The 72,089-nt window shown below is 34.7% G+C and overlaps 1 protein-coding gene across 1 annotated transcript; it reads right to left on the bottom strand.

The window, feature by feature from the left end:
• Window positions 1-37,611: 37,611 nt before the first annotated feature.
• Window positions 37,612-51,816, bottom strand: LOC142239583 (uncharacterized). Its single transcript, XM_075311375.1, has 3 exons — window positions 51,794-51,816; window positions 51,503-51,651; window positions 37,612-42,947 (listed from the first exon to the last, which is right to left on the bottom strand). Exons 1-3 carry the CDS (start codon window positions 51,814-51,816, stop codon window positions 37,612-37,614), a joined length of 5,508 nt encoding a protein of 1,835 aa, XP_075167490.1.
• Window positions 51,817-72,089: the final 20,273 nt, after the last annotated feature.

The raw sequence follows: 72,089 nt of genomic DNA, 5'->3' as shown, positions 1-72,089 counted from the left end.
CCCAGAATACCCTATGAGGGTCTGATGTGTTGCACACGGAATAACAAAGTTAGTATAACCATACACAAAAAATATCGTTCAAATGGTAAAGCATCGTGCCAGCTACCATGAATACTCTTCATACGGTTAATTAATGGCCATATTCCGAGGGGTATAAAAAAGAGAAGGCAAACGAATTATAATCCCAATACTATGTTAAAGGGTTTAAGCGGTAGCTTACTCAATCAAGGATGCTGAATTCTTTTTTACATCTACCTACCTACCGATAAAATATTCTTCAAAAATTTCAACAATTTTATGATAAAAATTATGACTCATTTAATATTTCTCTTTTTACATTCCATTTTTTTGTTCTGAAAATCCAATCCAGTAATTTCCATGATTTAAACAATTTTGCAACTAACCACAAGGATATTTTCAACGGAATTTGTTGAAATTTGTCCAACAAAATCTCCATACCATGAATTCCTGTCATTAATTTGGTATTACTGAAAGCAAAATTCAATTAATTTTCCAACAATTAATTTCATATAAAACCATTAAATTCATTCATTCAATACAAAAACAATATGTTTGGGATGAAATTTCTGTGGTAGCCAGTAGAAGGCAGAAGGTAGCAGCAGCAACAGTCAATCTCAATATGGCAGAAAATCTACAGAGTGGGTTAAATTGAAGTGCTGGGTGGGGAGCGTCACGTTTTGTATTTTTGATTTTTTCTTTTAATGTCTGACAGAGTTGCCATCGACACACCATCATATTGTGGACAATGGTATGACAATAGGTCGAACCAATTGACAAAAGCTTGAAGCCAGACTGTGTGTTTGCTATTGTGCACATCATCAGCATTGTATGCTGCTATAAATTACAGCCATAACCCAATAATAAAATTGGAAATTTTTAAATATATAAGGACATTTTTAGAGCTTAGAATAAAATTTTTAACTACCAAAATTTGGAAAAAATTTTACCCAAAACTTCCAAACAACACAAATCATATTTTTCAAAACGTCTATAGAAAATTTTATAAAAATTTTATTTTTTTAGAAATTGTTGTCAAAATTTTATTTATATAGAAAATTTGGTCAAAATTTTATTTATATAGAAAATTTGGTCAAAATTTTATTTATATAGAAAATTTGGTCAAAATTTTGTTTATACACAAAAAAAATTTCACAAAAATTTTTCCAATTAAAATCTTAATTGAGTTTTAAAAAATATTCACTTAAAAATTTAATTGATTTAACAAATTTTTTAATTGAAACAAAAATCAATCACACAAATTAATAGTATTAATTAATTTTTTAATTGGATCAATTAATTTTTTAATTGACTGTCAATTAATTTTTTAATTGATACTATCATTTCTGTGATTGAAGACATTTCAATTAAAAAATTAATTGGATCAATTAATTTCGTGATTGAATCAGAAAAAAATTTTTTTGTGTGTATAGAAAAATTTGTCAAAATTTTATTTCTATAGCAAATTTTGTCAAAATTTTATTTCTATAGAAAATTTTGTCAAAATTTTATTTCTAGAAATAAATAGAAAATTGTATAAAAATTTAATTTTTTAGAAATTGTTGTCAAAATTTTATTTATATAGAAAATTTGGTCAAAATTTTATCTCTATAGAAAATGTTTCATAATTTTATTTCCATAGAAAATTTTTCATAATTTTATTTCCATAGAAAATCTTGGTGAGGAATATTTTGCAAATTCTATCAAAACATCAAGAATTGTACCAATCTACAATAGCTGTAAGTAATCTCGAATTTTTGGTAGAATTCTACCAGCTGTGGAAACCGTGGAAGCATAACCAATAATTTTTTGTATAGAATGAAACGAAACAAGTATACACGGCTTCAGACCAATATTTCCAAGCGATAAAAACAGAATGACAAATATTAGCATGTAGGTGTGCAAGGTCAAGTTTTAAAGGAGAATATATTGAACAAGTATATACGGCCGAATCTTATGTACCCTCCATCATGGATTGCGTAGAAACTTCTATTAAAGACTGTCATCCACAATCGAATTACTTGGGTTGCGGTAACACTTGCCGGGGGCAAGGTCTCTTAAAACTTCCTAACAGCGTCTTCAAAATTGTAATTTGGCCGGTTAAATACGTATATAATTCAGTTTGACAAAATTTTCTCTAGGAATAAAATGTTGGCAAAATTTTCTATAGAAATAAAATTTTGACAAAATTCTCTATAGAAATAAAATTTTGATAAATTTTCTGTAGAAATAAAACTTTGACAAAATTTTCTATAGAAATAAAATTTTGACAAAATTTTCTATAGAAATAAAATTTTGACAAAATTTTCTATAGAAATAAAATTTTGACAAAATTTTCTATAGAAATAAAATTTTGGTAGATTATGTTTGGTTCGAGTGACGACCATGATTATGGATATGGACCAATTTTTGTGTGATTGGGGATCGGTTATATACAACTATAGACCGATATGAACCAATTTTGGCATGGTTGTTAGCGGCCATATACTAACACGTTCCAAATGTCAAGCAGAACGGTTGAATTTTTCTCCTCCATGAAACTCCGGAGATCATATACTAACACCACGGACCAAATTTCAGTCGGATCGGATGTAATTTGCTTCTCTAAGAGGGTCCGCAAGCCAAATCTGGGGGTCGGTTTATATGGGGGCTATACGTAAAAGTGGCCCGATATGGCCCATTTGCAATACCATCCGACCTACATCAATAAAAACTACTTATGCCAAGTTTCAAGTCGGTAGCTTGTTTCGTTCGGAAGTTAGCGTGATTTCAACAGACGGACGGACGGACGGACGGTCATGCTTAGATTGACTCCGAATTTCACCACGACCCAGAATATATGTACTTTATGGGGTCTTAGACCAATATTTCGTTGTGTTACAAACGGAATGGCAAAGTTTATATACCCTCCATCCTATGGTGGAGGGTATAAAAATATATAAAATGCTTGAATACTTGCCATGTTTTCTCAAAACAATAACTGGGTCGCCATAAAAGTCCTCATAAAATAAAACCCCAAAAATACCCAAATCTAATTTCATTATGAAATAAATCCTCAAAGTCGTTTGTGAAATTATTCCACAATAAGAATATACCGCCGAAAGTTAAGCCAGGCTGAATCTTATGTATCGTCTATCATGGATTGCGTACAAAGTTCATCCATAATCGAATCACTTGGTTTGTGGCAGCAGTAGCAAATGGCAAGTTGTCTTAAGCCTTCTTAACATTGTTCTCTAAATTGTAAGTTAGTCCATGTTAGGTTAGATATAGGGGCAATCCGCTATTTGAGGCTCACTTAGACTTTCTTATCACTGAGTGCTGCACCAATTCAATGTTTAGCTCAATGACAAGAGACCTACTTTTTATAGCCGAGTCCGAACGTCGGTCCACATTTCCGTGAAAATACTTAGATAAGCTTTGAAACAGTCAGAAATGTCACCAGCATTACTGAGCGGGAGGGATAATCCACCGCTGAAAATTTTTTGGTGTTCGGTCGAAACTGGAGTTAAACCCACGACCCTATGTATGCAAGTCGGACATGGTAACCATTGCACACTGTGGCTTACAAGTCCAAATACAGGATCAAATGTCAACCGGATCGGTTAAAATTTGCACCTCTTGGAAGCTCCTGAAATGTGGGATCGATTTATATAGCGACTACATATAATTATGGGCCGATTGGGACCAATTTTTGCAGGACATATACTAACCAGCTGTACAAAATTTCATCCTGATCGGATGACATTTGCTCTTCCAGGACGCTCCTTAAGTCAAATTTGGGGATCGGTAAAAAGTGAAAGAGTTCGGACATTCGGCACACTGTGGCTTATAAGTTCGGCACACTGTGGCTTACAAGTACAAATACAGGATCAAATGTCAACCGGATCGGTTAAAATTTGCACCTCTAGGAAGCTCCTGAAATGTGGGATCGAGTATAAATATAGCGACTATATATAATTATGGGCCGATTGGGACCAATTTTTGCAGGACGTATACTAACAACCTGTACAAAAGTTCGTCGTGATCGGATGACATTTGCTCTTCCAGGACGCTCCGTAAGTGAAATCTGGGGATCAGTTTATAAGTTGGACTTATATAATTATGAACCGATATGATGCAATTTTTGCATGTTGTTAGAAGGCACATTCTAACAATACGTGTCAAATTGATGGATGACATTTGCTCTTCCAAGAAGCTCCGTGATGCAAATCTGGGAGCTATATCTAAACATAGTCCGATACGGCCCATTTGCAATACCATCCAACCTACATGAATAACAAATACTTCGAAGGTTAGCGTGATTTCAGCAGACGTACAGACGAACAGAGATCCCCAAATCGATTCAGAATTTCACCACGATCCAGGATATATATTGGGTCTGAGACCAATATTTCGATGCGTTACAAATGGAATGACAAATTTTGGGGGCTAACTTATGGTGGAGGGAGGAGTGGAGGAGTCCAAGTATAATTATGAACCCACATGAAGTAATTTTTGCATGGCACATAGAGGGCATCAAATTTCAACCAGATCAGATAAGATTTGTTCCTCCAAGATGGTCCAGAAGTCATATTTGGTAATCGGTTTATATGGTGGCCTTAGACGTTCATAGAATTTTGTTTCAGGCGACTGGCCGAGTAAAAATTTATTTTTGACTCTGGTTGTTCTATGGGTACGAGAGATTCTAGGCAGTCAGCCCTCCCCATTCCAAGCTTAGCGTACGCTCCCGATGCGATGGTCCATAAGACCGGTGTGGACCAATTTTGCATGAATTTGGGAGAGCATATAAAGACATCGCTTACCAAATTTCAACCGGTACGGATGAAGTTTGCTCTTCCAGAAAACAAATTTGGGGGGTCGTTTTATATGGGGGCTATATATATATATATATATATATATATATATAGAATTAAGCGTGGACGGATATCACTACATCGGCTGAGAATTTCTATTATTCGTTACGAAAAACGGTGACAACACCAGAAATGATCCAAGAGGTGAGGGCCGAATTTCATCGAAACTCACTCCGCATTCTTAGAAAACTTGATCGTGAGCTGAACATATCGCAAGAGCTGTTGCAAAACGTGTTGAAAGGTGAGCTTGAACTAAAGCCATTGAAGTTCCACAACGCGCAAGAGTTCCAAAGTCACCGGATCTTAATCCCATGCCTTTTGCGTCTTTTTTCAGAGTAATATTGGCACTAAAAAATTAAAAAGTGTCGATCATCTCAAGACTGACTGTGGCATTATATATAATCTACCCTGTATATTGGAGTGATTTCTACATTTTATTGGCGTTTTTTCAAAATATCTTGTACTAAATCCCCTTTTCTGTAGCAGATTTTCAAAAACATAAAATATATGTGTATGGAGAGATGGACGGACAGATGTAAGAGTGCAGGCATTATAAAACTACAACGAATTTGTTCACTGGGATAGAAAATTGTTATTTAAAATATGTATTGCATTTTATGTAATGTTCATGGCAACAGTTGCCACGTTGACATCACACAATTATCAAGTTAACAGTAGCATCGCCACCTCACCACTACTACCCAGTTAAAGTTACAATGTAGTCCTTTGGGAAAATTTTAAACCATTGGCAATACCCTGGGAACTCGATTTGTCCAACTCACACTAAACCTAGGGGTCACAGTAGAATCCGGTAGCAAACGACAATATGTCGAAGATGAGTTTACTAAAATATTGGGAATAGTTGGTAGAGAGTTAAGGGCAATTATTCACACATAACATAAGTAGACAAGGAGGAAGGATTAAAGGCCTTTTTAGAAAGGCTGTGTTTTACATTAAGTCAATTCAAAAGTTGTCTAGGAGACTCTTCATATATCTTGCGAACTTTGAAGCTGTAAGAACTCGTTCAATCCTTTTTTTTAATGTTGTTTCCATGCTGCAGCGAACATCGGTCCAGAATTTTACTGCACTCTTCCCTTCGGAATTTATTGACATTTTCTAAGATTGTTTTTTTTAGGCTTACCATCAATCTGGAGCTTTAACGTACTTGTTTATATTCTAAAGTATAGAAAGAGGTATTGCAACCCCATCGTAGTAGTCGAGCTAGCGAACTCCACAAGTAGGGCTAGGACCACTAGGGGATTGTCACAGGAAGGAGTAATATCACCTTTGCTATGGCTATTGGTGGTGAAAGAGATATTGATTGGGCTGACCAGTAAGGGCATCAAGGTAGTGGCATACGCGGATGATATTGTGATAATGGTATCGGGAAAATTCCTGGATTCTATTTCGGATGTGCTTAGCGGGTCTTTTCAGTATCTTTCGAAGTGGACACGAGAATGCGGACGGATCACAGATGGAGAAAGGAACGGGCAGCGGAATCTATTGTAGTGAACTGGGGATAAGGGAGTTTTACACTCTGGATAGTGATTGCAGTATTTTTCAGGCTTAGATTTCTGCGATCACAAAGGATGCTGAGTCGCGATGAGGCCGTTATTCAGAAGCAATATCAGCTTCTTCATCGACAGTCAGGCAGCTGTAAAAGCATTGTTCAGTGCTGACATAGTGTCTAAGGTAGTCAGCCGCTGTCGTAGAGAACTCAAGGTTCTCACTGAACAGCATAATATAACTCTGTGCTGGGAGCCACCGTGGTGCAATGGTTAGCAATACCGCCTTGCATACACAAGGTCGTGGGTTCGATTCCTGCTTCGACCGAACACCACAATTTTTTCAGCGGTGGATTATCCCACTTCAGTAATGCTGGTGACATTTCTGAGGGTTTCAAAGTTTCTCTAAGTGGTTTCACTGCAAAGTGGAACGCCGTTCGGACTCGGCTATAAAAAAGAAGGTCCTTTGTCATTGAGCTTAACATGGAATGGGGCAGCACTTAGTGATAAGAGAGAAGTTCAACAATGTGGTATCACAATGGACTGAATAGTCTAAGTGAGCCTCATACATCGGGCTGCCACCTAACCTAACCTAACCTAACCTATGTTAACCTAACTCTGTGCTGGGTACCTGGCCACTATGGGATAATTGGAAATGAGGAAGTTGATGTACTGGCTAAGGAGCGCGCTCGTGGAACGAATAAAGTCCTAGCGGACGTTTTTTCTCCACTATCTTCTTATCATTACAGGATAGAGGTCAAATATAATGAATTATGGGGAAGACGCTGGGCCTCTTCGGATGGTTGCAAGCAAACCAACTTGATATGGGACGAAATTTTGATGTCGATGAACAGAGAAGAATTGCGGCCATTTATTGTTATCATAACAGGACATAACACAGTTCGGAAACACATGGTAAGAATAGGACTTAAAGACGATGATATCTGTAGATGGTGCCTAGACCCGGAAGTTACGGAGGACTCGTACCACTTCCTATGCCTGTGTCCACTTTATCCTTTAGAAGAAACAAGATACTGGGCTCCTTTTTCTTTCAGGCTCTCATTGATCTGCGGGAGTGCTTCTGAGTTGTTCTGAGATTTCTTTTAAAGAAAACGAGCAGGTGGAAGTTCTGGGACAAGGCGAACCGCATCGGAAGGAAAAAGATGGAAAGTTCACATCGAGGAATCACAATGGACCTATATTGGTGTAACATCAATTCAACACAAAATTGATGTCATCTTCTACAACCTAACCTAACCCAACCCCATCGTAATACCACTTCCTGTGCCAATATCCAGCTTTATCCTTTAAAAGAAACAAGATACTGGGCTCCTTTTTCTTTCAGACTCTCACTGATCTGCGGGAGTGCTTCTGAGTTGTTCTGAGATTTCTTTTGAAGAAAACGAGCAGGTGGAAGTTCTGGGACAAGGCGGACCGCATCGGAAGGAAGAAGATGGAAAGATCACATCGAGGAATCACAATGGGCTTGTGCTGGTCTAGGTTAGGTTAGTTGGCAGCCCGATGTATCAGGCTCACTTAGACTATTCAGTCCATTGTGATACCACATTGGTGAACTTCTCTCTTATCACTGAGTGCTACCCGATTCCATGTTAAGCTCAATGACAAGCGACCTCCTTTTTATAGCCGAGACCGAACGGCGTTCCACATTGCAGTGAAACCACTTAGAGAAGCTTTGAAAACCTCAGAAATGTCACCAGTATTACTGAAGTGGGATAATCCACCGCTGAAAAACTTTTTGGTGTTCGGTCGAAGCAGGAATCGAACCCACGACCTTGTGTATGCAAGGTGGGCATGCCAATCATTGCACCACGGTGGCTCCCTATACTGGTCCAACATCAATTCAACACAAAATTGATGTCATCCTCTACAACCTAACCTAACCTAACCCCATCGTAGTAACCCTCATCCAGGCCTTCCCAAATTATCTTCTGAAATTATATTGAGTTATATTTTATTCCAGTGGTTGCCATTGACATCATACCTATAGAATACACATATTCAATGAAACGGAGACAGTCAGAAATGAGCTTGGGGATGTTTCCGGAATTTTGTATATAAATCCACATCCCCTGGACTTTGGCACATATATAAGAAGAATGAGAATATCACAAAATAAAACGAGTTACCAAACAATATGGCAAGTTACGACTACAACAACTAAAACTACATCGGTACGAGTTGAAGCCTTGATGTTAAAACAATGAGAAAAATGACAACAAAAACTCGGCTGAATAATTGTCATTTAGCATCATTATCATCATCGAAGCGTGTTAAGCAATTAAGGCATCTTCTTTCATTGTTTATACAAAAATATTTGACTTGCAGGAGTTACAAAATATTTTATGAAATATTTCTACTTTGGGTAGGTCATCCATTCTCCATAACTCAAATATTCAAATATTTTTGTCATCCTTTAGATATGTTGACTATCAGTTTCTCTTTATTCCTTTATACCGGTTTCTACTAGAGAGTCTTCAATGTTAATAACTATGGGAACTTGGATCAATTAATAATTTCCTTTGATAGCTTGGATGCCTGAATGACAACGTATGGAAGCTGGAAGTATTTGTAAGGTATGATTGTTTGGTTTGTTGACATACAAACCAATCAACCAATACTCCTTTCGGAATAGAGTTTACCATAAGACATGCTGTTCCTTCCTTCTAGAACAGTGGTATCAAGTGATTGCAAAAGTACAACGATGAAAAAGATATGTACTGTCGTTGAACTACATCTGAATATCTTCTGTCCAACCTCAAAGGCTATCCTCAAAAAAAAATAAGAAAAATATATCACTATAATATATGATAAACGGGGATACAAAAATATAGATAGCTAAATAGAAATTAGGGCATTTCCATTAAGAAGATGTTTTAATTACAAAAAAATCATCTTCTTATTTTTCATGGCTCTATTCTCCCTGAGTGTCAAAGCTTCTAAAAATGGTTTTATCGTAATATGAAACTTTCCTATAAAAAGGAGGTCCTCCTTCGTTAAGCTAAATATGGAATAGAGCTGCATTTATTGATAAGAGAGAAGTTCACCACCTACAGTATCACAATGGATTGAAGAGTACAAGTGATTATTGGTAAGTCTGGTTGCCACTATGCCTAACCTAACCTATGACCTATGAGGAGTTCAAAAACAAAAGTTTAAATATCGGGGTAACAGCTGGAATATCCGTCTATCTGCCAGCTAAAGAAAAAAAATCACAAAAATTTTTCCAATTAAAGTCATAATTGAGTCATAAAAAATATTCTATTAAAAATTTAATAGATTAAAAAAAATTAATTGAAACAAAAATTAATAGTTTCAATTATTTTTTATTTGGATCAATTAATTTTTTAATTGACTTTCAATTTTTTACTTGATACCAATAAGATTGTTTGGGTTTAGGAGACTGTAATGTCCTACATATTCGCCAATTTATTTGGGATCCTTCATATTTATCGCCACCCTGTTGCGAGCAATCTTCTAAACCACTATGTTGAACCGTTAATCAGCCCAGGAATCAGAGATGAGAGTTCCAATCCGCGCACCGTAGTCAAAGATGCCGAACAAAACAACAAGAGAAAAACAAAAAGCATTATCCAAAAACGATCACATACAAAGACTTATATATTCGGATCAATGGACTTTGTTGTACTCTCCATACACTCGATCCCTTCAATACAAATTTTCTATACAATTTGAAAAAAATTTATTACTATAAATAATTTTTTAATAAAAATTTCTATAAAAATAAAATTTTTATAAAAACTTCTATAGAAAAAAATGTTGACAAAATTTTCTTTAGAAATAAAATTAGGACAAAATTTTCAATAGAACTAAATATTGGACAAAATTTTGTATAGAAATAAAATATTGAAAAAATTTTCTATATAAAATAAAATTTTGCCACAAATATCTATAGACATAAAATTTTGATAAAAACTTCTGTGGGAATTTTCTATAAAAATTAAATTTTGACAAAATTTTCTATAGAAATGAAATGTTGACATAATTTTCTATAGAAATAAAATTTGAACAAAATTTTCTACAGAAATAAAATTTTGAAAAATTTTTCTCTATAAATAAAAATTTGACAAAATTTTCTATAGAAATAAAATTTTGAAAAAATTTTCTATCGAAATAAAATTTAGACGAAATTTTCTATAGAAATAAATTTGGACAAAATTTTCCATAGAAATAAAATTTGGACAAAATTTTCTTTAGAAATAAAAATCAGACAAAAATTTCTATAGAACTAAAGATTTGACAAAATTTTCTATAGAAATAAAATATTGACAAAATTTTCTATAAAAATAACATTTTGACAAAATTTTCTGTAGGAATAAAATTTGGACAAAATATTGTATAGAAATAAAATGTTGACAAAATTTTTTAGAAAAATTGGACAAACTTTTTATAGAAATAAAATTAAACAAAATTTTTACAAAATTTTCCATAGAAATAAACTATTGACAAAATTTTGTATAAAAATAAAATTTTTACAAAATTTTCTATAGGAATAAAATTTGGACAAAAATTTTTATAGAAATAAAATTTTGACGAAATTTTCTCTAGATATAAAATTTTGACAGAATATTGTATAGAAATAAAATTTTGACACAATTTTTTGTAGAAATAAAATTTTGACAATTTTTTCTATAAAAATTGGACAAACTTTTTTATAGAAATAAAAAGTGGACAAAATTGTCTATAGAAATAAAATTATGACATTTTCTATAGAAATAAAATTTTGACAAATCCTCTCAGCTGATAAGACCTTCTGTGGAAATTTTCAACAGAAATAAAATTTTTACAAAATTTTCTATAAAAATTGGACAAACTTTTTTATAGAAATAAAAATTGGACAAAATTTTCTATAGAAATAAAATATTGACAACATTTTCTATAGAAATAAAATTTTGACAAATTTTTCTCTATAAATAAAAATTTGACAAAATTTTATATCGAAATAAAATTAAGACAAAATTTTCTATAGAAATAACATTTTAACAAAATTTTCTATAAAAAATTGGACAATCTTTTTTATAGGAATAAAAATTGGACAAAATTTTCTATAGAAATATAATATTGACATTTTCAATAGAAATAAAATTTTGACAAAATTTTCTATAAAAATTGGACAAACTTTTTTATAGAAATAAAAATTGGACAAAATTTTCTATAGAAATAAAATATTGACATTTTCTACAGAAATAAAATATTGAAAACGTTTTCTATAGAAATGAAATGTTGATAAAATTTTCTATAGAAATAAAATTTGGACGAAATTTTCTACAGAAATAAAATTTGGTCAAAAATTTTATAGAAATAAAAATTTTGCGAAATTTTATATAGAAATAAAATTTTGACAAAATTTTCTATAGAAATAAAATTTCGACAAAATTTTCTGCAGAAATAAAATTTTCTATAACAATTGGACAAACTTTTTTATAGAAATCAAAATTGGACAAAATTTTCTATAGAAATAAAATATTGACAACATATTTCATAGAAATAAAATTTTGACAAAACTTCTCAGCTGATAAAAACTTCTGTGGGAATTTTTTCTATAGAAATGAAATTTTGACAAAATTTTCTATAGAAATGAAATTTTGACAAAATTTTCTATAAAAATGAAATTTTGACAAAATTTTCTATAGAAATGAAATTTTATTTCTATAGAAATAAAATTGAAACAAAATTGTCTACAAAAATAAAATTTTGACGCAGTTTTATATAGAAATAAAATTTTGACAAAAATTTTTATAGAAATAAAGTTTTGACAAAATTTTCTGTAGAAATAAAATTTTGACAAAATTTTCTACAAAAACTGGACAAACTTTTTTATAGAAATAAAAATTGTACAAAATTTTCTATGGAAATAAAATATTGGCGACATTTTCTATAGAAATAAAATTTTGACAAAACCTCTCAGCTGATAAAAACTTCTGTGGGAATTTTCAATAGAAATAAAATTTTGACAAAATTTTCTATAAAAATTGGACAAACTTTTTTATAGAAATAAAAATTGGACAAAATTTTCTATAGAAATAAAATATTGACATTTTCTACAGAAATAAAATATTGATAACGTTTTCTATAGAAATGAAATGTTGACAAAATTTTCTATAGAAATAAAATTTGGACGAAATTTTCTACCGAAATAAAATTTGGGCAAAATTTTTATAGAAATAAAAATTTGGCGAAATTTTATATAGAAATAAAATTTTGACAAAATTTTCTATAGAAATAAAATTTCGACAAAATTTTCTGCAGAAATAAAATTTTCTATAACAATTGGACAAACTTTTTTATAGAAATCAAAATTGGACAAAATTTTCTATAGAAATAAAATATTGACAACATATTCCATAGAAATAAAATTTTGACAAAACTTCTCAGCTGATAAAAACTTCTGTGGGAATTTTTTCTATAGAAATGAAATTTTGACAAAATTTTCTATAGAAGAGAAATTTTGACAAAATTTTTTATAAAATTGAAATTTTGACAAAATTTTCTATAGAAATGAAATGTTGACATAATTTTCTATAGAAATAAAATTGAAACAAAATTGTCTACAAAAATAAAATTTTGACGAAGTTTTATATAGAAATAAAATTTTGACAAAAATTTTTATAGAAATAAAGTTTTGACAAAATTTTCTGTAGAAATAAAATTTTGACAAAATTTTCTACAAAAACTGGACAAACTTTTTTATAGAAATAAAAATTGGACAAAATTTTCTATGCAAATAAAATATTGTCAACATTTTCTGTAGAAATAAAATTTTGACAAAACCTCTCAGCTGATAAAAACTTTTAAGGGGATTTTTCAATAGAAATAAAATGTTGACAATATTTTTTATAAAAATTGGACAAAATTTTCTATAGAAATAAAATATTGACAACTTTTTCTATAGAAATAAAATGTTGACAAAACCTCTCAGCTGATAAAAACTTCTGTGGGAATTTTCTATAGAAATGAAATGGTGACAAAATTTTCTATAAAAATGAAATTTTGACAAAATTTTCTATAGTAATAACATGTTGACACAATTTTCTATAGAAATGAAATTTTGACAAAATTTTCTATAGTAATAACATGTTGACAAAATTTTCTATAGAAATAAAATTTGGACCAAATTTTTTTATAGACATAAAATTTTGACAAAATTTTCTGCAGAAATAAAATTTTGACACAATTTTCCATAAAAATTGCACAAACTTTTTTATAGAAATCAAAATTGGACAAAATTTTCTATAGAAATAAAATTTTGACAAAACTTCTCAGCTGATAAAAAGTTCAGTGGGAATTTTCTATAAAAATGAAATTTTGACAAAATTTTCTATAGAAATGAAATTTTGACAAAATTTTCTATAGAAATGAAATTTTGACAAAATTTTCTATAAAAATGAAATTTTGACAAAATTTTCTATAAAAATGAAATTTTGACAAAATTTTCTATAGTAATAACATGTTGACAAAATTTCCTATAGAAATGAAATGTTGACATAATTTTCTATAGAAATAAAATTTGGACAACATTTTCTACAGAAATAAAATTTGTACGAAATTTTTTATAGAAATAAAATTTTGACAAAATTTTCTGTAGAAATAAAAATGTTGACAAAATTTTCTATAAAAAAACTGGACAAACTTTTTTATAGAAATAAAAATTTGACAAAATTTTCTATGGAAATAAAATATTGACAACATTTTCTTTTCAGTAGAAGAATTTTGTCAAAATTTTATTCCTATTTATAGAAATGTTGTCAAAATTTTATTTCTATAGAAAATTTTGTCAACATTTTATTTCTATACAAAATTTTGTGAACATTTTATTTCTATAGAAAATTTTGTCAAAAATTTATTTCAATAGAAGAATTTTGTGAAATTTTATTGATTATAATACATATCAACCACCCTGTATACACTAATATTCAAATATGAATATTTTTAAATATTTGACCTGAGAGTTTAATGTTTTTATATGACATTCCTTTCGAAATAGAGGAACCAAAATCATTTTTCGTTCTTGTGAAAAACGGGGAACAGGACACAAATTTTGATATCTAGTGTTCCTTCAAAAATGGTGAAGGGTATATGAACTTCGTTCCAGCTGAATTAAGCATCATTTTTATTTGATAATTTTGTAAATATTCTCCTCTTCCAATCCCCCAGGTTTATGATAGCAACATGGCTTCAAATTCACACCTTCATCTCCTACCATAGCAGTGGGAAATTAATGGGGGGAAATCTGGTAACCTCCCATTCGGACTGTTGCTATGAAACAGCGCCAGCTTCGATTTAAAAATCAAACTTCATGTTAATGGAAAATTCATTGTTTTTGTTTTTCTTCTCTGGAGCTTACCAGGTTTAGCAGGATGTATTGGTTGCCAATGGTTTCCTTTTTGTTTGCTCGAAGCTGACTACACTACAGTTGTTATGGCCTCAGGGGAGCAAACGGTAGTCCTGTCAAAGCTTCCACCATGCGGTTCTGGCACATCCTTTATTCATAGTTATTGTTTGTAATTTGATAAAAGGATATTCATAACGCATCCGTTTAACTCGTTCATGGATTTTTCGTTTAACATTTTGTTTTTTTTCACTTCTTGAAAAACTGAAAATTGTATGAAATCACTTGAAATTAATTACAGTTTGAATTGCTGGCCGCCTGCTGGTCCATGCTAGCCAAAAGCCAGCCATCACAAACCGCCATCGATTGCCATGCTGCGATGCGCGTTGTTAAGTTTCGACAATTTCACATTGTCCTGAATGAAGTGGAGTGGTAGCAAATAAAATGTGATGCCTCAGTCGCTACTGCTACTCCAGGTTTATGAAGCTTTCCAACCATTGTTGGTTGGAGGAGTAGTCATCATTGCGAAATTAACAATCGACTAATGGGGCAAAAGTTGTTCGGTGCCATAAAATGGCCCTGTGTTCACACTTAATAATTTTCTATAAACGCCTATACGTATACAAAGTTATAGCAAATAAATTAAGCTGTTGTTGTTAAAGGATTTTGTTTTTGCGCTTTTGTTATTTATTATTACGTTTTTAATTTTTTCGCTTTTAATATGGCAGTAAAATTAATATGAATTATAATTATCAAACAATAAATGACCCGCGCAGCAAGGAGTAATCACTTTTATGGCATAAATGTGCTGTTTTTTTTTTTCATTCAATACCAATTAAAGTCAGTATTTATATGGAATTTTGAAAATGACAAAGAGAACTATCACAACAAAACATGGAGCATTATTTCATCAGGATTGTCAAGGAGGCATTTTCTTAAAATCTTAACGCCGAAACAATAATTGGTTTTCGAGTTAAAATGACTTGATTCTCGCCGTTATGTTTTTTTTAATAATTAAAATTATAAGTGATATTAAACCTATTTCTATTAAATCTTGACAAAATCTATGCGAGGCAAATAAATATGGCCGAAAGTTCGGCCAGGGCGAATCTTATGAATCATCCACCATGGACTGCGTAAAATGTTCTACTAAAGACAGTTATCCACAATCAAATTACTTGAGTTGTGGTAAAAGTTACCTATCACAAAGTATATTAAACCCTTTTATACCCTCCACCATAGGATGGGGGTTATTAACTTTGTCCATATTGGACCGCTTGTATGTATAGCCCCCATATAAACCGTCCCTCAGATTTGGCTTGCGGAGGTTCTTAGAGAAACAAATTTCATCCGATCCAGTTGAAATTTGGTACGTGGTGTAAGTATAGGTCTCTAACAACCATGCAAAAATTGGTCCATATCAGTCCACTTTTACGTATAGCCCCCATATAAACGGACCCCCAAATTTGGCTTGCGATTGCTCTAAGAGAAGCAAATTACATCCTATCCGGCTGAAATTTGGTACATGGTGTTAGTATATGGTCTCTAACAACCATGCAAAAATTGGTCCATATCAGTCCACTTTTACGTATAGCCCCCATATAAACGGACCCCCAAATTTGGCTTGCGATTGCTCTAAGAGAAGCAAATTTCATCCGATCCAGTTGAAATTTAGTACGGGGTGTTAGTATATTGTCTCTAACAACCACGCAAAAATTGGTCCATATCGGTCCATATATATATATATAGCCCCCATATAAACCGATCCCCAGATTTGAACTCTGAAACCTCTTGGAGGAGCAAAATTCACCCGATTCGGTTGGAATTTGGTTCGTGGTGTACGTATATAGTCTTTAATAACCATGCAAAAATAGGTCCATATATTTGCTCCTCTTGGAGGAGCAAAATTCATCCGATTCGTTTGAAATTTGGTACGTGGTGTACGTATATAGTCTTTAACAACCATACAGAAATTGGTCCATATCGGTCCATAATTATATATGGCCCACGTATAAATCGATCCCCAGATTTGAACTCCGGAGCCTCTTGGAAGAACAAAATTCATCCTATCCTGTTGTAATTTGGTACGTCGTGTTGGTATATGGTCTCTAACAACCATGCGAAAATTGGTCGATATCCATCCATAAATATATACAACCCCCATTTAAACCGATCCCCAGATTTGACCTCCGGAGCCTCTTGGTTATATATAGCCCCCATACAAATCGATCCCCAGATCCAACCTCCGGAACCTCTTGGTTTTATTTCTATAGAAAATTTTGTCACAATTTTATTTCTATAGAAAATTTTGTCAAAATTTTATTTCTATAGAAAATTTTGTACCATTTTATTTCAATAGAAAATTTTGTCAAAATTTTAATTCTATGGAAAATTTTGTCAAAATTTTATTTCTGTAGAAAATTTTGTCAAAATTTTATTTCTATAGAAAATTTTGTCAAAATGTTATTTCTATAGAAAATTTTGCCATATTGAATTGTATACGTATTTAATCGGCCTTTTTATACCCTCCACCATAGGATGGGGGGTATATTAACTTTGTCATTCCGTTTGTAACACATCGAAATATTGCTCTAAGACCCCATAAAGTATATATATTCTGGGTCGTGGTGAAATTCTGAGCATGTCCGTCCGTCCGTCCGTCCGTCCATCTGTTGAAATCACGCTAACTTCCGAACAAAACAAGCTATCGACTTGAAACTTGGCACAAGTAGTTGTTATTGGTGTAGGTCGGATGGTATTGAAAATGGGCCATATCGGCCCACTTTTACGTATAGCCCCCATATAAACGGACCCCCAAATTTGGCTTGCGAGGCCTCTAAGAGAAGCAAATTTTATCCGATCCGGCTGAAATTTGGTACACGGCGTTAGTATATGGTCTCTAACAACCATGCAAAAATTGGTCCACCTCGGTGCATAATTATATATAGCACCCATATAAACCGATCCCCCGATTTGGCTTGCGAGGCCTCTAAGAGAAGCAAATTTCATCCGATCAGGCTGAAATTTGGTACATACTTTTAGTATATGGTCTCTAACAAACATGCAAAAATTGGTCCACATCGGTCCATAATTATATATAGCCCCCATATAAACCGATCCCCCGATTTGGCTTGCGAGGCCTCTAAGAGAAGCAAATTTCATCCGATCCGGCTGAAATTTGGTACATGGTGTTAGTATGTGGTCTCTAACAACCATGCACAAATTGGTCCACATCGGTCCTAATTATATATAGCCCCCATATAAACCGATCACCAGATTTGACCTCCGGACCCTCTTGGAAGACCAAAATTCCTCTGATTCAGTTGAAATTTGGCACGTGGTGTTAATATATGGCCTCAAACTCCCATGCAAAAATTGGTCGAAATCGGTCCATAATTATATATAGGCCCCATATAAACCGATCCCCAGATTTGACCTCCAGAGCCCCTTGGAAAAGCAAAATTCTTCCCATTCGGTTGAAATTTGGTACGTGATGTTAGTATATGGTATCCAACAACCATGCAGGAATTGGTTCCTATCAGCCCATAATTATATATAGCTCCCATATAAACCGATCCCCAGCGTTGACCTCCGGTGCCATTTGGAGAAGCAAAATTCATCCGATCTGCTTGAAATTTGATACGTGGTGATCGTATATGATATTTAACAACCATGCCAAAAGTGGTCCACAACCCAAGTATTCCGATTGTGGATGACAGTCTTTCGTAGAAGTTTCTACGCAATCCATGGTGGAGGGTACATAAGATTCGGCCTGGCCGAACTTACGGCCGTATATACTTGTTTTGTTTAATATATACACCGTATGAACTAACTTACAATTGAGAAGACGGTATTAAGAAGTTCTAAGATACATTGCCATCGGCAAGTGTTATCGCAACCCAAGTAATTCGATAGTGGATGACAGTCTTTAGTACAAGTTTCTATGCAATCCATGTTGAAGGGTACATAAGATTCGGCCTGGCGGAATTTAATTGCCTTTTAATCTACGAACCACTTTACGCATGGTAATTATAGTACCAAATTTCAACCGGATACCTTTTTGGGGATTCCGAAGTTAAATCTTAAGGGGTTCATCTATTTTGAGGGGAGGGGTGGGGGACATATCGAAACAAAATGGCAAATCCATTCTAGAAAAATTAAGAATTTTTGAAAATATTTGACAGACAAGTTTTAGATCCATTAAAAATCATAAAAAATTATAAAAATTATTTATTTGGTAAAATATCACAAATTTGTTTAATTCACATCCAAGACACTGAATTCGGATCGCACATTAAGAAGTGATGCAAATTTAGTGCAATGGCTGTTGAAATAGTGCACTTTTGTCCTGTAACAAGTCTATGTTAAATTCATCGCTTCTGCGCCAATTTTTGCACCACTTCCGGATCCAAAAAGAGAATTTTCACTACTTTTTTGGCGACGCTTTTTATACCCTGCGCCACGATGTGGAACAGGGTATTATAAGTTAGTGCATATGTTTGCAACACCCAGAAGGAAACAAAGTAATGACCTCTGTTTTTTGGGATGCGCATGGAATAATTTTTATCGATTATCTTGAGAAGGGAAAAATCATCAACAATGACTATTATATGGCGTTATTGGAGCATTTGAAGGTCGAAATCGCGGCAAAACGGCCCCATATGAAGAAGAAAAAAGTGTTGTTCCACCAAGACAACGCACCATGCCGCAAGTCATTGAGAACGATGGCAAAAATTCATGAATTGAGCTTCGAATTGTTTCCCCACCCACCGTATTCTCCAGATCTGGCCCCCAGCGACTTTTTCTTGTTCTCAGACCTCGAAAGGATGCTCGCAGGGAAAAAATTTGGCTGCAATGAAGAGGTGATCGCCGAAACTGAGGCCTATTTTGAGGCAAAACCGAAGGAGTACTACCAAAATGGCATCAAAAAATTGGAAGGTCGTTATAATCGTTATATCGCTCTTGAAGGGAACTATGAGATTTGTGAGAAATTTTGCACAGTGAATAGAATTAAGTTGCTTACTATGCATGCCAAATTTGGTTTGGTTTTCTTTGTAAAATCGTCACTGCAAAGTCGAAAACTCTCGAAATTTTCCGACAATAACCTCTCCCGATGTACGGTAACCAAAAAAGTCCTGAGGCCAGCATATGGTATTGCTGTGGGTATGATAGAAATTCTCTCGGTAAGCAAGTTTTTCATCTCAACTACTTACCCAGTTTTTGTTACGAATAATTAAACTTGCGAATTAATTTCAACTTGCACCGTATACATCACACTAAGCTCCCCATAATTTTGTTTCCTCAAATCTAGGAAATTTTTTTCTCCTTCTCTTCTTTTGCCCTAATAAAGTTAAATTTTAATCAAATTGTTCCACAAATACTTATTAATTATTTTAATAACTAAGTATTTTAATACCCATCAAATAAAAGACCACATACTTTTCTCTCTCAACCGAATCTAATGGGCTTAAGATATTAACTTACTGGCTGGCTGGCTGAATGGATTGCTGATGGCATGGGATGAGGTGAAAAATAATCATTAAATCATGTGCAGTCTAGTGAAACTTTCACCTTTTTAATAGGTTTCAATCAATTTCCGTTTCCTTATTAAACACCTCGATGTCAGTTTTATTGAACGACGATATCTAAATGTATGGGTCTGCCTTAGCTCTTCGTATGTTAAGCCAGCCAGACAGCTAGTCAGCCAACCACCATCATGTTATGGACATAATTCATTTTGTATAGTTCAAACCCATTTGCAAAGTCTTTCGTGCATATTATGTGAATAACTAAGTAAGAATATTAGGTTCTATTGCTATTCTCAGATTCTAATATAAGTCTGCTGTATAATATCCATAAAAATTATTGGAAGATCGCAGTAATCATTTTTGAAATCCAAGACAGTTCCGAATGTGGGTCTCCACATGGAAGTAGTGAATCTCCAAATGGAACCCCCTTCTGGCAATAGTATGGATGCTTAGCTGTCATCTTCTAGCAGTAAAATCCTATCTATTCTAGTCTATTGTGATACCGCGGTGGTGAACTTCCCTCCTATCACTGTGTGCTGCCCGATTCTATGTTTAGCTCGATGACAAAAAACCTCCTTTTTACAGCCGAGTCCGAACCACGTGGTCAAACAACTTGGAGATGCCTTGATGCGTGTGATCATATTCCTTTTCTGCGTGTGGTGATTTCCATCGTGGACATAGATCAGCCACTTTATGGTTCCGTTATGCAAAATATCATAAAAACGATAGAGCCCTGAAAAACGTAGTGGTGTTAGTCATTTACCTGATGTTCCGAAAATAACATCAAATTTTAAAATCAGATTAGATTTGCTCGAACTGGCTACTTTTGACAGAAAATATGGCCTCCAAAGTGCCGACAACCCCATCACATGTTGCGTGAAAGTAGCTGTGCGTCTCACAGTTTTGAGATGATCAACTCTTTGGTAGTATTTAGTGCCAAACTTACTCTCCCCACACGGACGAAAAATACCGATTTTCATATGTTTGGGTGTAAAAATTATATGTTTGGAACTCAAATTTTTTAACACAATATTTTTAAATGCAAGCATATAATGTTCATAAACTAGCATAACATGTTTGGTACATATATGTTAATATGTTAGAACATATTATGTTTGGGACACAAAATGTTTGTAAATATAATATGCTTAGATGCAAACATATATTAATTTGGAAATAGCCTATAAACATATATGTGTTTAGAAAGAGAGACCTAGAGAGTATGCTGCAAGTAAAATAATGGAAGTAACTAATTGGCGCCCTAAAACTATATCCACACAAAGAAAATTTCATTAAAATTCTTTACCACCAGTGTCTGCCCTAATGTGAAACATAATATGTTTGAACAATACAAACAATATTTTGTTTGGACCAATCCTGAAAATATATATGCTTGAAGCAAAATGTGTTTGGGGTATATGTTACAGAAGCGCCATAAGGAGCCACCGTGGAGCAATGGTTAGCATGCCCGCCTTGCGTACACTAGGTGGTGGTTTCGATTCCTGCTTCGACCGAACACCAAAAAAAGTGGTTTCATTGCAATGTGGAACGCCGTTCGGACTCGGCTATAAAAAGGAAGTCCAATGTCATTGAGCTTAACATGGAATCGGGCAGCACTCAGTGATAAGAGAGAAGTTCACCAATGTGGTATCACAATGGACTGAATAGTCTAAGTGAGCCTGATACATCGGGCTGCCACCTAACCTGACCAGTCTAATTTTTTTGGTTCAGCGGTGAGCTTTTGCATTTTTATACCCTCCACCATAGGATGGGGGGTATATTAACTTTGTCATTCCGTTTGTAACACATCGAAATATTCCTCTAAGACCCCATAAAGTATATATTCTGGGTCGTGGTGAAATTCAGAGTCGATCTGAGCATGTCCGTCCGTCCGTCAGTTGAAATCACGCTTACTTCCGAACGAAAGAAGCTATCGACTTGAAACTTGGCACAAGTAGTTGTTATTGATGTATGTCGGATGATATTGCAAATGGGCCATATCGGTCCACTTTTACGTATAGCCCCCATATAAACGGACCCCCAAATTTGGCTTGCCGGTCCTCTACGAAAAGCATCCAATCAGGCTGAAATTTGGTACGTTGTGTTAGTATATGGTCTCTAACAACCATACAAAAATTGGTCCACATCGGTCCATAAATATATATAGCCCCCATATAAACCGATCCGCAGATTTGACTTGCGGAGCCTCTAAGAGAAGCAAATTGCATCCGATCCGGTTGAAATTTGGTAAATGGTGTCAGCATAAATTCTCTACCGACCATGCAAAAATTGGTCAACATCGGTCCATAAATACATATAGCCTCCATATAAACCGATCCCCCCGATTTGGCTTTGCGGAGCCTCTAAGCGATGCAAATTTCATCCGATTCGGCTGTAATTTGGTACAAGGTGTTGGTATACGGTCTCTAACTACCGTGCAAAAATTGGTCCACATCGGTTCATAATTATATATAGCCCCCATATAAACCGATCCCCAGATTTGACTTGCGGAGCCCCTAAGAGAAGCAAATTTCATCCGATCCGGTTGAAATTTGGTACATGGTGTCAGCATATGATCTCTAACAACCTTGCAAAAATTGGTCCCCATCGGTTCATAAATATATACAACTCCCTCAAACGCCAATGCAAAAAGTGGTCGAAATAGGTCCATAATTATATATAGCCCCCATATAAACCGATCCCCAGATTTGACCTCTGGAGTCCCTTGGAAGAGCAAAATTCGTCCGATTCTGTTGAAATTTGGTACGTGATGTTAGTATATGGTATCCAACAACCATGCAGGAATTGGTTCATGTCAGTCGATAATTATATATAGCCCCCATATAAACCGATCCCCAGATTTGACCTCCGGTGCCTTTTGGAGAAGCAAAATTCATCCGATCTGGTTGAAATTTGGTACGTGGTGGTAGTATATAATATTTAACAACCATGCCAAAAGTGGTCCATATCAACCCATAATCATATATAGCCTCCATATAAACCGATCCTGGTATTTGGTTTTGGAGCCACTTGGACCAGCAAATTTCATCCGAGTCAGTTGAAATTTGGTACATTGTGCTCGTATATGGCCGTTAACAACCATGCCTAACTAGGTCCATATCGGTCTATAGTTATATATAGCCCTCAGATAAATCGATCCCCAATCACACAAAAATTGGTCCATATCAAGCTCATAATTGTATATAGCCCACATATAAGCGACCCCCATATTTCAATTCTGGCTCTCTGCTTACCGTGCAAAAGTCCATATCGATTCTTAATTATTTCTAGACTTACCTATACATGCCTTTTCTGTCTAATAAAAGGTGGTTAAATTATAAGGGCCGATGTTGAATGTGAACCACACCTAAACGCCAAGTTTTTTTTCCCGAATTTTATTTGACATTTCTCTATTTTAGACTTATTCAATTTGAACCATGGAGAGATACACAATCCAACAACGTATTAAATGGTTCCAAGAAATGGCAACAGTGGATGATCAATTTTCGAAGAAAATTCATCTTCAGTGATGAGGCATATTTTCACCTCAGTGGATTCGTCAATAAACAGAATTGCCGCATTTGGGGGAATGAGAATCCAAGAGTGATTGTCGAAAAACCAATGAACCCACAAAGAGTAACTGTTTGGTGCGGTTTATAGGATAGCGGCATCATCGGGCCGTACTTTTTTCCAAAATGAGGTCGGTCAGGCAGTTACTGTGAATGGTGTTCGCTATCGTGAGATTATAACGCACTTTTTATGGCCCGAATTGGAAGATATGGGTGTGGACGATATGTGGTTTCAGCAGGACGGTGCCACTTGCCACACAGCTAACGAAACAATGGCTCTTTTGCGCAACAAATTCAATGGCCGTGTTATCTCACGTAATAGCGATGTCAATTGGCCGCCAAGATCATGTTTGACTTTTCTTCTTTGGGGTTATATGAAAGAAAAGGTGTACGTCGATAAGCCAGCAACAATTCAAAAGCTAAAGGATAAGATAATTCGACACATTAACGGCATAGAACCTCCATTATGCCTCAGCGTCATCGATAATTTGGACCATCGGATGGAGGTGTGCCACCGAGGTCGCGGCGCCCATTTGGCCGATATTTTGTTCCATACATAATTGAGTAATACCAATATATCATAATAAAATAAAATTACAATAATTTCCTAAATAGTTTGTGTTTTATTCAAAATCAACATCGGCCCTTGAAATTTTAACCACCTTTTATATACCACGTATGGACTAACTAACAATTTAGAAAACGATTTTAAGAAGTTTTAAGATACCACAACCCAATTAATTCGATTGTGGATGACAATCTTTCGTAGAAGTGTCTACGCAATCCAAGATTCGGCCTGGCCGAACTTACGGCCGTATATACTTGTTCGGAACTTCAATGGCTTTAATCCAATCTTTACAAAAGAGCTGTGAGTTTTTGCAATCCTCCAAATTTGACATTTTTAAGGTTATAGGTGCTCAGTCAACTGTTCGACACCTGAAGAAGCTATTGATGCGTTCAGAATAAATGTTGGCGAGATATCTAAAACAGAGTTGTAAAAGTGCTTGGAAAATGGAATAAACGCATGCGAAGGTGTATAGATCTTAATGTAGAATATTTTGAAAACCAATAAAACTATTTTCAATGATTAATTTTGTTTTTTTTTTCTAATCTCGAAATATAAAAGGCATCCCTCGTAAAAGTTATGACTTAGGAATAACTTCGATTTTTTGCTGGGATTACTCTTCCCTATATTTAACGATACAACCTAATGTGACCTAGTTTAAGAATATCAAACATATGTACTCGTCTTTACAATATTTGTATCTAATTGTTCTTTGCAAAGAATCAGTCTATTCATAGGAGTACTTGGGATATGCTCAAAGAAAAATCTTAGTTAATTGATGAAGTTTAGTCTTCGCCATGTTAACAACATTCACTTTTGCCCGAAGAGAAGAAGTAACATTCCAGCATTTACTGGTCTCACAGCAAAAAAAAAAAGAAAATCTAATGGCTATTGGAAATTGCTAATAATTTCTCAATCTTAATTCGCCTATGATTTTTCCTTGAGTTTATGAACAATTGTTGCTCTCTAGTAAAGGCAAAAGACTTTCCACAAATATATGCTTTCCAATCCGCACTTTGGGAGCTTACCAAGGGATAGATAGATACATGCACACATACACACTACCACATAGACTCCCACACATCAATATATTTACAATCCGATTATGTTTTGCCACTATATATCTCAAACTACTGGGGACCACAGGTGTATATGAAGGTGATATAGTTTCCTATTAAATTCTCCATCACATGTGGATGAACAGGAGCTGAAAACGATATGGGCATAGAGATAGAAGGCCACAACGAATGAATGAGTTTGGTATTAGACAGACATCAATAAGACAGCCAAGCCGAGCCAAGCCAAGACCGGGGCTAGCTGACAAATTGAAAGACAAGCATAAAATTTTCAAGCATATGAGCTTTACTAGCAATTTCTTTGGATATGGACAGCGAGGGATCGAATGGATGAAAGACTAACGTCTTTGGGGTTCAATGATGTCGAATTAATTACATTTGGCAGACGAACAATTTCTTCTGTCATTTACTTGTTTCTGCACACACACACACGCACTCAAAAATAAGGGCTATTTAGTAATGCCCTCTTGAAGGTGGGGATAAATGTTGGATATTTCGCGGACAGCGCGTACTAGTAGTGTCTAGAAGGTTATTTGGGATAAGACTTTGCCTTTAGCTTGTCTTTCATGTTTACATTGCGGTTGAGTTAGTCTGAATGGTTGGCATGGTTGGTTGGCTATTTTTATTCATTTCTTAGCTAGTTATTCCGTGGCTGGGTAATACAGTGCCTGAGAGCGTACTTTTTAGTCCTCTTTTTATTTGTAACATTTGCAAAAATGTTTATAAAATATTTCTAGCAAAATTCAAGGAAGCATATCCATATCCCAGAAAAAAGAGCTTCCAAGAACTTGTGATCTGGAAGTAGTGAAAATTCCAAATCATATCCAAACACGTATATACGGCCGTACGAAAGACTATCATCCACAATTGAATTACTTGGGTTGTGGTATATGTGGGCTATATACAATTATGAACTTGATATGGACCAATTTTTTGTGATTGGGGATCGATTTATCTGAGGGCTATATATAACTATAGACCGATATGGATCTAGTTAGGCATGTACTAGCACAATGTACCAAATTTCATCTGACTCGGATGAAATTTGCTCCTCCATGAGGCTCCAAAACCAAATCTTGGGATCGGGGCTATATATGATTATGGACTGATATGGACCACTTTTGGCATGGCTGTTAAATATCATGTACTACCACCAAGTACCAAATTTCAACCACATCGGATGAATTTTGTTTCTCCAAAAGGCACCGGAAGTCAAATCTGGGGATCGGTTTATATGGGGGCTATATATAATTATGGACCGATTTCGACCAATTTTTGCATGGTTAATAGAGACCATATACTAACACCATGTACCAAATTTCAGCCGGATCGGATGATATATATCGGTCCATAATTATATAAATGGGGGCTTTATATAATTATGGACCGATTTCGACCAATTTTTGCATGGTTATTAGGGATCATATACTAACACCATGTACCAAATTTCAGCCGGATCGGATGAAATTTGCTTCTCTTAGAGGCTCCGCAAGCCAAATCGGGGGATCGGTTTATATGGGGGCTATATATAATTATGGACCGATGTGGACCAATTTTTGCATAGTTGTTAGAGACCGTATAATTACACCATGTACCAAATTTCAACCGAATCGGATGAAATTTGCTTCTCTTAGAGGCTCCGCAAGCTAAATCCGGGGATCGGTTTATATGGGTACTATATATAATTATGGACCGATGTGGACCATTTTTTGCGTGGTTGTTAGAGACCATATACTAACACCATGTACCAAATGTCAGCCGGATCGGATGAAATTTCCTTCTCTTAGAGTCCCCGCAAGCCAAATTTGGGAGTCCGTTTATATGGGGGCTATACGTAAGAGTGGACCGATATGGCCCATTTACAATACCATCCGACCTACATCAATAACAACTACTTGTTCAAGTCGATAGCTTGTTTCGTTCGGAAGTTAGCGTGATTTCAACAGACGGACGGACATGCTCAGATCGACTCAGAATTTCACCACGACCCAGAATATATATACTTTATGGGGTCTTAGAGCAATATTTCAATGTGTTACAAATGGAATGACAAATTTAATATACCCCCATCCTATGGTGGAGGGTATAAAAAAGTCCTTAATTGTCCCCAATATGTCACTAAAATGTAGGTTCCATAGTGTATGTTGTAGGATACCAAAAATGGTCTGCCAATATATCTTACCTAACCTCCACTAAGGTCCACTACAATGTGTTACAAACGGAATGACAAATTTAATATACCCCCATCCTATGGTGGAGGGTATAAAAAAGTACTTAATTGTCCCCAATATGTCCCTAAAATGTAGGTTCCATAGTGTATGTTGTAGGATACCAAAAATGGTCTGCCAATATATCTTACCGAACCTCCACTAAGGTCCACTACTTTTCGATATGAGACGGCTTCTCAAATCGACTTACTTATCCCAGATCATGGATCATTAAATCGAGTAGGGTAAAAAACCATTCGATTCTTTCTTAGTTATTGTATTTTTCCCATTCTCTTCCTTCTGCTTGCCACTTTTATTGGGTTTGTCGTTTGTTGCTTGTCTTTTAGTGGCATTTTGGCTGCAGGGTTTAAGAAATTTGCTGACTAGCTGTACTCGGTTGGCGGTTGTGAAGTGTCTTTCCTAGGCTATCAATATCATGTTGAACACTATGTGCGACTAAACAGTCTTAAAACGAGATACGAAATGTGTCTTTTGTGGTGCTGAGTGGCTAAATGGCAGGCTGAATGCCTGTCAGCCTTATTTCCCTCATTCACTACCCTAACCTATTTCCCTTTCCGGGTACTGCTCTACTCCTGTGTATTTTGTTTTAACCACATTTAACTTTGAGCTTTTGGACGTCGCCTGCCTTTGGGGGTAGCCAGCCAATTGGCTTGCCTTGTATCCAAGAATGCCAGAGCTTATCTTGTCAAATCGTTTGCTGACATCGTTAAGTCAATGTGGTCACTATTGGTTTCAATTGATCTTTGGATTTGTCTATTTACTTTCTACTTGGTAATTTTTCTTTTAGACATTACCTCCCACTATTCCACCACATTCGAGTGGTGTAGTATGTCGTCTTTGTAAAATGGAAAATTGTATTGCCATAATGCCAAAGGTTTACATCGGGATAAGATGTGGGCGACTCTATACCTTTGTCAAGCTCCTTTTTTTTTTTGAAGGGGGAGAGGAATAATGTCAAAGAATTTTAATTGAAAATGTACATTTTTGTGGTTCACTTTGTTTTATATAAAATTTCTAAAGAAGAATTTCCTTTATTGCAATGGTGTGCCGCTCAGGAATTGGAAACTTATATGTGGTCCTTTTTTTTTGAGAATTAGGTGAAAAAAATTCAATTCGCCAGGTTGTTTAAAAATGTATGAAATTTTTAAGGCTCTATAAATTTTGTTGTCATCTGGGAGTATATATCACAATTTACATCGGCACTATTATTCCAAAATCATGGCAGGGCTGCAAAAGAGTCCTTCATAGGGAAACCAGAAAAGGGGATTTATGCAATACCGAAAACCTGCAATCTTATAACTATGCCACCATGGAATGCATACTATAATTGTCTTTGAAAACATCTCCTCCTTATGGATTGTCATATATAGAGCAGGGTGGCTGATATGTTATGCAACAAAGAAAAGCGCTATATTTGTATACCCTCCACCATAGAATAGGGAGTGTATTAACTTTGTCATTCCTTTTGTGACACATCGAAATACTGGTCTCAGACCCCATAAAGTATATATAACATATTGTTGGCCGCGGGGAACTCCGGCGTCGATCTAGTGATGTCCGTTCGTCTGTTGACAAACTATCGACCTGAAACTTGGCACAAGTATTTTTTATTGATGTAGGTCGGATTGTATTGCAAATGAGCCATATCGGACTATTTTTAGGTATAGCCCGGACTATTTAAAGGTCTCGTCATCCTTAAAATACGTCCTATATGCACCATCCTCTGCTGCTACTATTCCTACTCTTCTTGCCTAGTTCTCCAGTATTTTTCTTATCTCGATCACCCCATAGTATTTTCGTCGCCCTTCTGACCATTGCCTTGGCCCACTTCGCTTTATGTGTACCCCGTGCCCATTTATACAAATCAGCCCACGTTGCCTTTGGCCATTGGCTTTGTCATCTCTAAGTTCACTTCCCTATATATCGCCAAAAAAATTTGGTGAAATGTCACTAGAATAAATCTCCCAGTTACCAGACGTGTGCTTTGGAAATGATAGAAACCTGAAGTTTGTGAAGCAAATACACAATTCAATACATATCAGCCAGCCTATAAGGGGGCAGATTATTTGTTCTTAGGAAAGACCAAGATTGAACAACGGAAAATGGCAGTCGAACCCAATTATTCATAGCTTTTCTACAAAGACATTTAAAATGATCTAACGATTTTGGAGAAGCTTGATTTTAAGTCCATGTGCACCCACAGTTGCCGCTCGAGGCAAAAATAAACTATTTGTTCTATAAAAATTTCTATAAAAATTTCTATAGAAGTTTCTGCAAACTTTTGTTCCTATTAAAAATTTTATCAAAATTTTGTTTCTTTCGTCAAAATTTTATTTCTATAGAAAATTTTGTCAAAATTTTATTTCTATAGAAAATTTTGTCAAAATTTTATTCCTATAAAGAATTTTGTCAAAATTTTATTTCTATAGAAAATTTTGTCAAAATTTTATTTCTATAAAAAATTTTGTCAAAATTTTATTTCTACATAAAATTTTGTCAAAATTTTATTTCTATAGAAAATTTTGTCAAAATTTTATTTCTATAGAAAATTTTGTCAAAATTTTATTTCTGTAGAAAATTTTGTCGAAATTTTATTTCTATAGAAAATGTTTGTAAAATTTTCTATAGAAATAAAATTTTGACCAAATTTTCTATAGAAATAAAATTTTGTCAAACTTTTGTATAGAAATAAAATTTTGATAAAAATTTTCTATAAAAATAAAATTTTGCACACATTTTATATAGAAATGAAAATTTGACAAACTTTTCTATAGAAATAAAATTTGGACAAAATTTTCTACAGAAATAAAATTTTGACAAAATTTTCTATAGAAATAAAACTTTGACAAAGTTTTCTGCAAAAATAAAATTTTGAGAAAATTTTCTATAGAAATAAAATTTTGAGAAAATTTTCTATAAAAATAAAATTTTGAGAAAATTTTGACAAACAAATAAAATTTTGGCAAATTTTTCTATAAAAATACAAATTTGAGAAAATTTTCAAATCAAATAAAATTTGCAGAACATTTTCAATAGAAATAACTTTAAATAAAGAAAATTTGTTGTAGAGATATTTAGAACATTTTCTATAGAAATTAAATTTTGAGAACATTTTCTATAGAAATAAAATTTTGAGAAAAATTTCTTTAGAAATAAAATTTTGTCACAACATTCTATAAAAACAAAATTTTGTCAAAACATTCTATAAAAATAAATTTTGAGAAAACTTTCTACAGAAGTAAAATTTCGAGAAAACTTTCCACAGAAGTAAAATTTTGAGAAAATTTTTATAGAAACAGAATTTTGATAATATTTGCTATAGAAATAGATGTTTGACATAATTTTCTATAGAAAAAAAAATTGACAAAATTTTCTATAGAAATAAGATTTTGACAAAAGTTTCTATAGAAAAAAATGTTGACAAAATTTTCTATAGAAATAAAATTTTGACAAAATTTTTTATAGAAATAAAATTTTGCAAACATTTTCTATAGAAATAAAAATTTGACAAACTTTTCTATAGAAATAAAATTTTTACAAAATTTTCTACCGAAATAAAATTTGGACAAAATTTTCTATAGAAATAAAATTTTAACCAAATTTTCTATAGAAATAAAATTTTGACAAAATTTTGTATAAAAATAAAAAATGTTCTAAATATCCCTATAGCAAATTTTCTTTGTTTAAAGTTATTTCTATTGAAAATGTTCACAAATTTTATTTGATTAGAAAATTTTCTCAAATTTGCATTTTTATAGAAAAATTTGTCAAAATTTTATTTCTATACAAAAATTTGTCAAAATTTTCTCATAATTTTTTTTTATAGAAAATTTTCTTAAAATTTTATTTCTATAGAAAATTTTCTGATAATTTTATTTTTGCAGAAAACTTTGTCAAAATTTTATTTCTATAGAAAATTTTGTTATTATTATAAAATGCTATTTCTATAGAAAAATTTTATTTCTAAAGAAAATTATGTGAACAGTTTATTTCCATAGAAAATTTATGAAGTACCTCTTAGTTGCAGAGGAATGTTGTGCAAAATCCACCAAAATATTAAGAATTCTACCAATCCAGCCAACAATAAAAGATCCTCCATGTTTGGTACAATTCTACCAACTATGGGAACGGTGATGGCACCCCGTTTTGGGGTCTTCGCTTTTGGGGCCATTTCATCTTATAACCGATTTCCCTTTCATTCAATTTACAAGGATTTTTTCTTTCATACTGCCATACATTTTGTTTTTGCTATCAGTCCAATTACACTTTTGTAAACTTATTAAGGCAACATACTTTTCCTTTTTTTGGATTTTCCTACAACAGCATGTTCTCTTATTTGTTTGGCAAAAACAAAATAATGAGAAAACTTTTCTAGTTCTCCTCTCGACTTTGGCCAATATAAGGCGTTAGCATTTCAATTTGAAAAGTGTTACAGCTGATAAAGATGGATAAACAAGATTTTTAAATAGTTTGTGTTATTAAGCAAATATTTATGCTTCTCGATGATAGAATCATAATTTGTTTGCCAAGTTGTTCGTTTCATTTCGAGCCCTTTCCCTGCCACACGTCTCATAACCAAAGGTCTGCTCAATCACATTTTGTTCATTCGTTCGTAGATCTTATCCTTTTCCTTGTTGCTATCGATGAAAGATTATCAGAAGTGCTTGAATAGAAAATGCCTGGCAACAGAATTCTGAGGTTTGTTTTGGGCAAAACAATAACAAATAAAGTTTTTGGTTTTTTCTTCTTTATCGCAAAAAGTTTGCATTTGCGTTTTGAAGAAAGTGAATGTAGCACAATGGGAAAAAGGAAATGAATGCGTTCTTTTTTGAAAATTGGCCTTATCAATTGTGCTTAGCCTACCAAACAAAAAAAACGTTTTTCCATGAAATTGTTTCTATTTTCAATGAAGTTCTTTTGGAGAAGTCTAAGAAAATAGGCCTCTTGGAGGTTTTACGCAAAAAATTTTATTTTGGACAATTAAATGTAGCAAAAAAGAAATCAATAAAAATAATTAACAAAACTATAAAAATAAATTTAAAAATGAGTCTGTGTCATTTGGCTTTTCCATTTCCATGCTTCATCTCTTGAGAAGGTTATGGAAATTGAAAAACAATTAAACTACCAAATATGGTTTCTATCGTTCCATATATTGATCACAGCCCAAACACAATTTTTAGTTGGTTTTCCTGATAGAGGGAATTTTGAAAGATATATACCAAGTATGATTTATATCAGTCCATGTATTGATGTAGCCCTCACATAAGCCAATCGCAAAATTTTACATCTTGAGCATTTGATATAGCAACCGACCAAATTTCTATTCAATTGTTCAATATCTACTATAACGATAGGTTATTCCCTCTCAGCCTGAGATAATTCCCAGGAAAACCATGGTTCGTTTATTCTACAAAATGAGAAAAGGAGAATGCACGGCTGCTACGGTTTTGAGGTAAGTGGCTTTACTTACAAGCTGTATTCTGACCCAAAACAGGAACTTGTGACAAAGTTGAAGGCGATTGGACTTAAACTGCGACCAAGACTTTGATCACAAAAATATGTTCACAGACACACGGACGGACGGACGGACGGACGGACGCACAGACGTACAAGGCTAGATCGACTCAGGGACCCACACTGAGCATTATTGCCAAACACACCATGTGTCTATCTCGTCTCCATCTGGGTGTTGCAAACATATGCACTAACTTATAATACCCTGTTCCACAGTGTGGCACAGGGTATAAAAATGGTTCTACGTGCTTTATTATCTTTAATCATATGAAAATAGAATGTATATTACGTGAAATTAAATTTGTATTCAGTCTTTTAAAAATTCATTAATCACAAAAATAATACCGTAGATAGCTACGTAGTCTCTCATTTGAAATTCACAAAGTCTCCCTATTGTTGGTCTATTACAAGTACTTCATGTTGGGCAAAGAACATACTAAGATGTAGTTCAAAATCACTTGATCACTTTTTGCGCCACATATATTTTTTGGCAAAAGATTTTTGATTTGAAACTTCGATTCACCATGTTTCTCGAGCAATTCATTCCCACTTCTATTTTTCATATTTTATTTCAGCAAGCAATTCTATATTGATTTGCTTTGCAAGCCCTTCCTATCGAAATTTTTATTTTCTTTTCTTTCTGATAGTTTCCGAAGATATTTTTCTATTAAATAAATTAATGAATTAAAAACGATAGTATATTTCCAAAAACTTATCAATATTGTAAACAATTTTTCACCGGAGTAGTTTTCTTTTTTCATCTTCAATAGAATTTTTTTCTATTTGGTAGATTGGTAGAATTCTTGATGTTTTGGTAGATTTTGTAAAACATTACTCTCCAACTAAGGGGTACTTCAAATCTCTATGGAAATAAAAATTTGAAAAAAGTCTCTATAAAAATAAAATTTTGAGAATTGTTCTGCAGAAATAATATTTTGGGAGTTTTTTCTATGAAAATAAAATTTTAAGAAAATCTTCTATAGATATGAAAATTTGGGAAAATGTTCTATAGAAATAAAATTCTGACAAAATTTTCTATAGAAATCAAATGTTGACAAAATTTTTTATATAAATAAAATTTGGACAAAATTTTTTATAGAAATAAAATTTTGACAACATTTTCTATGGAAATAAAATTTTGACAAAATTTTCTGTAGAAATAAAATTTTGACCAAATTTCCTTAGAAATAAGATTTTGTGAAAATTTTCAATGGAAATAAAATTTTGACAAAATGTTCCTAGAAATATGATTTTGAGAAAATTTTCTACGGAAATTAAACTTTGGCAAAATTTTTTCCAGAAATCAAATTTTGACAAAATTTTCTATGGAAATAAAATTTGGACAAAATTTTCTATAGAAATAAAATTTTGACAAAATTTTCTGTAGAAATAAAATATTGACACAATTTCCCCAGAAATAAGATTTTGAGAAAATTTTCTATGGAAATAAAATTTTGACAAAATTTCCCTAAAAATAAGATTTTGAGAAGCTTTTCTATAGAAATAAAATTTTGTTAAAATTTTCTATAGAAATAAAACTTTGACAATAATTTCTATGGAATAAGATTTTGAGAAAATTTTCTACGGAAATTAAACTTTGGCAAAATTTTTTCCAGAAATCAGATTTTGACAAAATTTTCTATGGAAATAAAATTTGGACAAAATTTTCTATAGAAATAAAATTTTGACAAAATTTTCTGTAGAAATAAAATTTTGACAAAATTTCCCTAGAAACAAGATTTTGAGAAAATTTTCTATGGAAATAAAATTTTGACAAAATTTCCCTAAAAATAAGATTTTGAGAAACTTTTCTATAGAAATAATATTTTGTTAAAATTTTCTATAGAAATAAAACTTTGACAATAATTTCGATGGAAATAACATTTTGACAACATTTTCTATAGAAATAAAATTTTGAAAAAATGTTGTGAATAAAATAATAAAAAATCTTATTAAAATTGTGCATAGAAATAAAATTTTGTCAAAATTTTGTATAGAAATAAAATGTTTTCAAAATTCTATGGAAATAACATTTCGACAACATTTTCTATAGAAATAAAATTTTGAAAACATTTTGTATAGAAATAAAATTTTATAAAAATGTTGTATAAAAATAAAATGTTGTCAAAATTTTCTATAGAAATAAAATTTTATCAAAATTTTCTATAGAAATCAAATTTTGTCAAAATTTTCTATAGAAATAAAATTTTGTCAAAATTTTCTGTAGAAATAAAATTTTGTCAAAATTTTCTATAGAAATAAAATTTTGACCAAATTTTCTATAGAAATAAAATTTTGTCAAAATTTTCTATAGAAATAAAATTTTTTCAAAAGTCTATAGCCCCCATATAAACCGATCCCCCGATTTGGCTTGCGGAGCCTCTAAGAGAAGCAAATTTCATCCGATCCGGCTGAAATTTGGTACATAGTGTTAATATATGGTCTCTAATGACCATGCAAAAATTGGTCCACATCGGTCCATAATAATATATAGCCCCCATATAAACCGATCACCAGATTATGAATTTTGGTCTTCCAAGAGGCTCCGGAGGCTCTTGGAAGACCAAAATTCATCTGATTCAGTTGAAATTTGGTACATGGAGTTTGATTGCGTAGCACCGAGAAATAAAATAAATAAAAACACAAGGATTTAGTTTTTCTTTTCAATAATGTTTCAATAAAACGTAATTTTATTGAATTTTTTGGGAGATTAATTTACCTTTTACAAAACAATCGTTGGACGGACGTAAACCAGTAACGAATAATAACAAAAGCTTAGACGCCGCAAGACGGTAATGGCGCGACTCGTTAGAAAAATGTAACGAATTGTGCTGAAAGCACAGAGCTGCATCCAGAGCTTAGGGTACATTTTCTAACGAGGGGGAAATTGTCATTTTACAAGATTTTAAGTCCCCATCTAACGAATAAATTTTGACCTTACGAATTTGAACTTAAACATTCCGCCCGCCTTGCAACATCCAGCTATGTTGTAATTGAAATTCATTAATACATAGACATTACATACAATATTTTAATATCAAAATAAATATAAAATGCGATGTCAGTTTCATTTTCAAATTGAGCAATTTTTTTTTTATTAGTTCTTTTAATTTTTTCAAACTTCATGAATTCTTAACTAAATGCTCGTAGAGCCGTTGACCCGGAGGGTCTGCAGTGTCTGGGTTATTGGCCAGGATGACCTACGACACATATTCATGGTTGACACTGCCCTGAAATCACCCAGCCGAATATCGTCAGCTGCGCCAAGGGGAATCCCGGACTCGAAAACATTTGAGGCTTAATAACCCTTGCGTATACGTCGGGCCCCAGGACCAACCCCACCCCGGAAGGGCGATAAAACACTGGATCGGCCAGCTGGAGACATTCAAACTGCTCTCGTATGGAGTCTGGAGCCGACGCCGATGGGGTGACCACACGGGATAAATCTGTCACCCGGGCGGAAAAAATCAATTTATTTTCCGCGTTGTGCCGGGATACGACGATCAGCGGACAAAAGGCGTTCTGCGCTGTCATTGCCGAAGTAAGCCGTAAGCTTTGGGCAAGACTACTGCATATCATACTGTACCCCGCACATGGGTCGAGGACAGCTCGGACGGGAATTCGACGACCGGACAAGACGAGTATCAACACAATAGTGGGACCAAGCGTAACAGTTGGTTGCAAAACTAACAACGGACTAAATATGGGGGTAGCATTTGTAATGCAGTACGCGGACGAATTAACGGACGGACTTGAATTCGACTTTCTCTTAGACAAATCGGACGATGGAGCGGAAGGACGTTGTTGCTGGTCGAAGGAGTGCAGAAGCGTATGGTGGCTCTCTCCGCATTCGCGACACCTTTCGCGACTATTGCAGGTCGATCGCATGTGTGACCTGCCCAGACAGTTGGAGCACACCCGATGAAGAACTACTGTGCGCAGCCTTTGCTCCAACCGCATTTTCAAGAACCTGCGGCACGACCGTAGATTATGCTTCCGCCTGCATAACACACAATTGTTTAAATGAAGCTTTGGGCTCGAGTCCGAATTTCTTTGGGCAGTCCCCGTAGGGGAAGACGAAGATTCTGCTGCCTTAGTTGCAGATACTTCAGCTGGAGCCGTATCAGCCCCCGACGGAGGGACAACTTTTTGTGTCGGTACTACCTCTTGTGAAGAGGCGACGACTGGGGTCATCCCGACGTCAGGGACCTGCTCGATGGCTGGTAACGGCTCGCGAAGAACCGGTGCAACATTATTTTCTAAAATCTCTCTTTCCTCATCGGACATCGGGACGTCATCTTCGAAATCAGGGAGAGTCTTAATAATTTCCCTCATATCTTCCATTGTACTGCGAAAAGAAAGATGACGCTTACTATATGAACGAAAACTATTCGGTCAGTATGACCAATTTTACCACCGGCCGTCTTACAACACCGTTTGCCGTTCTCACGTCAGCAACTCTAACGCGACCGTCAGATCCTGGGTGGACGTCATCCACACGACCTAATTTCCACGATGTAGGAGGCAATTGCTCATCACGAATTACTACCAAGTCCCCTACTTCGATATCACGCTGCGGAAATTTCCATTTATATCTTTTCTGTAAGCTTTTCAAATATTCCTCTTTCCACCGTAAGCAGAACTGTTGCGACAGCGCCTTCATTTTCCTAAATCGATGTACCAAATGAAGTGGTGATTCCTCCTCTAACTGTTCAGGAGGCGCCAAGATCGGAGATCCTACCAAAAAATGGCCAGGCGTAAGTGCTACCAATTCTTGAGAACTTTCACTCATTGGGCACAACGGCCTAGAATTTAAACAAGCCTCAATTCTCGAAAGAACAGTCGAAAACTCTTCAAATGTATATTTGAATCCAGATGCATGTTTCCTAAAATGCGTCTTGAAGCTTTTGACAGCAGCTTCCCAGAGACCACCCATATGTGGCGCCCCGGCAGGGATAAACTGCCAGGAAAGCTGCTGAAACTGGTATGCGGAACACACCTTATCACGTCCTTCTTTAAAAACACATCTCAAATCCTTTTCCATTTCGCGTGAAGCGCCTACAAAATTTGTACCATTATCCGAAAAAATGGTCTTGGGACAACCACGCCGAGCTATAAATCTGTGAAAGGCAGCCAGAAGTGTTGTCGTAGACAAGTCTGATGTGGCTTCCAAGTGTATGGCCTTCGTCGAAAAGCATACAAAAACGCAAACATAACCCTTTGTTATCTTACATGCGCGCCCTATAAATGACTTAATTTCGAAAGGCCCCGCAAAATCAACGCCAGTCGTAGTAAACGGTCTGGTAAGTACAGTTCTCTCCGGTGGGAGAGCCGCCATGATCTGCGTACAAGACTTCTTCCTATCCAACAGACACCGTTTACACCGGTTAATAGTCGATCTAATCAAAGATGTTAAACGAGGAATCCAATACTCAATCCGAATAAGACGTAGAACCAACTGGTTCCCTCCGTGAATAGATATGTCGTGAACATATTTCACTAGTAACCTAGCGAATCTACTATTATACGGCACTATAATTGGATATCGCTCACTATACGACAGGGTAGGACACCTACTCAAACGACCATTCAACCTCATAACCCCCTCCTCATCCAGAAATGGATTCAATGACAACAACGAGCTCCTGGAACCTAACGGTTTCTTTTCCATCAAACAATAGTACTCATCTGGATAATGAGCCCTTTGAGAAAGAACAGCTAGACGTAATCTCACTGCCTTTAATCCAGTTGTCGTCAACGTCGTGTCGTGATACACATTTCGACTAGCATGTGAATAATGGGTCCTGTGATAAAACCTAAATATATATGCGATGACTCGTAGAGCCCTATCTAACGAAGAAAACCTCTCTAAAATGTCCTCGTAGTTCGTAAAAAACGATGCGTGAGTCCTGACCGCCCGTACCTCAACGTCAGTGTCAAGAGGGGTGAAATCATCCATATCCCACTGAGAACTATCTGAGCAGAGCCACTCTGGTCCATGCCACCAAAGCGACGAAACCGCCAACTCTGCAGGCGACACTCCGCGACTTCCCAAGTCGGCCGGATTGTCCTCAGAGCGAACATGGTACCAATTCTGTCCCCCAGTATTCTCCTGAATTCTACATACGCGATTCGCAACGAAAGTAGACCACGTAGATGGCGTCTTTCGAAGCGAAGAGCGGACGATCGTAGAATCCGTCCAACAATAAACACGTCGAAATTCAATATCTAACTCCCTGGCTATAGACTTGTAAAGTTCTGAGGCAAAAACTGCCCCACAAAGCTCCAAACGTGGCAAAGATATAGATTTGATGGGGGCTACCTTAGTCTTACAAGATAGCAAATGGGTGAAGATATGTCCCTGCGGCGTAACCACACGAACATATACTACCCCCGCGTATGCTTTTTCCGAGGCGTCGGAAAAAACATGTAATTCTACCTCACAGTCTGTGGAGTAATTGACCCATCGAGGAATACGAACGTGATTCACATCCTGATAGGTCTCGACAAACTTTCGCCATTGTCGCTCAGTTTGTAACGGAAGAGACTCGTCCCATCCTATCTTATCCAACCAAACCTGTTGCATAATTATCTTCGCCACTATAATAACTGGCCCCAGCCAGCCAACAGGGTCAAATAGCCTAGCTATAGCCGATAAAACCTCTCTCTTCGTAAACCGAGATTTTTGCTCAATCGGTTTCATCTCAAAATAAAACAAGTCTAACTGCGCATTCCACCTAATACCCAACGGTTTCGAACTACTGGCCTCAACAAACTCCAGTAATTTGGCGTCAACCAAATGGTCAGCCGGAAGCGATTCTAAAATGGCTAGCTCATTAGAAGTCCACTTCCTCAGTTCGAACTTTGCCGATGATAGTACTCTAATCAATTGGTCCCTAGATTCAACAGCAGTATCCACGTCATGGTATCCTGTCAAAACATCATCCACGTACATGCACCTTCGTAGAATATGTGCCGCGTGGGGATAGTCATCTTCGGAGTCATCGGCCAATTGCAATAACGTCCGTATAGCTAAATAGGGAGCACAATTCACTCCAAATGTCACGGTCTGCAGCTCATAGTCTTGTACATCTTTTTGTGGGGAGTCCCTAAAGACAATTCGCTGCAGAGAAGTATGGGCCGAATTTACCCTAATTTGGCGGTACATCTGTGTGATGTCGCAATTAAAAACGTATTTGAAAAATCTCCACCTCAAAATCAAATGAACCAATTCCAATTGTAATGTGGGTCCCACATAAAGAATGCCGTTCAGACTTTTACCATTTGAGGTCTTATGCGAAGCATTAAAGACAACTCGAAGTTTGGACGTCAATTTGTCCGGATTGATTACCGGGTGGTGTGGCAAATAACACACAGTTTGATCTGCAGGAGAAGTCGACGACACTGGTCTCATATGTTGCAAGTCCAAATATTCTTTAATCACCCCGTCATACATTAATTTTGTTTCAGGCTTTCGTAAAAGCGAAGCCTCACCACGAATAAACTGCTTCAAACAACTTGTCCGCGAATGTCCAAGCAAGACTTGTCCCTTTAATTCGGGTTTTATCGGAAGAGTCACTACGTATCTTCCATCGGAATCCCTATATGTGGTATTCTTAAAATTTTCTTCACAAAATTTATCTGCGGGAGAACAAATTGCCCGTCTTGGTAAGTCCTCTAATTCCCAAAACCGAAGAAGAGTCTTGTCAAGACCATCTTCTTCCATAAATTCAACAGTCGTTGAAAAAACCGTCACATTAGAAGTGGGAATTGAACCAGTAATGAGCCAGCCGAAGACTGTCTGTTGAGCAATCAACGAACCTAAAATACCAGACTGAACCCCCTGTAATATAATTCTGGGATACACGTCTGCCCCCAACAATAGATCAACCGGACGACTATCGAACAGATTAGGATCAGCTAAACGCAAATTTGGCAAACGTGACATATAATTCCGACTCACTTGGAAAGACGGTAAATTCCCAGAAATCTTAGGCAGGACCAACGCAGTCGCCTCTACCAAGACCGATCCATCTATGGGTGACCCTATACTCAGAGGGCAAATACCGCGAGAAGTTATCGAAACCGATTGATTCACGCCCGATATCGAAGACGTCGCACTCGTTATCGAAATCCTAAGCAACTTTTGCATTTTCTCGGTAATAAAGGAGGCTTCCGATGCTGGGTCAATAAGAGCCCGAGCTGGGTACGTCATACCCTGATGAACGATGTTCACCATAGCCGTCCCTAATAGTACCGACCTGTTCTGGGAAACATGAAATACTTGCCTGGCCGAAGTGCCAGACACGATTCCAGACGAAGTGGAAGGCTGCGGGTCAATCAAACCGCTAGAATCCGTAGGACGAGCGGCCGAAACCGTCGAAGACGTAGTCGCCACATTCGTAGAATGGGAAGAATCGCGATGAAGCAAAGTATGATGCCTTCCTTGACACTTCTCACAACTGCGAGATGTAGCACAGTTGTTAACGTCATGTCTACGAGATAGACAATTGAAACAACAGCGGTACCGTTTCACAGCAGTCAACCGATCATTCACAGAAAGATTCCTAAATCTCGGACAAACACGAAGATGATGGCTTTGTCGTGGACAAAGAACACACATCTTATCGACGGAATCTCTAGAAGAATGAGAAGTGTATTGCGAATTACGCGACCTAGATGGCGAAGATTTCGGAGCTGCTTTCGTAAAATGCGTTCGCAGTTTCCTGCCATCAGTTTTCTTCGAAGCATCGATACCCTTCAAATCGCGGAGACACGTGAGTGTCTGAATCCTTTCCGTAAGAAAACGATCCATGTCCACCCAAGACGACAACGCAGACTTATCACTTATACCCTGTTCCCACAAAGTAACACTAATCTTCGGTAGACGTTGCACACACAAATATATCAAAATCGGATCCCAATCGTTCGTAGGAACGTTATTCACAGCCATCGCCGAAATACATGCATTTATACCACGCTGCAAGTTCTTCAACCCAGAACTTGTCTCGGTGTCTAAGACCGGAAGGTCAAAAAGAAGCTTCAACTGATTGCTGACTAAAATTCTCAAGTTGTCATAAGTTTCCTTTAACGTCCTCCAAGCTAACTCGAAACTTCTATCAGTGAGAGGAAATCTTCTTACAACTTCACGGGCGTCGCCACTAGTCTTTTTGAGCAAATGACACAAGCGCTCAATATCACTCAGACGGGAATTTTTTACATAAACAGCAGTAAACAAATCCCTAAATGTTGGCCAAGACTGAAAGTCACCATCGAAAACCTCAATATCGCATGGTGGTAAAGCCAAACTATGGACCGCACCATGGTCAACACCTAACAAAAGAGAATTTCCCGATACATCCACATTACCAGAACGAGCAGAAATATCTGCCACATCGGCCTGCTGTATAGGAGTTGACGCCCTAGGAACGGCTTTTAGACCGTCTATCTTCCTTTCGATAGAGGAAACAATACGAATATAGGCATCATAAGTTGCCTCATACTTGCCGTCAGCAGATTCTACCGTTCCCTTATCCGACTCTTCCTGAAGATCGTCTAAACACTCCTCATACCTCTCTTTCACTTTCGCCCATAGTGATTTCGCCTCTTCGACCTGAGCCCTTAGAGAATAAACATCTAAATTCTCCTCCTTCAAAGAGCTAACCCGTGTCCCAAACTTCACAACCGCATCAGCGGCTCTAATGAATCGCGCGAATGTATTAACTGGCATATTGAAAATAATTTAGCGTCACAAAAATTCACAAAAACTCGTAAAGTATGCGAACACGCACTTATCGACAGCGAAAACTGGCCGAAAAATCAATAAATTTGCACAAAATGCCCAAAAATGCAAAAACAAAAATTTACAAAATTTTTCTTTCAGTGTATCAAATTCTCACACTGCACCAAAATTACCACAAAATTTCTTGAAGTGTAAACAATTGTTCGTAAAACAACCGCTTAAAAACTTAAAATCAAAAATTTCAAACAATTTGTAAAATATTGGACTATTTTTCTCTCAGTGTAAGAATGAATTTACGAAAATTACGCTCAGTGTACCGAAGAATACTGACTGCCGCCAATTTGTATCAAAACTTCACACACGAAAACCAGATGATCAAAAAAATTCAACAAATTATAAGAAATTATAAAAAATGTCTGTAAGACCAAATGTAGGGTGCACGGACTGTAAAATACACCTCTACACTTCCACGCCAAATAATCTCCCCAAAAAAATTAAAAATCGCAAATAATAAAAAATATAGAAATAAAAATATATACGTAATATATATGATAAAATAAAAATTATACGATCGTACCGGACCGCCTGTAGGGTGCACAGTGACCAAACCGATAATTTTTACTAATGCGCGTAACGCTAATGGGTCATACAACACGAAAACCCAAAAAACTCAATTTCAAAAATTTTTATAATTTTCCTCATAATATTTACGACTCGCGGCCCCGTGAGGGTTAACAAATAAACCAAAGAAACACAGCTCAAAAAAAATATGTATGTATATACGTGTGTGTATCACTGATCATACGTAGGTATGTAATTCAAACGTTGACTGCAGTGACGATTGATGTTTGTTTACAATAGTAATACGACCAACAGAGCCTTTGGAGTCTGCGTGTATTTTGTTATTGTTTTATTTACTTCAAGTTAAAGGCAACGTAATTGCAAATAATGTTTTGAAGTAAATAAGCACTGTCAACGTTTAAATTCACCACACAACACCAATATATACAATAGATTTTTCACTTTTTATTTTGATTATTCTTTCACTTGAATATCATTTAACAAAACGAAATCAAACAAACGAAAGAAATGTGCGTACGTATGTAGCAACGAATGTGTGTTTTTAGAAATGCAATTTGCCGTCGGCAAAACGAAATAATTGAATCAATGTTGTAAAACGACCGCGGTTTAAATTTAAAACACTCGCGATTTGCTCAATTATTTTAATAAAACACTGACATACGCACCTGTGTGTTGATAAATAATTATTTAAATAAATTTTCAATATAAATCCTTCACAAATATGGCTGCAAATGGCTGCTTTTTGTTGTTGCTTCACAATGATGAGCACTTTCCTTTGGAAAAGAAAAAGAAAACCCTTTATTAATTGCTGTAAGCAAGTATCCGGCTCGATTGGACCAATGATTGCGTAGCACCGAGAAATAAAATAAATAAAAACACAAGGATTTAGTTTTTCTTTTCAATAATGTTTCAATAAAACGTAATTTTATTGAATTTTTTGGGAGATTAATTTACCTTTTACAAAACAATCGTTGGACGGACGTAAACCAGTAACGAATAATAACAAAAGCTTAGACGCCGCAAGACGGTAATGGCGCGACTCGTTAGAAAAATGTAACGAATTGTGCTGAAAGCACAGAGCTGCATCCAGAGCTTAGGGTACATTTTCTAACGAGGGGGAAATTGTCATTTTACAAGATTTTAAGTCCCCATCTAACGAATAAATTTTGACCTTACGAATTTGAACTTAAACAGAGTTAATATATGGCCTCAAACACCCATGCAAAAATTGGTCGAAATCGGTCCATAATTATATATAGGCCCTATATAAACCGATCCCCAGATTTGACCTCCGGAGCCTCTTGGAAGAGCAAAATTCATCCCATTCGATTGAAATTTGGTACGTGAAGTTAGTATATGGTATCCAACAACCATGCAGGAATTGGTTCATATCAGTCCATAATTATATATAGATCCCATATAAAACGATCCCCAGATTTGACCTCCGGTGCCTTTTGGAGAAGCAAAATTCATCCGATCTGGTTGAAATTTTGTACGTGGTGGTAGTATATGGTATTTAACAACTATGCCAAAAGTGGTCCATATCAGTCCATAATCATATATAGCCCCATATAAACCGATCCCGAGATTTGGTTTTGGAGCCTCTTGAAGGAGCAAATTGCATCCGAGTCAGTTGAAATTTGGTACATTGTGATAGTATATGGCCGTTAACAACCATGCCTAGCTAGGTCCATATCGGTCTATAGTTATATATAGCCATCAGATAAATCGATCCCCAATCACAAAAAATTGGTCCATATAAAATTCATAATTGTATATAGCCCCCATATAAGCGACCCCCATATTTCAATTTTGGCTCTCTACGTATTGTCTAATATATACCACGTATGGACTAACTCACAATTTAGAAAACGATGTTAAGAAGTCTTAAGATACCACAACCCAAGTAATTCGATTGTGGATGACAGTCCTTCGTAGAAGTTTCAACGCAATCCATGGTATAGGGTACATAAGATTCGGCCTGGCCGAACTTACGGCCTATATACTTGTTTTTTTTTTTTTTATTTCAGCTGAAAACCATACATTTACTATTTAAACTACAAGTGTAGCTTAACCAACAGAGGAAAAGAATGTTTGTCAAATTTATTTGGGCAAAGCCCTATAGACTGCAAGATGGTTATTTGGAGGCACGTTTCGGAGTTATCACATTCCTCATCAGCATCCTCTACTGGCAGCAAAAGTATCAACCAATTATCAGAATAAATTCAGGCAGTTCATTAAACCCAACAATGACCCACACTTGAACCTTCCGAAAAAAGGTTTTGTATGATAGCCGGCTTATGCCGAAATAAATTCGAATAATAAATTTTCTATAGAAATAAAATTTTAAGTAAACGAAACCCATTGTGCATCACTGAGCTTGTTATTGAGAGGTAGCAAGCGTACTGCTCCTGTCTTCCACAAATAACTTTGAAATTTTCTCTTATCACAAAAATATTGGTTAATAATAAGAATGTTTTTCTTGGCCAACATTTTGCTATGATTTGAAGAAAGTTTGTTATTTGGTTGTTTTGCAGACTCCTTGTTGTGTAATTTTGAAAGAAAAGGCCTTGGGGGTTAAATTTTGGGCTCTTGTTTTTTTTTGAAAGTAAAACAAATTATTAAACATGATACACCCTCACACATGCCATCAGATATACCATATCGAGTGTACACATACATTTACAAAAGTCAAACTCTAAGGCTAAGAAATAGTTGCAGAAAAGTTTACTGATAAGGACTCATTAGAGTGTATGAGTGTTTGTTAGCGTCCTGTTCTGCTTCTGACTGCTGTTGTCCGTTATTAAGGATTTATTATTAGAAGATGTTATCTTAGAGATGTGTGTATGGGTGTGTGTGTTTGTATGCGAGTATGTGAAGCCATATGGTATGGTCAGGCCGGCCGGTCGACTGATTGTTTCCAAGAATTTTGTTTTGGTTTATTTTATTGCGAACTTTGTTCTCTTGTTAACTTGGAAATATTAACGAAAATAAACAATCAACTTTATTGAAAGTAAAACAAATTTCTTTGGCAAAACAAATATTTGAACAATTTGGCCAATCAGATGCATAATGTGATAGTCAGATGCTTTATTATGTTGAGATATAACTTGAAAGAATTTTTACTTGAATATTAAGTAATTGATATTCCTTTTTGTTGAAAGGCTTATGGAGGCAAATTTTCCATTTGATTGTATCCTAGACGGTTGATCGCTCTATAGAGTGGAAGGGACGCAACAGTTGGTTAAAAAAGTTATGGACTCAGCACCATTGCACTCAGCACGGGTCAACAAAGAATAACTTAAAAAGGTGGTTGCTTCATATCTTCCGCACAATGGGCACCATAATATCAGTTATGGACTCAGCACCTTCGCACTCAGCACGGGTCAACCAAGAATAACCTAGAAACCAGGTTCCTTCATTTCTTCCACACAATGGACACCATAATATTCAGATCTTAATCCTTTTGAACTTTAGCGCCTGGGGAATTTTTGAAGAGTACGATTGGCACTACAAAATACCAAAGTGTGCGTCGTCAAAATATAGCACTTCACAGGGAATGGGCCAAAATACCGTGGAGTCACTTTCGTAGAGTGAGTGATGGCTTTGTCGGTCATTTGAAGGACATAAATCGTTTCAGGAAGTCAATTCGAAAAAATCTAAAATGATTCTAAAATTGGATGTTATTTCCCACACTATTAGCTTTTGAACAATAAAATTAGCAGCCTGTTTCTGTATGTCGATCAAGCTCTATGGATCGACTGAAATGCCTAGAAACAGCTGATTTTTGGTTGTAAATTCAGCTGTTTGTTTCCATTTCAGTCGATCGACAGAGCTCGATCGACATACAGAAACAGGCTGTACAACAAGTATATACGGTCGTAAGTTCGGCCAGCCCAAAATTTTCTGTACCATGGATCCACCATGGATTGCGTAGAAACTTCTGCGAAAGACTGTATTCCACAATCGAATTACTTGAGTTGTGGTAATACTTACCGATGGCAAGGTATCTTAAAACTTCTTAACATCGTTTTCTAAATTGTGAGTTAGTCCATACGTGGTATCTATTAGAGAAAAAAGTTATGCATAGGTAAGTCTACAAATAATTACGAATCGATATGGACTTTTGCACGGTACGTGGAGAGCCCGAATTAAAATATGGGGGTCGCTTATATGGGGGCTACAATTATGAATTTGATATGGACCAAATTTTGTGTGATTGGGGATCGATTTATCTGAGGGCTATATATAACTATAGACCGATATGGACCTAGTAAGGCATGGTTGTTAACAGCCATATACTAGCACAATGTACCAAATTTCAACTGACTCGGATGAAATTTGCTTCTCTTAGAGGCTCCGCAAGCCAAATCGGGGGATCGGTGTATATGGGGGCTATATATGATTATGGACTGATATGGACCACTTTTAGCATGGTTGTTAAATATCATATACTAACACCACGTACCAAATTTCAACCAGATTGGAAGAAATGTGCTTCTCTTGAAGGCTCCGCAAAATCTGGGGATCGGTTTATATGGGGGCTATATGTAATTATGGACCGATGTGGACTAATTTTTGCATGGTTGTTAAATATCATAAACTAACACCACGTACAAAATTTCATCCAGATCGGATGAAATTTACTTCTCTTAGAGGCTCCGCAAGCCAAATAGGGGGATCGGTTTATATGGGGGCTATATATAATTATGGACCGATGTGGACCAATTTTTGCATTGTTAGTAGAGACCACATACTTGCACCATGTACCAAATTTCAGCCCGGTCGGATGAAATTTGCTTCTCTTAGAGGCTCCGCAAACCAAATCGGGGGATCGGTTTATATGGTGGCTATATATAATTATGAACCGATGTGGACCAATTTTTGCATGGTTGTTAGAGATCATATGTTAACACCACGTACCAAATTTCATCCGGATCGGATGAAATTTGCTTCTCTTAGAGGCTCCGCAAGCCAAATCTGTGGATCGGTTTATATGGGGGCTATATATAATTATGGACCGATGTGGACCAATTTTTGCATTGTTAGTAGAGACCACATACTTACACCATGTACCAAATTTCAGCCGGATCGGATGAAATTTGATTCTCTTAGAGGCTCCGCAAGCCAAATCTTGGGATCGGTTTATATGGGGGCTACACGTAAAAGTGGACTTATATGGCCCTTTTGCAATACCATCCGACCTACATCAATAACAACTACTTGTGCCAAGTTTCAAGTCGATAGCTTGTTTCGTTCGGAAGTTAGCGTGATTTCAACAGACGGACGGACGGACGGACATGCTTAGATCGACTCAGAATTTCACCACGACCCAGAATATATATATTTTATGGGGTCTTAGAGCAATATTTCGATGTGTTACAAACGGAATGACAAAGTTAATATACCCCCCCATCCTATGGTGAAGGGTATAAAAATGTCGTTGTACTTTGTTGTATTACATATTAGAAAACTTGTATTCACGGCTCTACAATAAGTCTAGATTTCCACCTTTAGCCATGAATTGCAATGTTCAGATGATCAAGAAAGCAAATCGGGGGCCGGTTTATATTGCAACCAAGCCACCGTAACGCACAATGGTCGCCATCCGATCGTATTCAGTGACCTTGGTGTCAAAATAAATGCCGAATATTATCGGGAAATTGACCACCATGAAGGACTGTAACATTACACGGATGAAACAGACTGTTTTTCATATGTTTGGCTATAAATATTATATGTTTGGAACACAAATTTTTAAACACAATATTTTTGAGTGCAAGCATATAATGTTCATAAACTAGCATAACATGTTTGGAACATATATGTTAATATGTTAGAACATATTATGTTTGGGACATAAAATGTTTGTAAATATAATATGCTTGGATGCAAACATATATTAATTTAGAAATAGCCTATAAACATATTTGTTTAGTATCTTGGAGCGCTATTTAACAGGGAGCGATATTGAATTAAGTTGGTGGTTGTTGCTTGTTATTACAAAATTAACATTTTATTTTTCCTTGGGCAATTGATCAGCTACTTCTTTGATCCTTACAAACTGTGTGGTCCGCTGCTGGTCGAATCCCCGTTTGGCAAAAGGTAAAATTAAAATAAAATAAAAATCATAAAATTGAATAATTTCTTCTACAATGTTTGTATTACAGAAAAAGGTGCTAAGAACTAAAAAATCTCGTGGAAGTGAGAAAGATGTGGGGGAATATACAATTAGGCAGAAACAAAATTTTGAGCATTCAGATCGAAAACCTATGTTGTTAGCACCTATATTACCAGTTTATTTTCATAATTCATTATGATTGTAAATATATAAATAAATAAATAAAATTTTGAGCACAATATTGTTTGGGAGAATTTTTTTTAAGCATATAATATTTTTGGGTGCAAAATGCTTCCAAACATATTATATGTCACATAATAACATATTGTTTTTTGGAAGACAACATTATTGAATTTGGATGCAAAAATACAAAATGTTTGGAACTTAGACTACCCAAACATATATTGTTTAGACCAATATACTTTCAAACATATTATATATTGGAAGAGATCAAACATATAAATGTTTGGGCAATACCCAAAAATGTATATGCTTGAAGCAAAATATGTTTGGGAGTATATGTTACAGAAGCGATTTTTTGTGAGGGTGTAGAAGACATATAACAGGTTTGCTGATAATTCCCCGGTCCAACAAAGAAAAACACATTTTTTTGTCAAAATTCGTTTTTGTTATTCAACATAGTTCCCTTCAAGAGCGATACAACGATTATAACGACCAAAAAACAGAAGCCATTACTTTGCCAGTGGACTTTTGAGTCTTTCCACTCTTCGGAGACGGTTCACCGGTCGCTGTCCACTCAGCCGACTGTCGATTGCACTCAGGAGTGTAGTGATGGAGCCATGTTTCATCCATTGTCACATATCGACGGAAAAACTCGGGTGTATTACAAGTTAACAGCTGCAAACACCGCTCAGAATCATCAACACGTTGTTGATGTTTTTGGTCAAATGTGAACTCGCACGGCACCCATTTTGCACAGAGCTTCCACATATCGAAATATTGATGAATGATATGACCAACACATTCCTTTGATATCTTTAAGGCCTCTGCTATTTCGATCAACTTCATTTTACGGTCATTCAAAATCATTTTGTGGATTTTTTGATGTTTTCGTCGGTAACCACCTCTTTCGGGCGTTCACTGCGTTCACCGTCTTCCGTGCTCATTTCATTACGCTTGAATTGTGCATACCAATCAATTATTGTTGATTTCCCTGGGACAGAGTCCGGAAACTCATTATCAAGCCAAGGTATTGCTTCTACCGTATTTTTTCCCTTCAGAAAACAGTTGCTTCACAAAAGCGCTCTATCTCACAAACTAATTTACTAACAGACGTCAAATTTTGACACGAATCATTTGAAGGTTGGTACTATATAAAAATAATATGCATTTAATACTAGCGACGCCATCTATGTGTCAGACCGGGGACTTATCAGCCAACCTGTTATTAACATCTGGTAACAAATTTCAACTGGATCGAATGAAACATTGAAATCAGAAGAGACATTATTCAAATATAATTCACGCAATTTAGAATTAAGACCTTTGACATTCTGATACACGATAGATACCTCTGAAGTCAGTTTTTGGACGTCGCCAATAAATTTCCATTATTGACATGTCTCGAAGTTGTACAAAGAACGAATTCACGAATTAGAATACCCTCTGGCCAAAACGATTCTCCAACCACTTTGTCAAAAAATCTACCAGGCTCAAGTATCTTGAAAGAGGAAATATCCCTGTAGTTCAAATTCCTAAATTAATACACCGTGCAATCATTCTTATCCGTCCCATTTAATCTAGAGCACAAATACGACATAATCTTCTCAGTATAAGTGTCAGTAGAAAACCTAGACACTAATACACTCCTACAGCTCGGTACAACAATCAGATCCTGACATTCACCTGAGGCAACAGTAGCACTAGTAACACCCACCGAATCAACAACAGGCGTGAATATTTGTGGAGCCACAACTGATTGCACATTCGATGAGGTCCGAATGACAGGATTACCATCCTCACTAAGACGCGTTGCATGCGAAAACTCATTCGGTGATACGTCAACGACAGCGTTAGCCCAAGGAAAAGATTATCCCCGAGCGATCGACAAATTCAATGGAGTACCCTGAACCAAATCAACGCTCAAAGAAGGCAAGCATCTACTGCATGTCCGGTGTACTAGGCATATTCAAAGAAATATGATTAGCCCTGGGAGGGGCATTATCAAGTGGAACAATCCTTTTCCTTTCCGACGAATTCTCAGGCAACTTGAGATTCCTAAAGATATCCTCAAATTTCTGAACCTTGCCCCCAATGGACTATTGAACTATTTCTTTACATCCAAAACCCTTTCCCGAAGGTTCAAAAGTTTGTATTTTATTACGATCACCGGTACATTACTCCATCAAAATTTACTACTTATGTAAAATAAAGCTTAACATTTAATTTTACTGCTGAATGTTAGTTTTTGCATTTGATTGCTTAATAAAATGATGATCATGCCAATTTCCCCAAAAATGCTTAAATTTCCATTATATTTATTTTATCATTTCTAGTAATTAATTGTTAAACGATAACAAAAAAAATCCCTTTTTCTAATTTCCTGGCCTACATTGCGATTAGTTTTCATCAATTTCCGGCTTCCAAAATCTATGGCACTTACTCAAAAGAGCCTAAAGCAAACTCAAGTGCAAAAGTTTTTCATTTAATCAGTGCAAAAACAAAAATCCACACTTTCAGTTTCGTATACGGGAACCGGATGTGATGGCATAATTCATTAGCAGAGCATTGTGGGCCAAACCAAAAACAACAACAACACACAGACCTTCGCTTCTACTTCATTTCAACTCAACTGCTGATGTCAGCAACCAAAAAAAGGGAACTTTGCCAGAAACTTTGAGTATTTTTCGTATGGTTTTGCTAACCTTTGCAAATATGATGGAATGTGAAGCATTTGGTTAACTTTCCTAGTGTTGGTAGACTGGAGAATTGTGGCCCTGATAAAAAGCTTTGGAAAGGTTTTTTTTTCTCCTGGAACTTTTTCCTATATAAATTTTTTGTTTGCCTTCTTGCATCCATCATCAATATGTTTTCCTAATGATGCCATAATTAAGCTGAAAATATTGTTTTTGATTGATTTAGCCCACATTGCTTGGGACGAAGGACCATTTTTTTTTGTTTGTTTGCTGTGAAGTTCACTTACTTGCCTGGTTATTTTGGTAGCCTACGCCAAGCAATGGTGGTGTAATGAGTTGTTTACTTTGAAAATCATTCTGTGTCAGTGTTATGTGTATCCTTACAATGAAATAGATGCAATATGACATTAAGGACACATCCACACATTATTATATCTGCCTGATATACATAAAATCTCCATTTTGTGAACTTTTTCTCAAATTGTTGATTGCTGAAGTCCTGTTGGCCAGTAAAAGATTATTTATATCAACATTCCAAAGTAAAGGTGATAAAATGCCAAATTTTTGCTTCCCTCAGAGTGGCTTTAATTATTTTTCTCTCTTTAGGAATTCTTCTATCAGTAATTGCTTGCATTTTTGCCGCAGTAATTCATGGTGTCAATCTCATTTTGAACTGACCTCAAAAAGTTATTCAAATGTTTTTTTTTTATCCCATCTCAGTAACGAATTCACCTTAATGTGAAACGCAGTTCGGACTATGTGGGCTATAAAAAGTAGGTCCTTTATCATGGAGCTAAGTATAGAATCGGGCAGAGCTCGAGATAATGTCGCCATCATTGGTACCAGGGCTGTGGAGTCGAGTCAATTTTGCTCGACTCCGGCTACGACTCCAGCATTTCTTATTAGCCTCGACTCCGACTCCGGATACGACTCCAGGTGGTGTACCTAAATCTCATTTTAACAGTATCCAAATTGAATTTTTAAGGTTCCAAAAATAGACCAATATAAGTATTCTATTTTGCCATATGTATTTATATGTCCAAACGAACTCTAATTTTCACAAAATTGTCCGGTATGACCTATCTTCGAACTCAACATGTCTGCCAAAAATTCAGGACGTCAGGTTCTACTGTTATATTGCCTTAAAATTGTACCTATATCAAGAGTATATATAGGATCAAAAATTGATATATTAATATGTTAAAAATGGACAATGCAATTGACCAATTCAGCCCATATTCTAGTCAAACTTAATTTTTACATGACCGTGAAATTTCAACCCCTATAAATACACGTTGAATGGCCTGAAATCCAGTACTTTGTTTTCCGTTGTTCGATTGAAAACCCTAATGGAATCTAATTTGTCGAAATAGTTCTTTGGTTAGAAAGATAACATATGAAGTGTTTTTCACATTTTCGACGGAGTCTACGACTCCCGCTCCGGCTCCGACTCCGACTCCAGCAAAATCTTCAGACTCCGACTCCAAGACTTCGACTCCGGCTCCGACTCCACAGCCCTGATTGGTACCACAACTCTATGGAAAATTTATAAAACTTGCCACTGACGCACCTATCATAGAACTGATACCAATTCTCCAGTTTATAGCAATTTTTAATTTTTCATATAATTTTTTATGATTTCTACACTCTTTTGATATTAAAATCATTTGGATCCACACATTTACCAAAAGACAATACTATTCTAATAAGTCTATTCTATTAAGTCTATTGATCAACAATTTCCAACAAATTTTCCTTTTTAGTGCGATTGGGATGTTTAAAATGAAGGAGGTTCTTATGAGGTTCTCCACGACTGGAATCCAATATATTTGTAGTAGTTCTACTAAGCTGTCCCAGGACGAGTCACTTTGAAATAAGTCCAAGGGTAAATTTACCCCGTAAATGACAAACCCATACTAAAGCGGCAGGTCCCTGCAATACATTTTGACCAAAACTGGGAGTGGTGCATACACGCCACGGACTAGTCTTATACCAGCCCACGGGTTGATCCTTTTCCCATATAGAATGGACTGAATAGTCATTTCATTTCATTTTATTTCATTTATTTATTTATAATCCAGAAGCCCCACCGGGCCTAAATGATTACAAGTACTACAAATGACACTAAACTAACTTAACTAAAGAAAAATCTTAAAAAAAATAATGTGAATATTATAACAACTTTTAACACGAATAAAGACAAAATGTTTTAATTGGTAAAATATTGCTTATTTCCAAAGACAGGGATGACCAAATGTGAGCCAAAAGAGTTCAATTATATCAAAGCTTAGATAGAATTGTTTCTTTGAATCCGCCACATGACAAAGAGAAATTTCGAAGCTCATATGGAACAAGCGAATTCCAAAGCTTTACAGCCCTTACCTGAAAAGATCGCTTACCTGAAAAGATCCAAGTGAGCCAAAACATATTTGGCTCCCAGTAAACCTGACAGAATACCCCTGCTGTGCAATCACAGTTAGTAGAATTCTACCAAAACTGGTCGATTTTTTCTGTCTGGTAGATTCGCTCAAATAAGAGGTACTTCAAAATTTTTTAACAGAAATAAAATTTTGACAAAATTTTTTATAGAAACGAAATTTTGGCAAATATTTCTATAGAGATAAAATTTTGACAAAATTTTCTATGGAAATAACATTTTGACAAAATTTTCTATAAAAATAAAATTTTGACAAAATTTTCTATAGAAAAAAAATTTACAAAATTTTCTATAGAAATAAAATTTAGACAAAATTATCAAAAAAAGTTGACAACATTTTCTATTGAAATAAAATTTTAACAAAATTTTTTAAAGAAATTAAATTTTGAAAAAAAATCCCAAAGAAATAAAATTTTGACAAATTTTTCAATAGAAATAAAATTTTCACAAAATTACCTATGGAAATAAAGTTTTAACAAAATTTTCCATAGAAATAACATTTTGAAAAAAAATTCTATAGAAATAAAATGTTGACAAAATTTTCTATAGAAATAAAAACTTTGTAAAAAAAAATCTTTAAAAATAAAATTTAGACCAAATTTTCTATAGAAATAGTATTTCTTTTCATTTTCTATAGAAGTAAAATTTTGACAAAGATTTCCAAAAAAAATGTTGGCAAAATAGAAATAAAATTTTGACAAAATTTTATATCTAAATAAAATGTTGACAAAAATTTCTACAGAAACAATATTTTGACAAAAATTTGTATAGAAATAAAATTTTGACAAAATTTATTTTAGAAATAAAATGTTGACAAAATTTCCTATAGGAATAAAATTTTGACAAAATTTTATATAGAAATAAAATGTTGACAAAATTTTCTATAGAAATAAAACTTATCAAAATTTCGTATAGAAATAAAATTATTACAAAATTCGCTATAGAAATAAAATGTTGACAAAAATTTCTATAGAAATAAAATTTAGTTTTGTTTTTTATAGTTTGTTTGTTCTTTTATCATATTTGTTGTTTGGATTTCAGCTTAACAGTTTGATTTCAATTTAAGATGAAATCAAACCAACAAATATGAAATAAAATTTTAATAAAATCTTTAACAAAAATAAAATTTTGACAAAATTTTCTATAGAAATATAATTTTGACCAAAATTTCCTATAGAAATAAAATTTTGACAAAATTTCCTATAGACAAAAAAAAATTTGTTTTTATTGTTGGTTTGTTCTTCGCTACTATTTGTTGTTTTGATTTCAGCTTAAATATTTCATTTCAGATAATAAAATAAAATTTGGAGAAAATTTTCTTTAGATATAAAATTTTGAAAAATTTCTACAGAAATAAAGTGTTAACAAAATGTTTGACTTCGTTTTGATAAACATCAATTTTTTTAGACAAAATTTTCTATAGAAATAAAATTATGACAAAATTTTCTATCGAAATAAAATTTTGAGAAAATTTCCTATCGAAATACAATTTTGAGAAAATTTTCTACACAAATAAAATTTTAACAAAATTTTCTATAGAAATAAAATTTTGAGAAAATTTTCTATAGAAATAACATTTTGTCAAAATTTTTTATAGAAATAAAATTTTGACAAAATTTTCTAGAGAAATAAAATTTTGACCAAATTTTCTATAGAAATAAAATTTTGACCAAATTTTCTATAGAAATAAAATTTTTTGAAAATTTTCTATTAAAATAAAATTTTGAGAAAATTTTCTATCGAAATAAAATTTTTAGAAAATTTTTCATAGAAATAAATTTTGAAAAATGTCTATAGAAATAAAGTGTTGACAAAATTTTTGATTTCGTTTTGATAAAAAGTCGATTTTCGACTTCTGTGGAAAATAAACATCTATTTTTTCGATTAAACGAAAAATTGATTTTCGACTTTTGTATCCCTAGTTATATATAAGCTCATATTAAAATATCTCTTAGTTGGAATCGTTTACTAATTTAGTAGGATTGGTTTAGGGTATCATAAAGTCAGTTCTGCCTGATATTTTCCACAATTTGTATTTGGCCAAGGCCGATTATATATTTTTTTTTTTTTTTTGTAAAAAAATCTTTAAAAATAAAATTTAGACAAAATTTTCTATAGAAATAATATTTTGACAAAATTTTCTATAGAAATACAAATTTGACGAAATTTTCTATAGAAGTAAAATTTTGACAAAGATTTCCAAAAAAATGTTGACAAAATTCTCTATAGAAATATAATTTTTACAAAATTTTCTATAGAAATAAAATGTTGACAAAATTTTCTATAGGAATAAATTGGTTTAGGGTATCATAAAGTCAGTTATGCCTGATATTTGATTTTGCCTCAGTTGTTTTCATTTCCTTTTCCAACAATTTGTATTTGGCCAAGGCCGATCATATTTTTTTTTTTTTTTTGAGTTCGTTTTTCCTTTTTTGTGTTTGGTCCTTAGCTCCTATATCTGTCTCTGCTGTTGGTTATAGAAGATTATGTATTAAGTATTAATAGGTCAAGTTTTTATATAATTGCTTACACAATTATAACTTTCTAGGACAATGGCAAGGAATCAGAAGGAGAGAGGGAGGTAAGAGGTTTGGAATTTATGAGGCCTAACAAAAGGACTTCCTTAATAATTATCATCATTATGGTATTTCTTTTTTCTCATATTTTCGTGTTTTTTGTTTTCATTTTGGTGTTGAGGAATCTGTTTGTGTCAGTAAACAATTGACAAAATATTTGTGTTTCATTAGTAAATCTCATTCTCATTCTCATTTTCTTTTTCTTACATTCTTTCATTATTGCTTTTATCACCCTCCAATTCTAAGAAGCCGAAAAAAAACTAATGCCAAAGTATTATGATTGCTGATATATTTTGAAGTGTAGTGCAGTGCAAACTTTTATTGTCTGTTATGGTTAGAGCAAATTTATCGCAAGTTGTTTAATATTCGTTAATTAAAAGGATATTGATAGAAAGCAAGTGAGGAATTCAATAAAAAAAATTCTCGGAATTTTAGAGATATTTTTGAATAGAGCAATTGTTAGCTTACTGCATATAGAAAATTTATATTTTCTATAATAAATCAGAATCAATATTAATTTTCTTCAGCAATTAATCTTGAATAGTTTTCCATGAAAAATCATAAATTTGGGGAGAAATTTATACAAAACCGAAAAAATTCCCTTAAATGACAAAGTAACAATTCATTGGAAATTTATGCATTTGACCTTGATCTTTTAAAATCTCAGTAATAGGCACGCATGCATTACACTAAGGTCAAGGATATCTTCAAGTAATGTCTTAGCCAGATACAAACGCAGTAGTTCAGGCTACTGGTTCAGCTTCAGGTTTAAGCTGAAATTTATACAAAAATGTGAATTTTAATCATTTCAATGTTGTTGTTCAGGCATGTATAGTTCCATTTCCATACCTGCCACAATAGGATGGAGGTGTATACTAACTTGTAGCACATCGAAAAAATTTTATTTCTATAGGAAATTTTGTCATAATTTTATTTCTATAGAAAATTTTATTTTTACAGAATATTTTTCAAAATTTTATTTCTATAGAAAATTTTGTAAAAATTTTATTTTTACAGAAAATTTTTTCAAAATTTTATTTCTATAGAAAATTTTGTCAAAATTTTATTTCTATAGAAAAAAAATTTATTTCTATAAAAAAATGGTCAAAATTTTACTTTCATAGAAAATTTGCCAAAAAAATTATTTCATTAAAAAAAATTTTGTCAAAATTTTATTTCTTAGCAAATTTTGTCGAAATTTTATTTCGGAGGGTTCAAGTGTGGTTTTTGTTGGGTTTAATAAACTGCCTTAATTTATTCTGATAATTGGTTGATAGTTTTGCTGCAAGTAGAGGATGCTGATGAGGAATGTGGTAATTCCGAAAAGTGCGTCCATCCAACCATCTTGCAGTATATAGGGCTTTGCCCAAATAAATTTGACAAACATTCTTTTCCTCTGTTGGTTAAGCTACACTGGTAGTTTAGTCAATGTATGGTTTTAAGCTGCAATAAAAGATAACAACAAATTTTATTTCTATAGAAAATTTTGTCAAAATTTTATTTCTATAGAAAATTTTGTCAAAATTTTATTTCTATAGAAATTTTTATCAAAATTGTATTTCCATGGAAAATTTTGTCAATATTTTATATCTATAAAATATCTTGTCAAAATTGTATGTTTATACAAAATTTTGTCAAAATTTAATTTCTATAAAATTTTTTGTTAAAATTTTATTTCTATAACAAAATTTTACTTCAAGATTTTATTTCTATAGAAAATTTTGTCAAAATATTATTTACATCGAAAATTTTGTCAAAATTTTATTTCAATTATTATTATTATTATTATTTCTATAAAAAAATTGGTAAACATTTTATTTTCGTAGAAACTTTTATTTCTATAGAAAATTTTGTTAAAATTGTATTCATATACAAAATTTTGTCAAAATTTAATTTCTATAAAAAAATTTGTCAAAATTTATTTTCTATAAAAAATTTTGCCAAAAGTTTATTCCTATAGAAAATTTTGTCAAATTTTTATTTAAATACAAAAATATTGTCAAAATATTATTTCTATAGAAAATTTTGTTAAAATTTTTTCCAATAGAAAATGTTGTCAAAATGTTATTTCTATAGAACATTTTGTCAAGATTTCATCTCTATAGAAAATTTTGTCAAAATTTTATCTCTATAGAAAATTTTGTCAAAATTTTATTTCTATAGAAAATTTTGTCAAAATTTTATTTCTATAGAATATTTTGTCAAAATTTTATTTCTATAGAAAATTTTGTCAAAATTTTATTTCTAGGGAAATTTTGTCAGAATTTTAATTCTATAAAAAATGTTATTTCTATAGAAAATTTTTGTCATAATTTTATTTCCATAGAAAATGTTGTCAAAATTTTATTTCTATAAAAAATTTTGTCAAAATTTTATTCCTATAGAATATTTTGTCAAAATTTTATTTTTATAGAAAGTTTTGTCAAAATTTTATTTTTATAGAAAATTTCGTCAACATTTTATCTCTAATTTTGCCAATATTTTGTTTCAATAAAACACTTTGTCAAAATTGTATTTATATAGAAAATTTTGTCAAAATTTTATTTCTATAAAACATTTCGTCAAAATTTGAATTATATAGAAAATTTTGCCAATATTTTATTTCTATAAAACATTTTGTCAAAATTGTATTTATATAGAAAATTTTGTCAAAATTTTATTTATTAATTTATTTATTAATTTTATTTTGTTAATGTTTTATTTCAATAGAAAATGTTGTCAAAATTTTATTTCTGTGGAAAATTTTATTTCTATAGAATAATTTGTCAAAATTTTATTTCTATAAAATATTTTCAAAATTTTATTTCTACAGAAAATTTTGTCAAAATTTTATTTCTATAGAAAATGTTGTCAAAATTTTATTTCTATAGAAAATTTTTTCAAAATTGTATTTCTATAGAACATTTTGTCAAAACTTAATTTCTATAAAACATTTTGTCAAAATTGTATTTATATAGAAAATTTTGTCAAAATTTTATTTATATCGAAACTTTTGTCAAAATTTTATTTCTATAAAAAATTTCGTCAAAATTTTATTTATATAGAAAATTTTGCCAATATTTTATTTCTATAAAACATTTTGTCAAAATTGTATTTATATACAAAATTTTGTCAAAATTTTATTTATATAAAAAATTTTGTTAATGTTTTATTTCAATAGAAAATGCTGTCAAAATTTTATTTCTATAGAAAATTTTGTCAAAACTTTATTTCTACAGAAAATTTTGTTATTTTCTATAGAATGTTTTGTCAAAATTTTATTTCAATAGAAAATTTGTCAATATTTTATTTCTATAGAAAATTTTGTCAAAACTTAATTTCTATAGAAAATTTTGTCAAAATTTTATTTCTATAGAATATTTTGTCAAAATTTTATTCCTATAAAACATTTTGTCAAAATTGTATTTGTATAGAAAATTTTGTCAAAATTTTATTTCTATAAAAAATTTTGTCAAAATTTTATTTCTATAAAAAGTTTTGTCAAAATTTTATTTCTATAGAAAACTTTGTCAAAATTGTATTTATATAGAAAATTTTGTAAAAATTTTATTTCTATAAAAAATTTTGTCAAAATTTTATTTCTATAAAAAATTTTGTCATAATTTTATTTCCATTTTGTCAAAACTTGATTTCTAAATTTTGGTCAAAATTTTGTCAACATTTTATTTCTACCGAAAATGTTTTCAAAAATAACAAAATTGAATGGAAAGTCTGTTTATGTAGCTTGTTTTTAGCCCACATTGGTTAGGAGCCCCCAAACAATACGAAATGTTTAATCAAAGCATGTAAGTCTAAAGTCGGTTGAGATTTAAAAAATGTATTCATTTAGGTCCTACATATGTTTTCTCTTGCCAAAATTTTCCACGATGTATTTTTTCTATGTAATTTTTTTTCTCATTATTTTGCAAAACCATATATGAAGTTAGTTTTAGGGTAGAAAATGTGCTCTAAAATTATGAAAATTAAATACGAGCCATACTACATGCGAGGACAGAGTGATGCGAGAGATTCTATTTAGGCAACAAAAATCACAAAGCAGCATATCATGGGAGGGGGTGTGGAAAAAGTAACAAGAAACGAATTAAGTGTAAAAAGTTTGTATTTTATGTGGGTACGTAGGTTTCTGTTTTTATATTAAGACATGTACTAGGCTAATATATAAAATAATAAAGGTATTAAAATACGGCCACTCTTGGTCGCGCTTGGGAGAGGTAGATTTTTTGAAATCTATATGGGGTCATCTTCGAAAGCGAAAGCAGATATGAGATGTCACAGGGAGGAGCTTTAGTATGTTAAAATACCCAGGAATTATCATGCCAATAATGAGCTTATAAATATCCTAATCACGAACTGACAAAGATTTGCAGTAGAAATATTGGAGCAATGAGGATACAAATGAGGCTTCCTTATTACAATACCTAGGCAAAGGTGACTGGGAGCTGCCAATACATGCCAGCGCCGGATGGAAAAAGTATTAAAAAAAAAAAAAACGCTGACAATACTGCCTATGGGATGCATACTAGTGGCTCCGATTACAGACATTCGTAAGAATTTTCCTAGTGAAATATCAAGATTGGCAACTAAGAAGAATGTGATCCTAGGAAAGAATGGAGTCGATCTTAGTGTCCTAAGTCTCGATAGAGCAGCATGTATCAAACATCTAGGTTACCAGATAAGGGTAAGACAATCCGGGGAGGAATGCAATCGAGCCTAGTCTCGATAGAGATCGACGCCATAAGTGAGATAAGTGGCCCTGGAAGGGTCTGATCTCGGATCTAAACAATTTTGGTGGACGATAAGAAATCTGCCAATCTCCAAAGTAAATTAAATTATTATTAGAATAATAAACGTACAGCTGATGTCTTCTGTCGCGCACCTACAGAAAACTAAAGCGAGTCTGCTCACGCCGGATAGCGCTCTATGGTCATTAGCTTGGAAAACGTGCTTCAGACGATAAAGACAGCCACGCGGAGGGCTACGCTGATACTGAAGTATATGAAAGATAATACCCAGCCGAAACTACCTTAAAATTGGAACAGGTATTTATATTTAAAGTTTTTTAGCAGTAATGCTGGCGATATTTCACCGAAGTGACGTGATCCGACTTTAGGGCTCGGCTATAAAAAAAAAGTTCTTTGTCATTGGAGCTAAACACAGAATAGGGCAGAAATCCTTGATAAGAGAGAAGTTCACAACTTTTGGTATCACAATGGACTGCATAATATAAGTGGGCCAAAAAAAAGGGTTTCCAATACACCTGAGCTAACCGAGGATTTTAAGTCGCGAAAAGTTGGCTCTCAAATCTCACACGAAAAGACAAACAGCATTTCATTTGGAATGATGACATCAGCTCAGTTAAAACCTTCTACAGAAAATTTTTCAAGCACACCCAGAAGTTAAAGGCGTGTCCTCATACCGACAACATCCTATTAGTTATACACCAAAAGAATGCCCTCCATGTTATAAAGACCGCGGAGAATTCAATGCGTCCGGATGGTCTGACTGAGAAGATGCTGAAGCATATTAGAACGAATTGCATCAGATGCCTGACTTTCTTTTAATCATTCGCCAGGAGAATGTCTTCCATCTGATAAAGACCGCGGAGAATTCAATGGGTCCGGATGGTCTGACTGAGAGGATGCTGAAGCATATTAGAACGAATGTCACCAGATGCCTGACGTTCGCCTCACATCACAAGACACATTTCTGAGAGTCCTCAGACCGGACAACCTCCTTTAAGTCATTCGCCAGGAGACCGCGGAGAATTCAATAGGTCCGGATGGTCTGACTGGGAGGATAATGGCGACAGATTCCAGGCGTTCGCCTCAAATTACATGGCACATTTCTGCGAGTTCTCAGACCCGGCAACCTCCTTTTAGTCATTCCTCCTTTTAGTCATTCGTCTGGAGAACGTCCTCCATGTTATAAAGACCGCGGAGAATTCAATGGGTCCGGATGGTCTGACTGAGAGGATGCTGAAGCATATTAGAACGAATGGCACCAGATGCCTGACGTTCGCCTTACATCACAAGACACATTTCTGCGAGTTCTCGGACCCGACAACTTTCTTTTAATCATTCGCCAAGAGAATGTCTTCCATCTGATAAAGACCGCGGAGAATTCAATAGGTCCGGATGGTCTGACTGGGAGGATAATGGCGCCAGATTCCTGGCGTTCGCCTCAAATTACATGACACATTTCTGCGAGTCCTCAGACCCGGCAACTCCCTTTTAGTCATTCCACCTTTTAGTCATTCGTCTGGAGAACGTCCTCCATGTGATAAAGATAACGGAGAATTCAATAGGTCCGGATGGTCTAACTGGGAGGATAATGGCGCCAGATTCCTGGCGTTCGCCTCAAATTACATGACACATTTCTGCGAGTCCTCAGACCCGGCAACCTCCTTTTTGTCATTCCTCCTTTTAGTCATTCGTCTGGAGAACATCCTCCATGTGATAAAGACAACGGAGAATTCAATAGGTCCGGATGGTCTGACTGGGAGGATGCTGGTGCCATATTCCTGGCGTTCGCCTCAAGTTACAAGACACATTTCTGCGAGTCCTCAGACCGGAGAACCTCCTTTTAGTCATTCGCCTGGAGAACGTCCTCCATGTGAAAAAGACAACGCAGAATTCAATAGGTCCGGATGGTCTGACTGGGAGGATGCTGGTGCCATATTCCTGGCATTCGCCTCAAATTACAAGACACATTTCTGCGAGTCCTCAGACCGGACAACCTCCTTTTAGTTATTCGCCAGGAGAATGTCCTCCATGTGATAAAGACCGCGGAGAATTCAATAGGTCCGGATGGTCTGACTGGGAGGATGCTGGCGCCAGATTCCTGGCGTTCGCCTAAAATTACAAGACACATTTATGCGAGTCTTCAGATCGGACAACCTCTTTTTTGTCATTCGCCAGGAGAATGTCCTCCATGTGATAAAGACCGAGGTTGGCCTGACTGGGAGGATGCTGAAGCATAGTAGAACGAATGACACCAGATTTCTGGGGTTCGCCTCACATCACGAGACATATTTGTGCGAGTGTTGTAAACTCAACAGATTTAGTAGCTTACTTAAAGCATTCTGCAGAAAAATTGGCGTATCCTTAAACAGGACAACATTCTAATTCAGGACAACATATCATTCGCCAAGAGAACGTCCCCCATGTGATAAAAACTGGAGATAATTCTATAGTCCCGGATGGTGCGAGGTGGATGGTGGATGCGAGGATGCTGAAATTTTTTTGAGAGAATGGTGCCATATTCGCAGTGTTCGCCTCACATTAGGGGGCATAGGTTAGGTTAGGTTTAGGTGGCAGCCCAATATATCAGGCTCACTTAGACTATTCCGTCCATTGTGATACCACTTTGGTGAACTTCTCTCTTACCACTGAGTGCTGCCCGATTCCATGTTAAGCCCAATGACGAGGTCCCTCCTTTTTATAACCGAGTCCGAACGTCGTTCCACATTGTAGTGAAACCTCTTAGAGAAGCTTTAAACCACTCAGAAATGTCACCGGCATTACTGAGCGGGTGGATAATCCACCGCTGAAAAACTTATTGGTGTTCGATCGAAGCAGGAATCGAACCCACGACCTTGTGTATGCAAGGCGGGCATGCTAACCATTGCACCACGGTGGATCCGGAGGAGGCATACTTTTGGGAGTGTCGACAGAACTAGCCGCTCGTTCAAAACCTTCTGCAGAAAATTGGCTGAGTAACTCCATAAGACAAAGACGGTCATCTGACAGGAGAATGTCTTCCATGTTATAAATGTCGCTAAGAGATATCAATAGGGCCAGCGAAGATGCTGAAGCATATTGGAAATCATTCCGTTAATATCACGAGGCATCCTTTTGAGTGTCCTGAAAACTCGACAGATCTGCTGACCAACTTCTCCCTATGCGCATCAAACACTCACTTCCGGAAGTTGATTTTGAAAAAATCTTCTTATTGCCAATGTTTACTATTTTCTTTTTTATATTGGACGTCATTCCGCTAACATCACAAGGCATTCTTTTGAGTGTCCTGAAAACTGGACAGATCTGCTGACCAACTTCTCCCTATGTGTATCAAACTCTCACTTCCTGAAGTGGATGCTTAAAATGTCTCATTAATTCCCGTTTTTACTCTTTTCCTTCTCTTTTTGACTTAAATATATATGGAGAAATCCTCGTAACCACAAGTTTCAATTTTTAAGGCAACCCAACCGCAACAACATGTGGACGCATATTGTTGTGGCAACACCAACAACATGCTACTTACCAAAAAATATTCTTTATTAAACCACACAAGTGGCATCAACAACAAACTACATAAGAAACCCCGTAAGGAAACACACGAAGAAGTACACAAAATCAGAAGTATAACACGGCGTGGGTCCCCACACAAATGGGAGTCAATGTGAAGCCATCTATGGGGCGGAGGGTTACATGAAACTCTACGCAAGAAATTATTGCCATAAAAGTAAGTAAGTACGAGCATAAGCATCAGCCTCGTATGTAACTTCATGAAACATCGTTTCTGTGGTAAGATTCAAGCATTATACTTCAATTAGACCATAGGGACCTGAACAAGGACCTGGAAGAAATCTTAGCATAATCGTATGGGTAGAGGGGAAAATATATGTATGGGTGCTGTGGGTGTAGGCATTGGAAGTGTGCAAAAAATGGGAAAACGGAAACCGGAAAGTAATGTCGCCTAAAGGCATAGGTAACAGATGTTGTTAAGTTTAGAATGTCTTAAAGTTGTGGCTGTCGCTTTTACCAGAAAATGAAATACAAGCTAATGTTGCGGTGTTAGTTGCCACTGCTGTTGTCTGTATTTTCTTAATTTTGCCTAAATATTAAGATCCATTGTTGTAGTAGTATCGTTGACCAAGGACCTAGTGAAATATTTACGAACTATTTAGTAGGCAAAAGTTTCGACAAATTTTGGGAATGAAAAAGAAAAAAAAACAAAAACATGAATATTAAATAAATAAATACTCTGCTCGTTTCCACTTCATGGTAATGAAAAAATTTGTTTGGCAGTATTAATAACAAATTTCCTGAAAGCAAATAAGAAATTCAAATGTATATCACTTAAGGCCATTTTCATGTAGCTCCGTTAGGCTTTAACTGCCAGTTAACAGAAAGTAAATTTCCATTATCTTCTCTCCGGTTAACTTTAACTGAAAATTTTTCGTCAGTTAAGTTCCTAACTGGCCTATGGAATATAAAGGCAAGATGACAGCTTCGTCCATAATACGGTTTAAACGTTGGTTAGTTAACGGAACACTAACAGAGCTTTATGAAAATGGGGGTTAATGTGAAACAAGTATATAAGACAGAAAGTTCGGCCAAGCCGAAGCCTATGTACCGGATCGAATGAAATTTGGTGTTCCAGAAAGGACAGACTTCGCACGATCGACTCAGAATTTCACCAAGATTTCTGTGGAGAATGACAAAGTTAGGTTATCAATGTTTTAAATGTGGTAGCTGGAAAAATAGTAGTTGCCTCAAAATAACACTTCTTGCTGGAAAGCTCTTTATATAGATCCCAGGGCATTGTGATATCACAAATGAATGTTAGGTACATTAACCTACCTCTGCCTCATCTACGGAATCTTTTTGAACAATATATAGCTTTTTGGACACACCACAGAATAACAGATCTTAAATTTACTGATCAGCTTAAAATCACTTTTCAATCTAACTCTCTTTGTGCGTTCGTCTGCCCTTATAAAGGGTGGTTAAATTGTAAGGGCCGATGTTGAATGTGAACCACACCTAAATGTCAAGTTTTTTTCCGAATTTTATTTGACATTTCTCTATTTCAGACTTATTCAATTTGCACCATGGAGAGATACACAATCCAACAACGTGTTAAATGGTTCCAAGAAATGGCAACAGTGAATTATCAATTTTCGAAGAAAATCATCTTCAGTGATGAGGCACATTTTCACCTCAGTGGATTCGTTAATAAACAGAATTGCCGAATTTGGGCAAATGAGAATCCAAGAGTGATTGTCGAAAAACCAATGCACCCACAAAGAGTGGCTGTTTGGTGCGGTTTATGGGCTGGCGGCATCATCGGGCCGTATTTTTTCCAAAACGAGGCCGGTCAGGAAGTTACTGTGAATGATGTTCGCTATCGTGAGATGATAACGAACTTTTTATGGCCCTATTGGAAGATATGTATGTGGACGATATGTGGTTTCAGCAGGACGGTGCCACTTGCCACACAGCTAACGAAACAATGGCTCTTTTGCGCAACAAATTCAATGGCCGTGTTATCTCACATAATGGCGATGTCAATTGGCCGCCAAGATCATGTGATTTGACACCGTTAGACTTTTTTCTTTGGGGTTATTTGAAAGGAAAGGTGTACGCCGATAAGCCAGCAACAATTCAAGAGCTAAAGGATGAGATAATTCGGCACATTAACGGCATAGAACCTCCATTATGCCTCAGCGTCATGGAAAATTTGGACCATCGGATGAAGGTGTTCCACCGAGGTCGCGGCGCCCATTTGGCCGATATTTTGTTCCATACATAATTGAGTAATACCAATCTATCATAATAAAATAAAATTACTATAATTTCCTAAATAGTTTGTGTTTTATTCAAAATCAACATCGGCCATTGAAATTTTAACCAAAGTCTAAAGTCGAGCGGGGCCGACTATATAATACCCTTCACCACTTTGTAGACAAAAATTTGTGTTACCATCCCAACTCCTTCATGAAGGTTTATATTCCCATATACAAATATTTATACCTTAACCGGTTTGGAGACAATTTTTTGTACTTCTATAAAATCGCTAGAACTAAAATTTAAATCGGCTTATGCCCTGTGATGAAGCACAATGTTACTAAAAAAATATGGGAAACATTTAAATCTGAAGTAATTTTTAGGCAACTTCGCAAAAGCGTATTTATGATTTATCGGTCGATAGGTGTGTATTAGAGTAATAAGAAAATTTGAGTCATTTTTACAAGTATTCGAGATAGCAGTGGCGATTTTATAAGGAAAATGTGGGTATTTTGGCCTAAATCGGGAAAACATATATATTGAAGCTATATCGAAATCTGAAGCGATTTCAATAAAATTCCACATGCATAGTTAATTCTACTCCCTCTGCAAAATTTCACGTAAATCAGAGTAAAACTTTTGCCTCTGTGGTCATATTAATCTAAATGATATATATGGGAGCTATATCTAAATCTGAACCGATTTCAATAAAATGTAGCACACTTGACTACACTACTAATTGTATTCCTAGTTCAATATTTCAAGCAAATTAGGGTAAAACTCTGGCTTCTGGGGCCATATAAGTCCATATCGGGCGAAAGATATATATAGGAGCTATATCTAAGTCTGAACCGATTTCAACTATATTTGGCACATTTAACGATACTATTAAACGTACTCCTTGTGCAAAATTTGAAGCAAATCAGGACAAAGCTCTGGCTTTTGAGGCCATATAAATCCAAAGCGGACGAAAGATATATATGGGAGCTATATCTAAATCGGAAATGATTTTAATCAAATTTGGCACACTTAACTACACAATTAAACGCACTCCTTGTGCAAAATTTGAAGCAAATCAGAAGAAAATTCTGGCTTTTGTGGCCAAATCAGTGCAAATCGGACGAAAGATATATATGAGAGCTATATCTAAACCGTAACCGATTTGGCTGATATTTTGCATATTTTACGAGAGCTGCAAACCATTTGGCTGTACGAAATTTTAAGAAAATAAGTTGCTAAATACGTCAATTATGACCAGATCGGTGATAAATATATATGGCAGCTATATCTATATCTGAACCGATCTTTTTCAAAATCAATAGCGATTGTCTTTGAGCCAAATTAAAACTCTATGCCAAATCTTAGGACGATCGGACTTAAACTGCGACCTGTACTTTGTATACAAAATTACATATGAAATTGAATTAAAATAACTTCCTATGTAGTTAAAATAAAGAACATCTTTGGGAGAACATTTTTGGAAGTGCTTTTAAAGTTGTGCCTTTAGAAGTACTTCCAATTTTTTTTTTTCTGGGATATAATTATGGACCGAGTCTGCCTACAACTATGATGCAATTTTTGCATGGTTATCAGACGGCATTAACTGATATCACGTTTTAAATTCCAAACGGATCAGATGAAATTTGGTCCTCCAGGAGGTTCCAGAAGTCAAAACTGGGGATCGATGTTTGCATGGTTATTAAAACGCATACAAAATTTCTCTGGATAACGATGTATAGGAGAGCTATACCGAGAGTGGTCCAATAGGGCCCTTTTGCAATACCATCGGATATACATCAATAACAACTGCTTGTACCAAGTTTCAAGTCGATTGCTTGTTTCATTCGTAAGTTAGCGTGAATTCAACAGACGGACGGACATCGCTAGATTGACACAGAATTTCGCCATCACAATACATATATGCAAAATGGGGTCAGAGACCAATATTTTGATGATTTACTAAAAAGTTAATATACTCGCCATTCTATGGTGGAAAAAAAGTTTTTTCATTATCCCCCAAAATGAACTAGAAAGATTTTATTATTCAATAAGGATTCATTAACAAACATAAATGATTTGAGAACAAAAAACGCGAAAACAAAATCAAAATATTTCCCCTTCCACTTATATCATATGGCAAAATGTCAAGAATTCAAAATATTTTATAGAATATTAAAAAGAAGGGTACTTAAATTCATATTCTCATCTCGTAACCTTAGCAAAGCCTGGCTATGGAAAAGCCCCCATTTCATTTTTCCCCTTTGACATTACTTTGATAAATTATACACCATGCTTTGTCACAACATCTTTTAAATTTGTCAATTTTTCGCGTTGCCATAGGCATCATTTTATTTTTACGTCACATTAATTTTAATAAATTGTTGTTAATTAAAAGCAGCCTTAGAATACTAAATACAAAAATCATGACTTTATAGAGTCTCTAGCTGCTTTGTACATGAGGAAGCAAATGAGGGGTATTTGTATATGAAGTAATAATGGCGTTGAGGCATATGTGTGCACACTCACACACACACGCACCTATGGAGTCACTAAAAATAATCCTTGTATTGTATGTGAGTGTAGGCTACAGGATAAGCATAACACGGCTCATATACTCTCAATTAATATGACTAATAATCATTTTTAACGCACAACATCTCGCATATAAGAACACACACACACACACACACACATACATTACCCTCCCAAAATTCATTTGGTAGCTTGTCTGCGGCTTATAAATGTGAGGAAATACGCTAAATTTCCAAACAATTTGCCAACAATGTACAATACAGAGAACTTTAAATGGATTGTTTTTTTCAATGAGGTAGGTTACAAAAATTAAGGAAATATGCAGTTTTGTAGGGAGCCACCGTGGTGCAATGGTTAGCATGCCCGCCTTGCATACACAAGGTCGTGGGTTCGATTCCTGCTTCGACTGAACACCAAAAAGTTTTTCAGCGGTGGATTATCCCACCTCAGTAATGCTGGTGACATTTCTGCGGGTTTCAAAGCTTCTCTAAGTGGTTTAACTGCAATGTGAGACGCCGTTCGGACTCGGCTATAAAAAGGAGGTTCCTTGTCATTGAGCTTAACATGGAATCGGGCAGCACTCAGTGATAAGAGAGAAGTTCACCAATGTGGTACCACAATGGACTGAATAGTCTAAGTGAGCCTGATACATCGGGCTGCCACCTAACATAACCTAACCTAACCTTTGTAGTTATCATAATTGGAGAGCACATTATTGTCCTTAAGCACAATTTCACGCTATACTTTTAACCTTTTCATCGCAACTCAAATTGTGAGAATAGGAAGTCAATAGGGAAAATATTAAAGGGAACGATACCAAGTATATTAGAACCTACCCCACTGCGAAAACCATAAATCAAGTCCAAGTCTTTCAATCAACTAATTCCAGTCGTGAACAAATGATTGTGAAATTTTATCAGGCAAAAGATATACAGAAATTTGCACAGCCGTAGTTTTGTGGTATACAAAGTTGCTCCAATAAACAAGTATTTAAAAACAACAACAGCCTTTAAAACATTGAGACCCATTTTTCAATACAGTCTCCTTTTAACTCGATTCCGATGGGCCTTAACTCTTTTTTAGCCAATCTGAAAATTGCATTTTCTCGAGAGCAAGATTTTGGACTTGACTCCACAACTCAAACAACTTACATGGACCAAATATATTAAGGATACAATCCTTATGAGGCGATGCATTTCCATACTAAAAGAGCACCAAGTTGAGCCGTAGTTTCTTCTCTTCAGAGTCGAATCGGCCCAAAATAGTTCGGTATATTATAGTGACGTAATTGCAATCATTAAGGAACATTACCCAAAGGTAGTCTGGATCTTCTTTGTATATCCGTAGATCTTTGTTTTCTTGATAAGGTAAAAAGCGATTGGAAATCTATCGTTCGTACAGGGTCTCGGAAACGGCTGTGCTAGTTGATTGGAACCCATTATTCCTATGCTCACTACCATAGAATAACGGTTTAAAATAAATTCCCTT

This window comes from Haematobia irritans, chromosome 5 (assembly GCF_050003625.1).
Source record: "Haematobia irritans isolate KBUSLIRL chromosome 5, ASM5000362v1, whole genome shotgun sequence".
Taxonomy (NCBI): Eukaryota; Metazoa; Arthropoda; class Insecta; order Diptera; family Muscidae; genus Haematobia; species Haematobia irritans.
Note: the sequence above shows the minus strand (reverse complement) of the source record. Positions and strands in the feature narration are given on the sequence as shown.

Coding starts and splice junctions, on each gene's coding strand:
- LOC142239583 (XM_075311375.1), bottom strand. CDS start 51,816: ATGCCTAGTACACCGGACATGCA. Junction 51,652..51,793: donor CCTAGTACACCGGACATGCA/GTAGATGCTTGC, acceptor AACGCGTCTTAG/TGAGGATGGTAATCCTGTCA. Junction 42,948..51,502: donor TCTGATTGTTGTACCGAGCT/GTAGGAGTGTAT, acceptor TCAATATGCCAG/TTAATACATTCGCGCGATTC.